This window comes from Microtus oregoni, unplaced genomic scaffold, assembly GCF_018167655.1.
Source record: "Microtus oregoni isolate MIOR12 unplaced genomic scaffold, Mior012 000062F_ref0000492, whole genome shotgun sequence".
Taxonomy (NCBI): domain Eukaryota; kingdom Metazoa; phylum Chordata; class Mammalia; order Rodentia; family Cricetidae; genus Microtus; species Microtus oregoni.
In genome coordinates, this window is record NW_024543872.1 from 8,801,631 (window position 1) to 8,862,578 (window position 60,948).

Here is a 60,948-nt window from a genome sequence, read left to right on the forward strand (position 1 = left end):
TGGGTTCTGGGGATGCAACCCATGCTTGCATGATAAGCACTTTACTAAATGAACTATTGCTCTAGCCCCTCTGTTAACATTTTATTTTTATATAAAGTCTGCCTGCCTGCCTGTCTGTGTGTCTATCATTTATCTACTCATCTATCTATCTATCTATCTATCTATCTATCTATCTATCTATCTATCATCTATCTATCTATCATCTATCTATCCATCCATTATCTATCTATCTATCTATCTATCTATCTATCTATCTATCTATCTATCTATTATCATCTATGAATCTATCTATCTATCTATCTATCTATCTATCTATCTATCTATCTGTCTATTATCTATCTATGATCTATCTATCTATCTATCTATCTATCTATCTATCTATCTATCATCTGTCTAGTCCTGGGGACCAAATCCAGGGCCTTACACTTGCCAGGCAAGCATTAAGCTACACTCTAGCCCCCAGATGCTGCTAATTTTTGATGTCTGAGATGCAAACAGCCTGGCAGCAGGGTAGTCCAGGCAGAAATCTGGTCCCAGTGTCTCGGGAGCATCTTCACATGTCTGTTACCACCCCAACCAGGGCCTCACTCCAGGGGAGATGGCATCCTGTGGAGAGAGATTTGGGTCTTCTGAGTTCTAGGGTGGTGGTGGGAGGAGCCCAGAAGATAGCTAATACCTGCCACTCCCCAGCCTCAGCACACGTCTGCAGGAGTCTACTCTTTCCCCCTGTTCTGGAGGCTACGTACAGCCACTGATCTGCTTCCTGTCCCTTTAGGTTCTGTTTGTTTGTTTTCTAAAGCATGATGTGGATGGAATCGTATAGCATAAACTCTTTAGAAAAAGTGTATTCTGTATGTATGTATGTGGGTTGGTGGTGCATGTGCCATGGCTGTCTGTAGAGATCGTCTACCATATGTGTCCTGGGATGCAAACTTGGGGCATCAGCTCGGCATCAGGAATGTTGACCTGACAAGTCAGCCCTCCGGCCCCAGCGGACGGCTTCTTAAAGCTTCTGCAGTTGTCATTTGGTGCTGACGACTGAATGCAGGGTTGGTGTGTTTCACCACTGAGCCGCATCCCCAGCCCCTGTGCTATGTTTTGTCTGATGTCTTTCACTCAGGGCGGCAGCTTTGACACAGTGCATTTTCTCAGGTGTCTCGTAGCGCCATCCTGTGCATGGCTGAGAGGCGTTCCTTGACACTCTTGTTTCCTTGGCCTTTACTTGCTGGTGATACTGGGAGTTGTTTCAGATGAGGCTCCGTAGCAGTGGCCGGGAAGCTCCAGGGCCCTGACTCTGTCACCTTTGACTCTGCCAGTCACCCTGGCTACATGCCTACCTCTCCATTTTCTGAGCCCTCCTTCCCTTCTAAAACACAAAGCCTTGGACCCCCATCTTATTCCTAAGGGTCGTTCTGGCTACTGTTGTAATGCCCTCTTATGACCATACCCTGCGCACCCTCATTCCCAAACCAATGCACCAGATCAGGACTCTAGAATCTTCAGGTCCAGTCATTGAAACCCAAATGGCGCATCTCTGAAACTTAGGTGTTCCGGAGGGTTGGAGGCTCTAGCTCTAGTATGGAATTAGAAAGGGACATAGGTGCCACCTGTGTGACAAGCCAAGCTTGTCTAGGCTGTGCTTGAATGCTCTTAAGAACAGACAGAGCTGTCTCATGCAGCAGACTTGCTCCGTTGATAGTAGAGTTTGCCGAGCTGGGTCTGCCCATCCCTGCTCTCTCCCATGAGCCCCCACTCCACAGCTGTCTCACCTCCTTCTTTCCTCTCAGCAACCTCAGCACGCCCTAGTTATACCCCGGAGAGGGGTTGCCCATCTGTTCACTATGACCGGAGCTCGGGACAGATGACAGCAGATTCCCACTCTGTCTCTGCTGCCTGATCTGAGATCAGTCCCAAGTCACACGGGTCTCGGGAACACTGGGGTGTTTTCCCCATGGCCTGAAGTCGCCCTATCAACCCGCCACTCCATCCTGGGTCAGGCTCACCTCTTTCTGAGGTTGCTGCCCTGTCCTAGGGTCACTAGTGCCTGGGGTGTGGGTGGGACAAACCTGAGAAGGCAAAAAAGCCAGAGAACGGCTCATGTGGTAGGTGTGCCAGTGCCGTTGGGGCGGTGCCAGAGATACACTGCAGCCCTCAGCAGCCCAAGGGGTTCTTAAATCACACTGTACTAATTACTGTGTGTGCATTTGTGTTTCACAGTCTGTGTTGGGAGGTCAGAAGACAATCTGTATATTTGGTTCTCGCCCTCTTCCATGTGGGTCCTGGAGATGGAACTCCGGTCGCCAGATTTGGTTGTAGAAACTCTGACCTGATGAGCCAGCCTCCTCTTCTGGGCTCTGCCAAGTTCTTTTCAGACCTCCACTTGGGTGAAGGACTCTTCTTTTCTTTTTTAAAGGCAGGGTTTCTCTGTGTAGCCCTGGATGCCTTAGAACTCACTCTGTAGACCAAGTTGGGCATGAACTCACAGAGATCCAACTGCCTCTGCCTACTGAGTGCTGGGATTAAAGGTGTGTCCCCCAAACCAGGATTCTTGACTCTGCCTCAGAAAAGAATTTCAGGGGAGCCAGTGTGCAACAGAGTTAGAGTTTATTGGGAAATGACTTTAAACAGGGATTTAAGCACGGAGGTTACTAAAAGAGCCACTCGGGAGGATTGACACGCCCAAGCATGGGCGCGGGCTTCTCAGTAGAGCTGTGCCTAAAGGTCTGAACAGTAGCCATGCCTACGATTCTCTCAAGTGACCTCTGGAAGGGTTGTTAAATGCCCTCCTGTCCTTTCTGGTGAACGAGATCATGCTGAGTTCCTTGAGTGCCTAGGCTGGGGCTGCAGTCTGACAAAGTAAAGCCACGGGTCACAAGGTTTGCACAGCGAGTCCTTGGGAGAGTTCCAGGAAATTGCAGGTTTGCTTCCGGGAAAGGAGACAGGCCATCCTCAAAGAGGTTCTATATACTTAGGTCTTAAGCGGGGCTCATTGTTTTGGTTTAAAACAGTCTCATTTGCAACAGTTCCCTGTACAGAGGAAATTGTTTCGGTGTAGGCAACCTTCACAGGAATTGTTCATTGTGATGAAATCCTTTTTAAAATGTTGATTCATTTGTTTTGTACGTGTGTGTAAGTGCAGGGCACGGTCAGAGGCGAACTCACGGGAGTCCTTCTCTTCTGTCACCTTGTGGGACGCCAGAATCAAACTCAGGCCGGGACTGTGTGCAGGGCCTTTACCTGCTGAGCCTTCCCAGCCCTGCACTGGAACTCTTGACTCTCTACTACAGAGACTCATCAACCAAACTCAGAGGTGAAGGGCTCCTTTCCCTTCCCAAATCCCCTTGACTTTCGTCTCTTTCTTTTATGCCTCAGAGCTAATAACAATAATGGGTTGGAGACCTAGTTCTGATCCTTACCAGCTGGGCGACCTTGGGCAAGTGAGGTGACCTTGCTGAGTTCCCTTGTGCCCTTAGGATAGAGCTAATCACACCCTCTTCTGCAGGAGAGATGGGGGATTTCTACCCTGCTCCTAGCCCAGCCTCCCTATGCAAGTCCTGAATACAGCTTCCCACACATCCTAGACCCCCTGACATCAAGTTTCCTGGGGCAGTTCCAACCCCAAGCTTCAAGAAGGGCCCTCTGTGGCCTCCACTCAAGAACAGATAAGTTGCTTCTGCAAGGAGCTGAGTCTGAGCTGGGAAAGGCTGCGCATAGCTCAGGAGTCGGGATGGGGTGGGGGCTTGATCCAGCTGATTGACATGAAGCAGTCTGGGGAAGATGATGGTTGCACAGAGACTGGGGGATGCTGAGCAGGACGAGGGAGATATTTCCTTTTTCTTTTCTTCCTTTACTTTCTTTGGATCTCTTCTTTTTTTGAGACAGGATCTTATGTTGCTTAGGCTGACCTCAAATTTGCTAGGTAGCTGAGGATGACTTTATGACTTTGAACTCTTGATGGCCTTGTGATCCTCCAAGTGCCAGGATTACAGGCATGAGCTCATCGTGCCTTTTATTTTTTTTTATTTTTATCTTTTTTTTTTTGCCGTGTTGGGGATCAAACTCAGGGTTTTGTGCATCGGAGGCAAACACTCTACTAACTGAGCTGCATCCACAATCTGCTGTTTTCAGAAAGTTCAAGTCCCCAAGCCAGGTTGTGACCTCCCAGGGACCAGCGAGTGGCGAACGTGACTGGAGCCCAGCCACCTGCCAGCTTTGATTAAGCAGACTGTTTTAGAGTATACAAAAAGGGAAGAGGTGAGGAGCTGGGCCAGCAACAGTTCACAAAGAACATGCTGGAAAAAATGTCATCTGGCATTAAGGACCTGTTATCTTGTCCTATCCTCTTTGATATTTTCATCAAAGGCTTGAATAATGGCCCTGAAGGCTGCATTATCAAATCAGGGGGAGATGTGGGGCTGGGGGAGGGGAGGAATCAGTGTGATGTGGGACAGGGCTTTGACCCTGGAACATCACAGAAGGCCTGGGATGCCAGTATGGCCTAAGTGTACAGTCTCATACTGATGTAGTACGGAGCCATAAGTCAGTCCCAGCTCAGGAGAAACTGGCCCCAAAGGTGTGTGACACACACCAATGTTTTCCCTCACCCAAGAATCTGCCAACAGAACACACACCCAAGGTCAAAGAGGTATTCTCTAGACTCTCTGGTCCAGACAACTAGCAGGAAGGAGGAAGATGGAAGAAAGGATGGCTGAGGCTGTGGGTTGAAGACCTGAGGATGTAACTCAGTCATAGGGGGCAGTAGGACTCATTCAAAGACCCTGCAAGGAGAGAGCATCTCTTCTCTGGGGGCTATCCTTGACAACAGCCTGCTCCTCCTCCTCTATTTCTGTGATGGGGTGGGTAGAACGGGGACAGGCAGGAGTAGCAGTGTCTCATGGGCACTATCTGGCATGGTCAGAATACGTGAGTATCCTGTGTGATGACCGCACAATGAAAGATGGCAGAGGACTGGCTTAGGGGTCCTCCCCCTTTGAGGGCCATAGGAGGCAATGGGGGCTCTTCAGGGGCAGCACTTTGGGAAAATGAGTTTGCCTCCCCATGGAAAGGGCTAGGAGAGGCTCCTGATAGGACTCTGGACCCCAGTGAGTGCTGGCACCCGCATCCTGGCCTCAGAGAGGGTTCCACTGTCTCTTTTGTCATTCTTCCCAGCTGGCTGTGGAACAGCCAGAAATAGACGGAGGGAGTGGAGGAGAGCGCATCTCTTCCATGCCTAAGTTCCTTGCCCGAGCCTGAGGTTTGTTCTGTCCTGGGAGCAGGGAAAATACCAGTGTTGAGTGGATCTGATGGAAGTTTCCAATTGGACTAGATTGGACTGGGGGTCTCTTTTCCCCCCGAGAGTGGCCACAAATCTTTGTGACTGTCCCTCAATGTCTTTCAAGAGTCAGGAATAAGAGGTGCGACCTAGCCTAGGGCTAGCCTCTGAAGGGAAGGTGAACAAAGCATCCAGCAAACCCTGTGTCTTCTTCCTTGTGGCCCTCCGGGTTTAGACTGTATATCTCCTTTCAGGGGTCTGAGAGCCATGGGGTTTTCAGTAGCAGTAGCAGAAACCCCATCTGGGTCCATTACCTTCCATTTCCCATGACAAGAGCTCCACCAGTTATAGGCTCCTGGGTTTCTCCGTCTACCTTCTTCATTGGGTCTACAATGTCATACGATGGTTCTGATGGTTACATAGGCCTATCTAGTCAAAGTATAGGGACATTTACACTCCTCTAATGCCTTTATGGGAAGAAAGCCTTTCCCAGTAGTCCCTCTGAAGCCATCCCTGAAGAGCCCCAAACTGAGACAGAACCTGATGTTGGTTGAGATCACTAGGGTCAGCTAAGTCCCAAGGCTTGGGTTTGGGGAAGGATGAGCGTCTAAGAAATGTCAGCACTCTGTCATCAGGCAGAAGGTGACAGGCTACCTCTTGCTTTTGGTAGCCATTGCTGACTCAATGGCTCTCATGACAAACTCCAGTGAGGTCTTGGTGGATTGTGAACTTAAGGAGGCAGCTGTCTGAAAGTCAATGAATGCTTGGCTTGTGTTCCTAGGGGAATGGCATGCAGAGTGGAGAAGGGAATGGGTACTACCTCTGTGTGGCTGGGTCTACGTGAATGTCTACATAGCAATCAAGCTCCTGGGCCAGAGAAACACTGAAGCTGTCCTTGAGAAGGTGGGGTATCCAGATGTCCATTTACAGGAAAGGGAGCAAAACACCTGGGTATTTAACCTGAGAAGACCTGGAGGGCCCTCTTGACTTATTTGGATGACACCATCTGCCCTGCAGTGATAGCCTCAAATCAGTTCTTTGATCAATGGAAGGAAGGAATGTTGGTCCTTGGAGCTGCCACGTAGTGTGTGTGTGTGTGTGTGTGTGTGTGTGTGTGTGTGAGAGAGAGAGAGAGAGAGAGAGAGAGAGAGAGAGAGAGAGAGAGAGATCATCCAAAGCATGGGGTCCTGTGGGCTGAACCAACATTTGCCAGATTCTTGCCTGGGGAGGGGCTGAGTGGCAAAGCTGGCTGTGGTGCAGTGGGAGGGCTGAGCTCAGTTCCAGACTGGAGAGGGCACATCCTCCAACCTCTGGGACCTCTTTTGGGAAGGACCAGAGGACATCTCTACAGGGCTCCCAGCAGGCAAATGCCTAGAGCTTCATTGTTCCTCATCTTAAGGCAGGAGATTATTCTTCACTTAAAGAGGGGTGAGATCCAGAGCGAGGCCAAAGGGTTGCAGAGCCTGACAGACCCCCTGCCAGGGGGCAGTCCTGCTTGCTCTTCAGGGTTTAACCTTCACGGTGTCTTTACAGCCTGATGCTGGAGAGTTCAAGATCTCAGGCCTCCTAGGACTCCCGTCTGATCCTGTAGTGAGACCACAACATTCCATGGCTGCGGATGACCGGGTCACAAGTACCCTTTTCCTGGGAACAAGAACTACGGCAGACGAAGATACATAGAGGTGACCTGGGTCAAAGGCAGAGTCTTTGTCCCCTCCTGCTGAGGGCAGGGGTTGTTGACTGGACATTCTGCTGACCTTGGTCCAAAGTCCAGGGCACAGGGTAAAGTGGGTGAAGAGTCCTTTACTCTCTGTCCCTGTTTACCAATGACTTTGGAACTGTGTCCACTTGGATCCTCCCTAAGCCTGGGACCTGTCCAGCCCTCTGAGAAGCTGTAAGCAATAGGGTGCTGGCTGTCTCAGACCTCTCAGGACCTGATTGCTGTCCTGGCCCAGCACAGCTGCCACTGAGGGATCCTTAAGGCTCTGTTCAGTGCTCTGACACCGAGTTCTGTGACCTTGGTCACATGGCAAGACCATAGTCTTCCTGATAAGAGTGTTAATTCGTTGTGGTCAAATGCTGTCAATGTAAATGTCACTGGTGAGAGGGAATCAAAGAGACCAGTGTCATCACAATCGCCCCCCGATGAGTCCTCGATGCAGCTGGGAAGCAAGGGGATGTGAGTCTCCTAGTTTGTCCAGATGCAATGTAAATTTCCAGCATCCAAGTGACTCAGCTCCTGGATTAGCACTTTGCTCCAGTCAGTAGCAGAGGAACAAGGGTCCTAGGTGTATGTGTGTGTGTGTGTGTACATATGTGTGGGCCTGTGAGTGTATGCATGGGTGTGAGTGTACGTTTATATGTGTGTGTGTTTATGTGTGTACTTGTGAGAGCATGTGAGTATGTGTGGTGCATGTGAGTGTGTGTGTACATGGATGCGAGTGTTTGTGTATGTGAACACAAGTTAGGATCTGTGGCAACTAACCCTGGCTGTACCATCATCTTGCTTCATGACCTTGAACCTATCATTTCTTTACCATGAACCCAGTTCCTTTCCTCTGAAAGTTAAGAGCTGGCCCTCTGATCTTGGGACCCATACACACACACAACGCGCACACATACATTTCTCCATATCTGTTGGCAAGGAGGGAAGGGGCAGCTAGAGGGCTGATGTTGCAGCATCACAGGTGGCCACTGAGTCCACCTGAGACTGGGCTTTGTGAGGTGGGGCAGAGAGGGAGCCTTGGTCTCGTACTCCTCAATGGCCAAAGCTTTTCTGAAGACAGTGGCCACTGCCAGGCAGTGTCCAATAGGAGGAGTGAGGACACATGCTTCATCCACGCAGTCACTTATCCTGGCTCCCAGGCTCAGTGGTGCTACCAATTCATTGCCTGGTTTTGGACCAGTGTGATGCTCTGAGCCTTTTCTGACTTAATACATGATGAACTTGTAGATATCACATTGTTACAGCTCTCAGTTATAAATTATTTAACCTTAAATTTACTTTTTTTGTTTATTCCTTCATTCATTGAGGATCTTATGAATCGCAGGTTGGACTTAAACTCACTATGTAGCCAAGGGTGACTTTGTACTCCTGATCATCCTGCCTTCACCTCTCAAGTGCTGGATTATAGGCACGTGCTGCCACTGTTGTGCGGTGCAGGGGGAGCAAACACAGGGCTTTGTGCATGCTAGGCAAGCACGCTACCAACTGAGCAACATTCACAGCCCCTGAATGTCCTTTAGAATAGAGTGAGGGACGAGAGGAAAGGATCAGACCTACTTCTCTGTCAGTGATATTGTGACAGATGAGCAGGTCCCAAAGTGCCCTGGAGAATCTGGGCTGTAAAGAAGTGCCAGGCAAACAGGATCTGGTGTGGAATGAGTTTGTGTGGCACTGGCTTACCTAAAAATAAGCCGTGTTTTTGCTGCAGGACTTCCCAGGACCTTTACTGCATTAAGAATTTTGTGGAGTTTCAACAAAGGGTGCCGTGTGCAGCCTTCTGTAACATTCATTTGACCATGGCCCGCCCTAATCTTCCCTCTGGTGTTCTGAGACAGGCTACAGGCACACTGACCCCAAACTCATGTCAATCTCCCTGCCTTAGCTTCCTTCAGTGCAGATTACAGATGTGAGTCACCCTGCTAGGCACCTTTGCTATGAGTCACCTGCTGCATGCTTAGAGAGGAGCTGTCATTGCACCCCTATTTTTCTCTTGGCTCCCAGGAAGCTTATTCCCACTGATGCTCACCCAAATCACCACGCTGGAGCTTAGGACATTTGTTCCCACTCTGTCTCCAGGGCAGGTTTGCAACTTCTGTTTCCTTGTGTGTGTGTGTGTGTGTGTGTGTGTGTGTGTGTTTCCAGTTAAGCTAGCCTCACAGGTAAGGAGGATGGGCCTGGCAGTGTCTAAACATGGAGATCCTGTAGTAGTGCTGTGCTCTGGAGAGCAGTGGGTGGGGCTGGGGCGCGGATCCCCTCTGGGAATCCCTGCCACATCTGTTTGTGGTAGCTTTGCCCAGATGATGTTGAAAGCAGGGCAAGAGCCGTCATGTTTGTGTCCTGAAAGCACTGTGTAAGAAAGTACAAGTGACCTTGTGCTGGCCACCGCTGACCTCCAGAAAGACCCACCTCTGCTGACGCTGCATTTCCTAGAGCTAAGAGAGGCAGGAGCTGGAGGCCTTTGAGCCCTGATTGTAATGAATCAGGTTTTAGGAGTGGGTGAGCCAGGGTTCTGCTGTGCCCACCCTGAGAGCAGCCGATTACCCATGAGCCTGTCCTAAAACCGTGGGATGGCCAGGGTTGCATCATAGGGAGGCTGGCTGTATCCTGGAGAGGTCACAGGTTTTCCTCCTTTTTTCTTCGAACCCAAAACCTCCCCACAAATATGTCCCCGTGTCTCTTCAGTAGGTCTAAGTAGGTAGAAGGGGAGATGAGGGAAGCATGTGCCCGGCCCCAGGCCGTTGTCCTCTAGTGCGTGTCAATCTGAAGACAGCAAGCTATGGGTGGGTAAAGCGATTCAACTGAGTGGATCACGGCTGGCATTTATGCAAGGAATGGCTATGCACATATTGAATGTAGGGGGGTGGTTATGAGTCATGCTGTGCCGAGAGATCGTGGTGCCGAACGTATTACTATGGCTCATGCTCAGGGAAGCCTGGAAGCCATTGGCTAGTGATTCAGGTGCTGGCACCAAATGCTTCCTACACATCTGTCTCGGGCTCTAAGGTCCGTTCCCAAGCCTGAGGTGTTCCTCTAGATGCTGAAAAAAAAAAATACCCTAAAGACAATGACTTGTGATGTTCCCCTTTTGAAAGAGATAATCAATATGTGTGTGTCTGTCAGGTCATTGGGGGAAGGGGCCTCAGCTAAAAGAGAAGCTGGGTTTCGTCCTGTTTGACTCTTTAGGCCAGGTGAGGTGACCCAGGGCACGTGCTACGCCCTCGTTGGCCTCAATTTACTTATGCACAGCGGGAGGACAGGATCCAGTCATTTCTAAGGTCCTGTTCTCATGGTCTATTCCAGGATGAAATTGAAAAGATGCGGATCTTCTGAGAAATTATTTACCGAGGGAAGCCAGGCTTGACTCCCGGGTTTCTACACAAGGCTCCCTAAGCAGCCTGATCAGCCCGAGGGAAATTCTCTAGCCGTGTTTGTAGGCACTGGTGGGGCAGGGTGAGGGCATCAGTTACGGTGACCAATGACAGAGGAGCGGGAACCAGAGCCTGGTCTCCATGGACAGCATTTATTAGGCGCCAATCTCAGTGTGAAGACAGATGGGCAGGAGCTGCTGAGGGGGGCCAGGGCAGCCACAGCCTGGGGACTCAGGGGCTGCCCAGGTGGGTGTGGGGCATGTCACCCACACATATTGCATATTCTGTGGCAGTGTGCCCAGGCATAAGGCATTGGGGAAGCAGAAAGGCTGTCTGCAGTGGGAGGGGGTGAGACAGGAAGTGACAGTGGCCTTCTAGTTCCCTAGGCAAGACCCTATAGGAGACAAGCAGTCCCCCATGCTCAGACCCCTAGGGCCACTCGCTGCCTTCCCCACTCTCTCTGTAACTTTGGTTGTGGCTCCCTCGGATCTGACGGGACTTGACCCCTCGAGGGCAGGGTCACACACAGGACAGGGGCAGCAAGTGCCGCCTCTGGCCCAACATAAACACAGACAGCACCTCTCCAGCTCCTGGGTCCCACTCGTCTTGGCACATGGGCCAGCTCTTCCACATGGACACGGGATACACACAAGTCACAGTCCTTCCACCTAGGGGTCTCCAGGGCCTGGAGGACATGGTGGGGCTCTCTCTCTAGCTCCCCAAGTGGTCAGGCTGGCCTTACTAGCAATAAGGAGCTGGGCTTGGGAACAGTGAGTGAAGGCTGCTGAAGGGGGGGTCCCCCTTTTCCTAGTGCCGGGGATCAGACTCAGGGCCTCAAGCACACTAAGAAAGTGCTTTACCTCTGAGCCATACCCACAGCCCCACACATACCCTTCTGTTGTCCTGGACACTGCCCTCTTCCAGCTTGTCCCCAGTAGCAAGCCAACAGTCTGCCACCCTCCACCTGGGTCGCAGATGGAGGAGGTAGAGGGTATACCAGGTTCTATGCCTTCTCTCCCCCAGAGGGGTGTTCCTGGCTATAGTGCAAGCCTTACTCTAGCAACTTAGGATGCAGGTACCCACCCTGGCTTCTGGTCCAGGGATAATGTCCCAGGTTATACCTGCCAGCTGTCTGGGCTGCTCTGCCCAATCCCTGGACTCTCAGAGTGTCAACTCCTGGCTTTTAGTCCATGAGACTCAGTCCTGCTTACCTGGGTCCCAAGGACTTCCTTGCTTGCTACAGAGACAAGGGTCCACTTAGAGCCGCAGTCTCTGGGCTAAGAATAGCAGAGGCAGAGCCATGGCAGGGGGCTCTGACTAGGGTTTTAGATTTCTAGTTTAAGCCCCAGCTGCCTACACAAGGCCAGGGTGTTGCCTGCAGGGGCTTTGCTTCTGAGAGCAGGCTGGGCCAGAAAGAAGAGCACTTGGGCTGGGAACAAGTCTGCAGGTTCTCGTTCCCCTTCAAGACTTGCATCACCCCGGGCAAGTAATTTTTACCTGTTTTCCTCTTCTGAAAAAAATGGCCATAAGAATTGCCCAGGTGACCTAACCAGAGTGTTAGTACACTCACGTGAATGAGTAGGTGGACAGGTTTCCGGTGCTAAAAATCACTATAAATGGAAGAGGAGGTGAGCAGCAGCAACAGCAGCCAGGGACAGACAGCAAGCGGGAGTCTGTGTTTCCCATTCCAAGGGCAGTCCTGAAGGCTGGAGTCTCCCAGGAGCCCCGAGCACAGCATCAGACTCCAGATAGCTCACCTATGAATGTGGCCACCTTGTAGAATTGAAAGCCACAGTTTCTGCACTTACTTGGCTCTAACTCCTGTGGCCCACCATTTTTCTTTTTCCTGTCCTGCTCCCTGGGGACTAGCTTTAGAGACTGCTGGGATTTCCTTTTTTTTTTTCTTCCATAACTGCATAGCCATGCAAAAAAAAAAAAAAAAAAAAAGACACAGAAGGTAGTGGAAGGCTGGGAGACATGGCTGGGGATGAGAGAGCAAGGTGGGACTGAGTGGGGGTGACCTGGACAAAGACACTGTGGGCTTTGGAGAGCCCAGGGGAGGTATAAGTAGAGATTGAAAAGAAGAAGAAGAAGAAGAAGAAGAAGAAGAAGAAGAAGAAGAAGAAGAAGAAGAAAACAAAACCAGAAAACAAAAAACAAAAAAACCGAGAACAGAAGTCCCCTTGGGAGGTAAGGGTTCTGGGATCCAGCAGAGCCTCTGAGGACTGGGGAGCTTCTCAGATTTCTGAAAGATTCCCAGTGGCTGCCTTCCCCACCTCCCAAGTTTCACATTTCTCGGAATTCGTTGGGCTCGGAAAGGGGCTCCAGGGGTCCTCAGAGCCCGACCTCCTGTTGGCTGGTTCAAGCCCGCACAGTTGGAGATTAGGGGCTGGGGAAGAATAGAGGTGGTAGTGGTGGACTGGGGACTTCCCACGGGGCCCAAAGGCGTCTTTTGGGGGAGGCCTCCCGGTCAACTCCTGCGGCTTCTGCAGCAGGACCCCCACCCCGCTGGCTCACAGGTGCTCCAGGCCTGGCTGTGGTTCACACCGAGCTCCTGCGCTTCATGAGGCCACGGAAGGTAGCCAGGCTGTGCAGGCCCGTGGACACCGAGCTGATGGCCGAGCGCTGCGTCCCGCTGCACAGGCAAGGGTGTGAGGGCGTGTCGCTGTAGCGGCCACCGCCTCCAGGCGACGAGTGGCTGTGCTCCACGCATGTGTCGGACGTGGAGAGGTCCCGCGGGATGATCATAGGGATGGAGTACTGCAGCTTCTCCCGGCTCTTGTACCACAGGCATGAGCACATGGACTGGAAGTGCAGCACCTCAGCATAGACATTGCGGAAGCCACTGCCACCCACGCCCACGCCCATGCTGCCCGCGGCTGCTGGGCACATGACTGGGTCGCGGGGACGCACGCTGTCGCTCAGGCTACCGCTCAGGCAGCTCAGGCCACCCAGGCCACCCGCCTGGCCGTTGTGCGTGAGCAGGGCACGGTGCTCCGCGTCACGCTTCTCGTCCTCGGCATTCATGGTCATGAATCGCAGCACCACAAGGTTGAGGAAGGCGCCGATGACCGTGAGGCCCGTGAGGATGTACACGAAGCTGAAGGCCACATACTGTGGCTGCGTCTGCAGTGCCTGGTCCTTCTGCAGCGCCACATAGTCGCCGAAGCCGATGGTGGTGAGCGTAATGAAGCAGTAGTAATAGGCCTGGAAGAAGGTCCAGCGCTCGTAGTAGGAGAAGGCAGCGGCGCCAATGCAAAGCGTGCTGATGCACGACACGAAGCCGATGAGCACCATGTTGGCCATGGACACCTCGGCGTGCCGCATGCCCAGCCCCCTCTTGGCACGATGCAGCAGGTACCTCACCAAGGTATTGATGCGCTCACCTAGGCTCTGGAACATGACAAGTGTGAGCGGTATCCCCAGCAGCGCGTAGAACATGCAGAACACCTTGCCACCATCTGTGCTGGGCGCTGCGTGGCCATAGCCTGTGAGAGAGGAGAGAAAGCACACACTGTGGGGCTGACCTGGTCGGGGTCCTTCCTCCTCTGCCTGCCCTCTCCACTCCTCGCCTTGCAGGTTCTCGATCTACCTCCCCACCTCACGTAATTTTTTGCTAGATAGGGAGCCATGGCTAACCTGGGTCTCTGAATATGTAGATCTGGCTGGCTTTGAACTCATATCGGTCTACCTGTCTCTGCATTCCAAGTGCTAGGGTTACAGGCATGTACCTCCATGTCTGCCACCACAGCTGGCTACTGAGTCTGCCTTTCAACACATGGGCACATTCATGTCCTGTTGCTTTGGGTGACAAACTCATTGTATCACTGGAAATGCTCAGATGATAATCCCAGACAGCCAAGAGAACTCAGCGACTTTTTCCAGGCCACACTGTTGGGAAGTTTTGCAATCCAAGTTTGAACTTGAATCTGCTTTCTTGAAAACTTCTGCTGGTGCTTGCTGGGAAGTTTTTCATGGGCAGCTGATATATGGGAACGGAAGCCAGGCTGTTGAGGGCTTTGCCATACTCCCTGCCCTCTGGGGGCCTCAGTGTCCATGGCTGTGAGGGGAGGTGGTTGGATGGAATGGCTTCTGACATGATGATTCACTGTGGGGAGAGGGAAATCGAGGCATGAATGTTTTCTTGCTTCTTGACGGTTTCCCTGCAGCAGCCAAAGCTTATTGGGGCAGGGTGGGGCGGGGTAGGGTGGGGCGGGGTGAAGGCCACTGGGAACTTGCAACTTCCCTGGGCAGCTGGCCTAGCAGGGCCCTCCCTTGCCACAGCTGAATTAGTAAGTACTCCAGGTTTTCCACCCGCCTGAGACTGGGGTCTTCCCAAGGGACTTAGTCCAAAAGTAGGTTCTGTCCACATGAGGGTGGTGCATCACCCTTGGCAAGGCAGGAGTCCTGAGTGTTCCTCAGGAGTAGCCCTCTCCTCTTCTGTGTCTGTCCTCCGTGTCTGAGCCTGTACTCTGCCCCCCTGAGCTGATCATCAAACGACTACCAAAAATTCTGCCCCGAACTGTGTGTAATGGTGCATGCCTGTAACCTCAGCGTGTGTGAGGCTGAGGCAGGAGAGTGAGAGTTTGAGAGGCAGCAAAATCTTCCTGGCTACCTGGGGGAGGTGGGGTAGGGAGGACCTTGGATGAGAACCAGAAACTCTGGGCACAAGTTCTGGCCTTATTAGTCGTGGCCTTGTGACCTTGAACAAATGACTTTCTCTCTTTGATCGTGTCTCTTTATTTGAAAATGAAACCTTGTTCTGGCCACTGGCTTCTCCTACCAGGCCAGAGAGCATAAACACTTCAGCTTTTATTAAGATAATTATGAGAATGAAAGAATGTGGGTTGAGCTTCCAAATTTTCCCCTTTTCTGAATCTTTGGAAATGTCGACCAAACACTGCTTCTTCCAGGCAGTTTTCCTGGATTCCTCCTAGCTGAAAGTGATCAGTGGTTTACGTGGGTGGTTCTGGGAAGGCTCATCTATGACCTGTAGGGCCCCCACTATATAGAACTAAACATCAACTTGGCGGGGAGAAGCTCTGGTGAACCTATAATGGGGCCCTCTAACCTTCCAAGGGAGTCCCAAATACACTTCATGACTGTATTTCAGGCAGGGATATTATGAGTTTTGCAAGTTTTCATATACGTAAAATGGGGCTAGTATGTCACCCACAGCAAGGGCTTGGCGGGAATAAGTGAGATAATGCATTGAGGCACTTAGCCTGGAGCCTGGTACATCTCAAATGCCCAACAATAGCTCACTGATTAATAATGAAGGAGATGGCAGAGGTCTCTCACGTTTCCAAGAGATCTCCAGGCTCGGGAACAGCTGCGTTCCAGGAGAACCACCTCTGCCAACCATGGGCATCATTATCCCAAAGCTCACAGAGGTCTGGGAACAGATGTTTGGGGTGTGAAGGCTTCAGGTCTGTCCTGAGAGTGGCTCCCCTGCCCTCGGCGCGGCATCTAGCCAGCGGCTGTGTCTCTTCTTCTGCCAGGGGCTGCGCCGTTGAGCTGTTGAGCCACGGTGCCTGGCTCGTCCGCATCCCAGCAGTGTGAGAACAAATTGTGCCCGCCAGCTTGGCCCCACAGCCAGACCACAACTCACCTCAACAGCCAGGCAGCGAGACAACCACCAGCCAGAGCGGCTTCTTGTCCCGTCCTTCCCTGTCCCCCAGACCAGCATCCCACACTGTACGAACCCCACCCCACTCCAGGCATGACACTGGGGGCAAAGTTCCACAGGCAGAGCAGAATGATGGATATGGCCTTGGCTGTGTGACCCTGGGCGACTTTCTCTCTGTCTCTGGGCTCATTTGCCTCCCCTGCCATTCCACGTCCTGAGAACCTATCAGATCTGCCTCAGGGAGTAAAGGAGACAAATGCTTGGGAGAGTATTCTGGAACCTGTGGAATGCACAACTGGGAGGGGCCCTTGGGAAAGCACCTGAGAACACAGGCCAAGAAGCAGGGTCCTGTGGGGGCGGGGAGCCATTCATAGCCACCACTGGAAGAAGGAACCCTTCTACCCCACCACCCCACCCCTTAGCAACTTGCCTTGGATTCCATTCAAGACGGCAGCTTTTCAGGAAAACCCAGTGCCCACCTGCCTGGTATCCTCTGCCTACAAAACTGCCACCCTGCTCCACCCTGCTAGCCATGGCCCCCAGGCACTGCCCTGGAGCCTTATCTGGCACCCTGAGGTGCGTCCAGCTCCCTCACAGTGCTTTTCCCCTTCATCCTTCTGCTCCTGCCCAGCTCCCTATTCCCAAGAGGCGCAGGGCTCAGAACGTAGCTTTAGCCATAAGTACACCCCCATCTCGAGTGACTCATTCAGGCCTGACTAGAGGTTCCTACCAGGGGCAGAGCGAGTGCCTGACCTTTGGGGCGGATGGCCAGGCTGGCCCCCACTCCTTACCAAGAGCCAGGGTCACTAATCAAAAACTCTTACCCTTAGGATAAAAACTTAACTTTGCCTTCAAAATCGTCCCCCAAGGGCACTCCTGTGACTGACTTCTGTTTGACAACTGGGTTTGAGAAGTTTCAAGGAGCCTTTTGAGGAGGCTGTGGTCACTGGGCATTTCTGACTCTATTTGTGCCACTGCCATGTCAGGAAGGGAAACTGAGGCCCAGAGGGAAGCACATTCCATGTGAAGCCTCAGCCTGAGGTACTGTCTCGAACCAGACGAGGCACAGGAGGGAATAGGAGGTGCTGGCCAGAAGATGCCCTGGGGACAGATGCCCTTCATTGTGGGGCCGAGGGTGAACCATCCCTTTGTCTGTCTTATTGTCACTGGGTGAAAGGGCAAAGGAGCCCTGAAGACCTGCTGACGTGGGTGCCTAGCTTGGAGGACTGCCAGCTAGGGTGGAGCCAGTCTCAGGGGACCCTGGCTTTCTGGGAAGTCACCGGGAGTTTGGCCAACCCTGTCCCCCAGCAGCAGGGCAGCATCCTGCCTAGTTTGGCTTTTTAAAGAAGGTGAAAAGAATTGCCCATTGCTCCCTCTGGTTGGGAGTCTCTGGTTGGGAGGGGCTCTGCCAGTCCCTCTGGGTACCAACACACACGGGGGCTAACTCTCTGGGGCTGAGTCTTTGGGTACCCTTTCCCAGTACCTGTTGGTTCAAGCAGTCAGCACTCATATCCTGAGTGTACACACTCTAGAGGGCGCCTCTCTGGGCACTCACTAGGGCTGTCTCTTCCTCTCCCTGTCTCCAGTCCCGAATCACCATAGATGTAAATAAAGGTTCTTAGTATCCATGTGGTTCAGTCCTTGGGTTGTCTGGATAAAGCCACAGAGGAGCAGAAAGGGAAAGCCACATGCTCCCGGCCTATAGCTGGTGACATGCCCAGGCTGCCGCCCAGGATACCTGATTCTAAAACCGCGTTCTACCCGCGCACACAGCCAGGGCTGACAGCTCATCACGAGAAGCAGCTTCACTAAGAGGTGGGTCTGGGATGGACTAGAAGCACAGAAGCCACCAGGACCAGCAAGATGGCTCAGTGCGTAAAGGCATTTGCTGCCAACCCTGATGACCTGAGTTTGACTCCTAGGACCCACATGGTAGAAGGAGAGAACCAACTCTGAGTTCTACACATGCACCATAGAACACACACACACACACACACACACACACACACACGCGCGCGCGCGCGCGCGCGTAATTTTTTAAAAAAAATCTCTTTAAAAAAAGAATTTGACTGAGGAAGCCATGGCTGGACATAATTGTTAATTATTAGTAAATATTAATAAATTATTAGTAAATATTAATAAATATTTTAGGGCACCAGGAAACTAAAAGATGGCATTGAAAGCCTCACATGTCTGTTCTTTTTAGTTCCTGGTGTCAGGGACTCGGACGCTGGTTGTAGCTCTGGCTTTCAGAGACCCGTGGGGCCTGGTGGGGTTGTTTCTGCCCCTGCCCCCCTTACTGGTCTCTTCTCCCAGTGGCCTGGATCCCTCTACTCAAGGCAGAACTCTGAGTGCTGGCTAATAGCCTGGTCTTGGCCACCTGCTCCCCACGGCCTCGGGAGTGTGTGAGATGCTGTCTGCCTCCTACCCTTGGCCTAGCTGGCCCCAAAGTGGGCCCCTAGCCATAGCCTCAGTGGAGTAAAGTGTATGGGTCTTCCCTGAGCTTGGCTGTGACTAGCTTTGTGTGCTGGGCTGTCCCTTTCCATTCCTGCTTTAAAGCAAAACAAAACAAAACACCCCCAAAACTGTACTGAATGTCTTTTAGTGTTTTCTCTGTTCACCCACCACTCATAGGATCAAAGACTCCGTTTGTGAAGTGTTGATCAAATGTGGTGTTTTACTACACAGAACAGGCGCCAAGTAGATGATTGTTAAGACTCTAATTAGTTTATTTCCCCCCATCAGAATCAATTAAGAGCACACCTGTCAATCAGAACTTCAGATTAGCATGGGATAATTGATTCTGTGAGGCCGAAGGAAGTTACCCTTGTATGCTGGGAAAGCTGCAGATAGGTAGGAAGTCTGCAGTTCAGTGAGACACAAAGAACACAGACCCTGCACCTGAACCAGGCTCCGTCACCCACCGAGCCTCAACTTTCTCATCTATGAAATGGGGTACAGTGAGGTATCGCCCTCGTAGAGTTGTTGGGGAGATTTGGTGAGCTGGTAGATGTGAGATGTGAATGTGGATGTATTTGGGTCTCCAGGATCGCATGATCATTAAAGTTTCCCCTCAGCATCAGTGTGGTGCGTTCTGTATTTCTTAGAGGTTAATTTCCTCAAATATCAGCGCCATGGTATATTAGAGGCTGGATAAGAAAAGGGTAGTTTAGGAAAACAGGGACAAACAGAATTTTTTTTTATCACGTGTCTTAACTGACACAGGACGTACTTGTCTGTGTTCCTATGCCGAGCTGGAGAATGCGGTATGTGTTTCTCATGGATTTGGCCATGGAACATTTTTCTCACAGTGCTTATCACTAAACAAGGGTTCTTCTGAGATTAGTTTGGAAAGAGCTCCTTGAACACATCAAGAACTTCTGGGGTCCTTCTTCCAGGCTGTTCTCTGACTCTGTGATCTCTATCACTGGGCGGATTAGAACCTTGGCAGTTCCTTGCCATACCCTTGTCTCTCAGCAGACTCTCTTATCTAGAGTTAAATACGGCCCTGGCCAGGGCTAATGTCTGTCTCAGGGGGAAGATGAATGAGGTGACCTGGGGGGTCTGAGACACCCAAAGGCTTTGCATACTGGGTTGAGGCTGGAAATGGGGGGGGAGGGATGGCCCGACACGGGGTGCTGCTCGGGTTTGTTGAGCAGAAGGAAGAGGGCACGGTGGGGTTCTGGGCAGGGCCTGCTCCAGAAGGCTGGAGAAGGGATAGCAGAAGGCCTGCTTGCCTGGGGATGGAAAGGAGCAGTCAGGTTGGAGTCATGGGCACCTGGAAAAGGTGACTTTCAGGGACTGTGCCTCCTAAAAGGACTGGAGGTCTGGGGACACCAGCAGTATGGAGGAGAGACACAGGACCAGAGTGGGTGCATTAAAGGAGATGAAATGGAAGGCAGATGGTAGCCAGGCCCTGAGCTGAGGGCAGCGGGAGGGGTGGTTGGCCTAGTGGACATCATAGAGTGTGCAGGCGCTCTCCTCTGGGACTCTGAGAGACTAGACACCATCTTGTACAAGAAGCTTCTAGGAATTCCTCAAAGCACCAGGAAGCCCGCCCCCCCGCCCCCCGCCTTGCTCATGCTCTCCCTTTTGGTGGACTCTTTCCATGCAGTGGCAAGTCCCTTTGGTGTCATGCACAGGGCCTGGCGGGGGCAGCTGATCAACAACCGCTGTTCTACCCGGAAGACCAAAGTCCTAGAAGATAAAGACTTTGAAGTCTGTGCAATCTGTGATGGTGACTCCCGAATACCCCTCCTAATTGCAAGGAAGGCCAGCTCTCCTAGGATCTTTTGTTGACTCACAACTCTGGCCCTTGCTACAACCCCTTCCCCTCAAAATGAAGCCACTCTAGGCCCCAAAGGAGTCGCACTACTGTAGGCCTGGCTCAGCCAAGAGCTAGATCGGAGGAGCCACCAGAGCCCCAAGGAGGTGAGTGGGGGTGGGGATGAGCACACAGAACTAGGTCTGGGGTTTGTCACCCTGCAGGCCAGAACTCCTGCAAGGACAGTTCTGCAGCAAGGCGCCTGTCTCTCTGCCCTGCCCCTTCCCGGGGGCCTCTTGGTTTCATCTCAACCTCTCCGTTTTCAGCTCCTGCCCCTCACTCTACAGCAGCGGCTCTCTCACTTTCTGTTCCTGACTTCCCGATGTCCCCCTCGCTCTTGAGCTGTCTCTCACCCACAGGTGTCTCTCCCTATTACTGACTGGGGACCTCTTAGGCAGAAGAACTCCAGTGCCCCGCCCCCAACCTCCCAGGCCCATGTGGAATGGGAGAGTCGAGAAGGAGGGTGCTGGTGTCATGGAAAATCCCGGCAGCAGCCAAGGTCAGTGTTTGCAGACACAGTCTGGCCTGTAGCCAGGCCTGCCTCAGGGCCCAGCTCCTTTGGGCCATCCCCCCCAGGCTGGCTTTGTCCAGGGGCCTCATAGGTCTAGAGCAGAGATTTCAAGCAGGGTCCTCAGAAGGGGTTCATGTTGCAGTGTTGGGCTTTGGGTGGTTCAACTTGCCCATTTTACAGAGGAGTAAACTAAGGCCTAGAGGGGCATAGAGGACCAGATCCACACTACAACAAGTCACAGGCAGAGTGAGGACTAGAATATCCTGGCTTATCCTCTCTGACTTCCCCAGTGCTGCCAAGGGTTGCGGCCTTGTCCATCCGGCCAGGCCAAGGGACAGAAAAGGCAAGGTTAAAAGCGTCCTTCAGCTCAAGACTTGCTTGCAGTTGGGCTACACTCAAGGTTGGGGAAAATGACCAGGAGAGGGAGACCTGATGATCAAACCGAGGTTCTCGATCCCAAGACATTTTCCACGTACAAGTAAATCAGATGAAACCCTTTGGGGGAGCACTTGAAAGGTTTACTTTTTTTCTCCCCAAAGCAAAGATAATTACAACACTCGCTATTGAGGTACATGACAGAGCTGACTGGTTTGGGGGGTGATTAAGGTAGCGGCAGAATGAGGGACAGAGGTGAAGAACCCTAGCTGGGGTGTCAGAGAGGACTACAAGGAGGTGGCATGTGTCCTGATCTCTTAAGGGTAAAAGGAAGATACAGACTTCCCACAGGAGGAGCTGTTGAAGCTAAGATGTACAGGAAAAAACATAAGGGACAGAAAAAATGGCCCTGGTGGCACTGTAACCAATGTGTAGGGAGCAGCAGATTCTCCCAGGAAAGTAGTTTCATATACACAGCAAGATCCTTAGAAATGCCATCTACCCGGACCCTGAGGTCCCACTTCTAGGAATCTCTGCTGGGAAAATAACCAGAGATCGGAGCAAAGATTTATGAACACGGATGTTTATAGCAGCATTTTCATTGTGAAAAATTGTAAACACTCCAAATGTTCACCAATAGGGTTTAGTTAAACATATTAAGGTATATTTATGGGATGGAATATTGCACAGCCATTAAAGTGCTATTCCTGAGGAGTCTCTTAATTACACAGAAAACCACTGTATTATGTCAAAAACAGTAGGCACAATGCTTTCTGTACGGTGGGATCCTACCCTAAATCTGTAAAGACAAAAAGTGCATATGCATACACACAGAGAAAGAGCTAGAGAGGCGACAGAGAGCTCACAGAGTTTATCCATGAATAATGAGCTTATTATTGATTTTAATTTCCTTTTCACACTGTTTTACATGTTCTACAAAAACAATCCATTATTATTGTTGTTGTTTTTTTATAGTACTGAGGGTTGATCCAAGGACCTTGCACATACTAAGCAAGTGCTCTACCACTGAGGTATATATCCAACCCTCTAATACTTTTATAGGTAGAACTACATTAATAATAGTAACAGTAGCAATTTATATTATTAGGCAGGGTCTTACCACATTGCTGGGCTTGCGACATCTAGGCTCAAGTGATCCTTCTGCCTCAGCCTCCTGAGTGCTGAGCCTACCAGAGTGCACCACTGTGTGGGCCTGATCAGAATGATGAAAATAATAACATCTAACAACAACAAAATCTTCCTGGTGTTCTTGCTGCAGGAAGTTTGATTGAAAATTGAGAGTTGTTTTGGTGGGCAAGGGTTAACATTTGCAGAGCTCAAGAGAAAGAATCTTACCTGGAAGGCAATGTGGAACCCTTGGTAATTCCAGGGTAGGAAAGGGACAAGAAAAACAAATGTGAATTTCCTCACATCCCTGGGTAGAAACGGAGGGGACGTGGCTGTGGGAGATTGGGAGCAGGGGACTTCACTCGGGGTCCTCAGCATAGCTTGGTTGACAAGTGCTCAGACCTGAGCTAGTGAGAAAAAGAGAACTTGGTGGGTGGAGGGAGGGGGGGGTCTCAGGAAGGGGTGTGGGAAGGGAAAGGAGGAAGCCAGGAGGCAGGAGATGGAAGGGGCACATTGTATGTGATGCTCAGGGCTAAACTGTAAGCTACCCCAGGGCAGGGTCTTTGTATCTTTTGTGCCTTATGCCCTCCTCATACCTGGGAAGTAGTTTGGGACAGAGCTGCCTCTGCATAAATCTCTGAGTTTGGAACAGCCTGAAGATGGGGAGGCTAAATCTACTATGAGGCTCTGGGAGATACTGGTATATGGAAGGACAGACATCCTGGGGATTCTGGGAAGGCTAACTGACCCCAGGCCACTCACTGTACCAGGTGTCATGATATAGGCCACAGACAAGACCTGGTCCTCTCTGGGCTTTGAGGCCTTTTGTAGAATATAAAGAGGCCAGGGGAGATGTTTTAGGCCCCTCAGCACCTAGGGTTTTAGAGTCTCAGAGGAGCCACAACTTCTAGTCCCAAATCAAAGAGAGAGTAATGGTCTTAGTGGCAGTTAGCCAAGGACCAAGGGGAATTTTGGGTGTCCAAAGCAATGACTGGGTCTCTGGTTGCACAATCAGATCACAGTCTTGGTCTATACTGTTCAAATTTTTGGGAGAGGAAGAGAGTGTGGAGGAGCCTGCCTGCTTCACTCTGAGAAATAACTGCCTCAGTTTTAGCAGGTGGGAGGCATCCAAAGGTTCAAATCCCAGTTCTCCTAGACAGCCTCTTCTCAGAGTCAGGAGGAAGTAGCGGCCAAGGGGAAATCTCGTCGTCGTCTCTACTGCTTGTGGAACCCCAAGGCACCCAAATCTCCATCCCTACACCTTTTAGTCTTACAGACTTGTCTTCAGAACCCTTGAGTCTCCCATTCTTTTGCCCCTTCACCTCCAGATACTACCTAGATGTGTCTCATTTTGGCCCCTCCTGGCTTCTAGGGCTCAGGGTGGTATTGGTGATGGTGGTGGTGGTGGTAACCTGTGCTTCTCAGTAACGCAGCCCTAGTAATAGCACTGGACTCAGCCCACATTTACTGAACATTTGGGTTCCAGAGCTTTACACAACTCTCTCTCTCTCTCTCTCTCTCTCTCTCTCTCTCACTTTTTACTTCATCTTCTCAGAAATTTTACCAGCTATGGATGATCTTCACTTTGTAGATGAGAAAACCGAGGCAGAGAAGATTTTCATAACACCTACCTCCACCCCCCACCCCTACACACACAGCTAGTGAATGGCAGTCAAGGGATGTATTCAGGCCTGGCACCATGGCTGGTAGCTGATGCTAGCATCATGGATGGTGAAGTACGGAAGGCAGCTGACCAGGATCTCCAGGGAAGGAGTCTAAGCTGAAGGGTTGGATAATTTGTCAAGGCCATCCAGGTCAGTGACAGCCAGTTCTTCCCAGGCCACATACTACACTTTTGTTTCTCATATTAATGACCTCCCGGGCTTCAGGGTCAAGGATCAGGGTCCATGGGACATCTCAATGGAACCTTCATGAACTCTCCTCTTAGGGTTAAGCAGCATCAAGGGATGAGCAAGCAGCAGGCTCATCTCTAACAACAGGTCTTCCTCCCTCTCTGCCTTTCCCACCTGTACCGAGCCCAAGTCTGCACTGGGTCCCCAACAAGGACCCCACCAGCATCCTGAGTCAGAGAGCAGAAGGTGGATCTTGTTGAGGAGCTCGGGATCAGTCCCAGAAATGACACTGGCCTCTGGCAGAGGAAACCTGGGCACTTGGGGAGACTGGGCAGGAAGCAGACACCCCCGAAGGTTGTGACACTTTGTCAATCTCAAGAATATCAGGTGGAAAATGAGTATGACAGGCATGGCTTCATCCTCTTCGCCTGCTGTAATTGATTAGCTGAGCCAACATTCCTTTAGCACCTCTGACTTTGTACCAGGCACCAGGCTAAGTGCTGAGGAAGGATGCAGAAATGGGACAGCCAAGTCGTGCTTTTTGAGAACAGACTAGCCAGCGTGCAGGTGGGAGGAGACCAAAAAGCAGAGATCTGCCCTCCGAAGTTCCAAGTCTGTGCCAGGGATGGGGATCCATCCCCTGAAGGCAGGACCAGGAAGCCAGGACAGGGAGTCGGAAGGCACAGCACCTTTGCCAACCTCTAGTGTTTGGGAATGCTGTATCTTCTGCTCCTGTGGCCTCTGGGGGTGGCTCTAGACACTGTAAACAGTACCCAGATCAGAGTGAAATCTGGACCATGTCATTACATATCGGTTCAAGGTCAATGTCTGAGGGCATTCTCTATTCTTGCTTCCTTTTTTTTTTTTTTTTTTGCTATTTTGATTCGCTTATCCTGCTACTTACCATTTAAAAAAGACAATAAATTTGTTTGTAGAACATTTTGGGGTGAACGGAATGTCCGCGAAGACCACTCTCCTGCTCTGGCCTCGCTCAGTAGCCCTCCTGCATTGATGTGGGCTTGGTTCTGTGAGTCCCACCTTCCCACATTGCTTTCTTCTAAGAGGGCGTCCTCCTACTCCCAGTCCCTGAGAACGTGCCCCCCCCCCACTCCCCATGCACTTAGCTTTTCTTAGTGACAGTGGCTAGCATGGTCACTCCTCACCACAAGTCATGCCACCATGATTAAGGCTGCGTTTACTTCTCTGTCTTGTAGGAGGCAAGTGGTCCACTACATATTGTGGTGCTGAACACTTAAGGGCTTGGAAAGGTGGTTAGGGCCTCGGAATGACCTGAATTCTGCTTCTTCCCCTTTCTCCCTGTGTGGAGTCTGGGGATATGGAGGGTGGAGTGTAAGAAGGAAAGGAGGGAGGGAAGGAAGGAGAAAGGGAGGGAGGGAGGGAGAGAGAGATGGAGGGAGGGAGAGAGGAAGGAGGAAGCACATTGGCCAGAACACAGCCTAGGATTGATGGTTCATTTTAATTATCAATACAACATGATCTAGAATCACCTGCAAAGAGTCGACCCGAAGGGCCATTTAGATCAAGTTGGCTTGCGGGTATGTCTTTGAGGGACTGCCTTGATTCCTCTGGTTGAGGTAGGAAGACTCACGCATCGTGGGTGGCGCCATTCCCTGGACTTGGATCCCAGACTGTATAAATATAGAGAATGGGCTGAGGACAAGCAGGTACACACGCTCTCATTTCTCTCTGCTCTGGACTGTGGGTGTGGTGTGGCCAGCTGCTCCAAGACCCTGCAATAATGGACTGTCACCTGAAACTGAGCCAAAATAAACCTTTTATCCCTTAAGTTGTGTGGGTTTTTTTTTTTGTTGTTGTTGTTGTTTTGGTTTTTTCATGGCAACAGAAATGAAACTACAAGTCCAGGCTCTTCTGTTCCCGGTGCCTTTGAGAGTAATGGCCACAGCACCAGGGAAGCAGGCACCTTTGGTCAACACCTCTGCTCCTCACCACAACTCTCTGACTGGCCAGCACCAGCTCTGTTCTGATGAGGAAATTGCAGAAGACTCGGAGAGGTGAAATATTACCTGCCCAAGGTCATCATATAAAAGTGACCATGGTCATGATTCAGCCTAGTCTTGGGGTCTTCAAAGTTCAGGCACTCTCAGGTGTCTGACTACCTAGGGTACCCCGTGAGCCTCTTATCTTGTCAGTAGTATGTGGATATCCTGTCCAGCAGACCTTTGACTCTAAGCCCCTCACAGCAGAGCCCAATAGTTGACATACTTGATCTGAGAGTCGTAGCACCCGTGTGTGCCGTAGGTGCTCAAATTATGTGATTCTGGAGGAAACTGTCCTGTCTAAAGTCTTTGTCTCCTGAACATGGTCCCTGCTCTCTGTCTCTGGGGATCTTACAACTTGGAGGCCACGAGGCCTTTCCTTCCCGAGAGCAGCTCCTAGAAATTCTCTATGGCCATCCTGAGAGGTTTCAGTATGGCCCTGAGGCAGACAGCGCTGGAGGGGAGGGTGGAGAGGTGGAGGGTAAGTGCCAGGGCTAGAAGCGGCCATCTGTGGCAGACTTGGTGGGCCTTCTGCTCTCTCCTGCCTCTTTGGGGTGCTGCTTTCCACAGCAGCTCCAGTTAAAGCAGTTTCTCTTATCGTCACCCTGGTCCAGGCCACAGTGAATGGAAGCAGGGTCAAACACCAAAGCCAAGAGGACATACACAACCTATATGAACTATTACCAAGGTTTAGGCTCACCCAAGATCTGGGGAGCTGAGCTGCAGGGTAGTGACAATTTGAGTCCTGCCTGAGACCATGGTGAGGCAAAAGCATGGTGAGGCAAGTCACAGTGGTGGATAAAGAAGCCAGGGTCTGGCTGAACAAATCAGAGACAGGGGGAGCTCAGCCTGGAGACTGGAGGGAGCTGCCTGGCTCTGGTTGATGCCCTTTGACCCTGGCTAAAAGCTATTGCTTCTTTGCAGAAGTCCCGTTACTTGCCCTGCTCCAAAGAGGCACTGGCTAAGTCCCAGGCCCTGCATATGGGATGCCCAGCCCTATACACGAATCCAGGGTGCCTGCATGGTGAGCGCAACAGAAGGGCCTAGCAGCCAGATTTCTGGGGCCCCATATCGGGTGTATATAGTACAGTACAATGGGGATGGGACATTCTAGTCCCACTCTGCCCTTTAGCCCTGCAAAACCCCTGGGCTGGGACAGTGTCAGTTCTACAGCTAGGGACAGGGGTCTTGGAAAGTTCAGTCTCTCCCCCATGGGGGCGGGGACAGCTGCTTCTTCTGCCACACTTATGACATCTTTGGTCCAATCTGATGAGGCAACTGGGTGACCGTGGGGTTGGAAAGGCTAAATGGAAAGTATGTAGTTCAAGGCCTGGCATGTGTGTGCTGGAGAATCTTCAGACACAGGAGATGTTATTAGTGTGTCTGTACTTTTTTCCAGAACAGCTCGGAGTCGCCACTCCATCCTCCAAAATCTTCCTTATCCCCTGAATTTACATAAGATAGTGAAAGGGTCCAGGTCCAGCACACAGGGTGTAAATCTAGGCTCCAACACACCCCTATCTGGACCGGCTACTTCCCAAATCTCATAAACCTTCAGGCTATTCTGTACCAAGGGTTCCCTGCCAACTCCGCCTCTGAGCATTGCTCTTCCCCTGCGCACTTGCTCCCGGTGTGGCTACAGGCTGGAGTTCCCTCCTGGATCGCCTCTGTCCTCTCGGATTAGATATGGGGCTGCTTCTCCTGGCACACCTTTCCGTGTCCCTTAGCTGATAGAAGGGCACCTTCTGTCTTCCCCATTCTCTGCCAGGCATTGCAATGTGGGTAGGAGCAGGTCCTTCTCCTGCTGGCCCACTGCACCCAGTGTCTATGGCAGAAGCCCAGCAGATGCGTGGAGGCCAGTCTTGATGGATGGCTGGGGATGGGGAGAGGCCTTGGGGCATCCTTTCTCTATCACCTGCTCCCTGCTTTCCTTCCTGGTCATGGCTAGTGGCCCAGACAGCACTGGGCTGGCAGGGAATGTTGGAGCAGATGCCAAGAGCTGTGAAGGGAGGCTTTTCTTAGGCTCAGCACCCTCCCCAGGGCTCAGGAGCTCAGATGGTGGAGGCTGGCGTTGCGCCTGGGAGAAGAGGGACTCTAGGCAACAGGGACTTCGGCCTGCAGCAGCTGCTGGAACCTTCTTTCCCCTGAGCCAGTCTACAGATGTGGGGGCCTCGCCCTCAACGTTCACTCATGCACGTAGTTAGTGCGTGCGCGCACGTGCGTACACACACACACACACACACACACTCACGCGTGTGCACACATGAGCACATGCACATACACACTGACGCACATCGGCCGCCTCCACGTGACCTCGTAGCATGACTCTGTCCACCATCAAGTGCCGAGTGTAAGAATCAGATGAGCTACAGGGTGACCACTCTCGGAGACGCTGTGCAGCAATAAGGGAGTGGTTTTTAGAACCACTGCAGTTGCTGCCCCCTCATTACCTCTACTTGAAGGCCATGAAGGGATGAGGGCTTGGGGCTTCTTCCTCTTGTAAGTCCTCTCTCCCTCTTCAAGGAGACAGGACTCTACTTAGAGGCTCCAGTCTGTACGGACACACACTTCACTCACCCCTACACCCCGTTGGAAATGCTCCTATAAAGAATGAGACCACAGGGCTTTTCCTTTGCTGTTGCTGCCTGGAGACATCGCCTTTCACCAAGAGCCCAGAGGCTACACATTCATCCCCAGCCCATCTCACCCAGACTTACCACTCTCTCTGACCCCCTGCTTTCCTGGCCTTCCCAATGACCTCCACCAGCCACCTGTCTTCCTGGCCATCCATCTACATCCTGTTCACAGCCCAGAACAGATGACAGGGGCCTAGCCAGAATCTAACAGAAGCGACTTCCTGGCTTCCACGGTCTAGTCACGCAGCCTAGTTACACCCATGTGTCCCAAGCTTGCTTTTTATGGTGCCAAGAACTCCAACCCAGGCAGCCTCCCCAGGACCGGGCCCTCTCCAGCTGCTTTTAAAGCCGCTCTGGCTCCTCGCTTCCCTCTCCCGAGTCCCAGGGTTGGAATACAGGCAAGCTGACTTTCTCTGCACTTGACTTTATTCAAATGATTAAATACTTCTGTCATCATTTCTCCTCCCCAGTTCAAAACAATACTAGCTAACATTTATATAGCGCTTACTACGTGCCAGGCACTGCTCTGAGAAAGCTGATATATGTACCTCATTTAATCTTCCAGCAATCCTATTCAGTGGGGACTATTATTATCCCCATTTAAAGATGGGGCGACTAAGCCCCAGAGAGGTCAAGTGTTCGCTCAAGGTCACACAGCAAGTGCACAGTGGAGTGGGACCATCTCTTTATACTGTCTCCAAGCATCTGAGAGTGGGAAACGAGAAGGAAGGTCTCTGAGCAGGTGGATGAGGGGAGACCCGGAACACACTCCTCCAGGGGCAGGGGCGGAGTGGACACTGAGAGGGCTCTCAATGGGAGGGTGGTGGGCAGCCTGCTCACATGGGAGTTGATCACTGCGTCCCCTCTTTGTTTATGGCTCACTCTTGAGTGTTTTGACAGCAAGTAAGAAGCGTGTCACTATCGCTCAGCCCTCAGAGAACCGGGGAGGCTGCGTTCTGTAGTGATGCGGCTTGGTCAAGGTCACGCTATGCCTGGTATGGAAACTTCCCAGGGTCTGGTGCCTGCCTGCCTGCCGGCTGCTGCCCTAGGTTGGAGTTTAGGTTTTAGTATAACGAAAACCATCCAATAAGGGGCTCAGGAAACCCCGGCTTTCAGTGGGAGACCCTAGGGGAAGGGTCTCATCTTGCCCAGCTCCATTCTTGGCCCAAATTGGCACAGGCACCTGGGAAGGGCAGCCGGCCAGCCACGTGCCAATGTTACTTTAAAAATAAACCCGGGAAGAACGAGACTTAAAATAACCCCGGGGATGTGTGAGCAGCTAATTACCACTGCAGCCCCCTGTCAGGAATGCAGGGAGTGAGCTGGGCCTCCATGGTGTCTGCGTGCTGGATCCCCTATGTTCATATCTTCTGGTTTGAAGCTAAAGCAGGCTGGGGCCGACAGAGCACAGAACCATGAAGGGTCAGGAAAGGGTCCTTCATGGGTCCTCCAGGATATTGTGGATGACGTCCCTGGTCTCAGAGATCAGATCAGCGTTTTGGGTTGGGGTGATGGAGGGTACACAGCATGAACTAGTGGCCAGGATCCCACATTGTCTTTGGGTAGCACCCAGGACTGAAAAGAGCTCTGGTGTCCTGAGCTCCTCCCTTCTCTGAGGTGGGCGTGGCAGTGCTAGCCAGGCAGCTAGCTTTACTAGGGACTCCCTCTTCAGGACTTCTGATAGTCACTCCTCAACTATTTCATCTTTCCACTCAGAGAAGAATAGAGCATCCTTCTGGCTGATCTCTTACTGATCACTCCCAGAGACATCCTTGGGTCCCCAGCGATGTTCAGGGCTGAACTAAGTCCCAGCCAGGCAGCGTCACACCCCTGTCCTGCGGGCTGATGTCCCCCTAAAGCTCTGGGATACTCTTTCAGCCCTCCCCTGGCCCCTGACAACCTGGCACAGGGTACAAGAGCATCCGACAATGACTGAGGAAAGGACATGGGATCCGGCTGAAGATGCAGCTGACCAAAGATGACAGGCATGCAAGGACCAAAGAGGAAACACAACACAACACAATACACAACAAAACAAAAACCAGCTTTCTCAGAAGAGGGAACGAGAGGCCAGGACTGCTGGGAGCTGACAGAAGGGGTCAAAGGGCAGCAACGATGGGGAGGTGGGAGGTTTTTGGAGCTGGCAGGATTGGAAGGGAGGGAGCTGTATAGGAAAAGCTGAGTGGCCAGTCCTGGCTGGGTGTCCCAGCCCATATACTTGTTGGACCTGGGCATCATTTTCACAATAGACTATAATAGACCTAAGGATCACTACCCCTGGGCTTCTGCAGGAGGCTTGAAAAGGAGGGGCTGCCATGCCTGCCTCTCTTCAATATGGTTTCTGTTCCAATTCAGGATCTACAAGTACAGAAGATCACCCACCCCAACCCCCCTTCCTTTCCTTTGGGCCTGGAAGGAGCTGTAGAGCATAACACTCCATGGCCAATGTCGCTTTGACCATGATGGTGGCAAACCCACTGAGTCTCCTGATTTGACCTCACGGCAGCTGTGGGCAAGACTGACCGCTCTCTCTAGTGGAATGCTCCTCCTGACCTTTGGGGAAACACTGTCCTGAAGTTCATCCTCCTTCCCTTCCCCCATCTCCCAGCCAGGGCCTTGTCCACCCTGGGCAAGCCCTTTGTCACTAAACCCCCAGCCTGCGGGTCCCCAAGACTGTTTCTCTGGGTAGTCCAGGCTGGACTCTGGCTCCCAGTCCTTCTGCCTCCCCCTCTCCTGGCTGGAAGATTCCGGGCCTGTGCACCAGCAAGCCCTCTGCCCTCTGGCCATTCTCGCTGATATTCCAGTGTCACAGGAAGGCTGGGGCACTCTGCCGTCCCCAGCTGGTCTCATGCGGCACCTGACTTTCAGTATTATTCCTATCTCATGGGTTTCTGTCTTAGCTTTGATTTCTCCTTTTAGTGGCAGCCTTGCCTTCCCCGGCTGTCTCAAGATTAATCAGGACGTCTCCAGCAGCAGCCTTGAATCTCTTTCACAAAACCTGCTACGCTCCAGCTTCATTTTGCATCTGATAAGTGATCAGCCTCCACCCCTTGCTCACATCAAAGACCCAGGGCCAGGCCCGCTTGTTCTATTCCCTTCTGACTCCCACAGACTGCTCCCTTTCCCCAACACGGTTATCCTTCCCATCAGCAAGTCCCATCCACTCTGCTGTCCAAACTGCCTCAATCCGCCCATGACCACCCCTCGCTTGATGTCACCTGGTCCAGTCACAGTTCTTCCCTGTACGTTATGGACTATTGCCCTGCAACCCACCTCCCCCCTTGTACAGAGTGATTTTGAACAGTTTTACTTTAAATTTAATTTTTTTCACACACACATATAGGGGTGTGTGCATGCATTTGCACGTGAATGCATGCGTGCATGTGTGTGTGCATGCAACCTCACATACACAGATGTGTATGCCATGGTTGGTGGATGAAGGTCAAAGGGCAACTTGTGGGAGTTTATTCTCTCCTTCTATCAAGTAGGTAGTCATCAGGTTTTGTGGCAATCACCCTTCCCTGCTGAGCCAGCCAAAGATTTAGTATTTCTGTATTTGCATGATGTAGTTTCCAGGCTCTGCCTCCCCTGACAAGTAGATATCTGGAGTACAGGGGCCACCTTTTCCTGAGCTGAGTCTCTGGTGTCCAGGACAGTTCCTGATGCATCGAAGATGCTTGGAGCAACCAGGTGGATGGAGAAATGACCATGTGGGGTGTGATGTGAGGGAGAGAGGGAGTCGGGGGCCTGGCTTTGCACGCCCCATCTCCTTTTATTCTCTGGCTCTACCTTATCTTGTTTGGAATAGGGAAAGTTTGGATGGCAATACCAGTTCTCAAGGAATCTGGAGGACCCCAGAGCTTTCTAGAATTTGCTATGTCTAATCCTCACTTGAGACTTTATTCTTCAATAAAGCCACAGTGAGCTACCCCTACCCCTGTCTTAGCACGAGGTGGAGTGAGGTGTTAGGGCAGGATCCACGGGTCCTTACAATGCTTCCTAAGACTTCTGACTTCATAACCACCAGGAGGGCTCAAGAGACTGGGATCTCTGGGTGGGACTGTGAAGAAAGGCCTGTCAGCACAATGTCAGTTGCCAGGGCCTGGGGATGGGCGGAGCCATTCCAGGGTCTGGATGGCAGGGCTGGTCATTTGTTCACACCCAGGGTTGGCTGTGACTGAGGAGATGCTCTCTGCAGCGTTCAGAAGCATGACCAGCGTTCCGCCTGGTCAGAAGGTGTTGACTAGGGTCGGCCGATTCCTGGAACCGTACTGTCTCCTGAGTCCAGTGTCTGGGGCTACTGTAGGAGCTGACAGCCTAGAGATCCTCCCCTTCCCTTTCCGGTGGGAGGGGCCTGCATTCCAGCAGTCCCAAGGGCTGGAGCCGTGGCCTCCCGCTGTTGATAAGCTGGACCTTGTCCACAGCCAGAATCACTCTCTCCAGAAAAGGGTGATTTGGAGGTTTTGTGTAGAACTCTATTCTTGGGATAGACTACAGAGGAAGTCCTTTCAGGGCCTGGACACCATGGGGTGAAGTGGGGACAAGGGCTTAATCCTGGAGGATGCTGGGAAGGGAGGTCAGGTACGTTCCAGTGAGAATGAACTCTTAAGACTCTTGAAGTCTTCCCAGCCCTACTTCACAGGCAAAGCTGGGGTCATGTGGGACTTGCTCCAAGTATTAGATCCAGCAAGGAGTAGAGACACAGGGGAGGGGACCATTCTCACTCTCAACATCCCCTCTGTCATTTGAGATGACCTTATCGTCCCATGGGTCCCTACACGCCTTAGTTCTGCTGCCCTAAGCTAAATTCTTCCTCACAGTTCACAGAGGAGACTCGCCTGCCTGTGTGCCCGCTGAGTAACCCTGTAGGGCCAAGCAGAAGACAGCAGGAAGACAAGCACTTGGGATTCAGAGGGCACTGAGGGAAGGAGGCCTGCCCCCTAAGTTCTAGATACATTCTTTCTGGCCTGGGCTGGCCCAAAGAAGGCCCAGAAGAGGGGGTCCTGTTCTAGAGCCCTGGGTTTCCTCTGACCCTTGCAGTAGGAAGGTGGAAAGGCCAGGACTCAGAGGGTCAACCACTTGTTCTCTGTTGATGGGGCCTGTCCTGTGTTGGACCCCTTTCCTGGGCTTGTTTTAGACCAGGCTAAGAGCAATAACCATGAAGGGGTAGACACAGGCTGTCTTAGGGGTCCTTTGAGACCCACTTAATCCCCTTCTCTGGCAAGGATGAACATGACTTTCTGCTTTCACCAACTCCTCCCTCTCCACCACCCAGCTCACCCTAGAAACATTGCCTTAGAGTTCACTGAGCTAAGAGTTCCTCCTCAGCTCCTCTTCGGTGTTTCTGAGATGCCGAGGAAATAAGAAAGCTAACTAGCTGCTGTGGCTGGAGGGGGTGCCTAGTCACCAGGGGTAGAGCACTGGGCCTAACAAGCTCTCTGCTCTTCACAGCTACAGCCTCCCATTATCCGGGAGTCTTAAAACACGAGGCTCACCTAGTTGGGTCACATAGACCTGTAATTCTAGGTACTTGGGGGGGGGGGGGACGGTGAGCCAGATGGATCTTGAATTCAAAGTCTGACTTGGGCTACAGAGTGAATTCAAGGCTATCCTGGGCAATCTGTTGAGAGCCTGTCTAAAAATGAAAAGCAGAACCCAGGTTTAAGGTGAAGCCAAAACAGGGCTGAGGCTAGAGTTCCGTGGTCGACTACTGGCCTAGTCCATACCTAGCTAGAGATTCAACCCACAACATGGCAGAAATAATAACAAAGCCACAGGAGCAAATGTGAATGAACTCCCAGCACAGGCGCTAACACCACGGCTCTGGCTCCAGGAACTGGCGTAGCTTTTCTACCCAGCACAACAGAGCCATTGTACCTGTCTTCTCACAGAGGAGCAGGCAGGTTGCCCAAGTCATCCCCAACAAGGCCCTCTGCTTCAGGGATTCTTTTTAAGAACTGTCACTTAGGGGTCCCCTGTTCAGTGTGACAGAGTTACAAACGTGTGTCTGAGACAGCTCCCCACAACGCTGTCCCTTCGTCCTCCAGAGGCCAACATGTGTCTCTATGAGGTCCAGACATCGGTACTGTGAGAATGACCCCTGCTCCAGCTGTGGCTTTGGACAGGGGCACTTGTATTCTTGGGGAAGGGGTCAGAATAGGGTTGGAGGGTCTTGGTGCTGGCCCCACCACCACTCATGTGGAGCACAGGAAGTCCTTTCTCATGTCAAGCCCAGCCTCTCTCCTGGTGAAATAAGAGTAATGATGCCCACACCTTGGGTTGGTGTGATACTTGGGAGAAATATTGTTTAGTCCTGTTCATGTAGAACACAGCCTTGTTTGCTCCTTGCCAGTCAAGGAGACTTCGGGTACATGCCCAGCACCCCTTCCACCCCAGACTTTGGTTGTAAAATAAAGTTTAGATAGTGCCTCCTCCTGGGGCATCCGTGAGGTCCGGATGAGGTAGCATATACAAAGAACCCAATTCAGGATAACAGCCATAGGAACAGCCTTGCATATAGCTGTGGAAACTGAGGCAGGATCTGGGAGAGAGGTTGATGCCTGTCAGTCCTTAGATCTCTGTGGAATATCCCAGAACAGAATTATCTGCTGCATTGGTAAGGGACTGGTTGCTGCCTGCAACTCTGTCCTTTGTCACCACTTACACCCCAGAGAGCCTCTCTGAAGGGGCTTTGTCCTGAAGAGGAGGCTGTCCCCATCTGTGAACCTGATGTCTCTCTCTCTTCAGGCTCTCCCACAGTTCAGAGCCCCGAAGAAAGCGCCCCAGGTGATCCTGTGACCTGCCGGCTGGAATGTGACTTGGCAGGTGTGTCTGAGATGGACATTTCAGATCTGGAGTCCCTGCCAGGAGAGGCCCTGCCTGTTCCTGACAAGGGTCGCTGATATCAGGTCAAGCTTTAGAACCCACAGCTGAAGTCAGGCAGGCAATGCTTGGGGTCCGGAAATGTGGATGAGGAAAGGACACGTAGGCGAAGAAGGGGGATGCCATAGCAGGCACCTGGGACCCTGCAGAAAATACCCACCCCCTGTCGGATGGCATCAATCAGTCTTGTGGCTCAGTGGACTTCCACGGGCTCCCACATGCCTCAGTGACCCTAAGTCTCACCTCACCTCCAGAGCTTGGTTGAGAAAAGGGAATTTGCAGGAGGAAGGGGCACAAGTGCTTCCTAGAGATGGGCTGAGGGCTTCTGGGTAACCAGGCTGGAGGGTGTGAACTCTCACTCACAGGTTTTTCTGGGGTCAATGGGGTCAATGGTCCAGACCCAGACAAGAGACATAGGCTATTCATCCCTTGTCTATGCTGCTTGTCAAGCCAAGGCTACCCACTAGCAGTTTACAACTTGTAGGCTGTGACCCCTTTGGGGCACCAACAACCCTTTCACAGGGGTTGCCTAAGAACACTGGAAGACACAGAACTTTACATCATGATGCATAACATTAGAACAATTAAGTTATGATTTACATCATGATTCATAACACTAGAAAAGTTTAGAGTTACGAAGTAGCAATGAAATTAATTTTATAGTTGGGGGTCAGCACAACATGAAGAACTGTACTAAAGGGTTGCAGCATTAGGAAGGTTGGGGTGTCCTGTTTCTGGCCCCTCCACCTTGCTCTCTGAAGACCACTGTCAGTCTTTATCCCCAAAGCTCGACCCAACATTTAATGTCCTGCCACTCTAGAAAAAACCTCAGGCTTATCTGAGAGATATTGTGTGGAGTCAGCATGCACACCAGCCAACTTGGATCTCCCAGGACTCCACTAAACCCCAGCTCCTTGGGGAAGGATCCGTGTTATAGCTGTCTGATCTTGTGGTACATCATATGTAGCTTGGCACACAGAAAACCTCAGGAGATTTCAATGACTTTTGATAAACCAAGAAGGGAAGGATAAAGCCAGTTCTATTTGGAAGGGGTCTCTAACTCTGGGTACCCAAACTCCCCAGTCTTCCCCAAGAAGACCAAGGAAGGACTCAAAACATTTCTGGGTAGGGATGAAGCTGGTCACTGCATCTGCAAGTCTAATACATTTGCAATGTGATGGTCCTGTGGCCAAGCTTGCTGGTTCTTCAAATGCCAACGGAGAGATTGCTAGGGTGGCATTTCCTCAGAGGCACCACAGTTCATAACCAGTTGACATCGAGTAAAGGAGCACAGGTTATCCCTAAGTTATGTAGGATTAGCTCTTCTCCCAGATAGACCGCCTCGGTTTGACACAGTCACCTGAAAGGCCTTATGGATTAGCTGAAGAAGGGGTGTGTCCCTGAAGATGAAATTCTACCTGTGGGCAGGAGCAATTACCCAAACTGAAGACATTCCCAGCCTGCCTTTTGTGGTTCCTGGCCCTGTGGAATTTGGCTTTACCAGCCTGTCTTTCCACCTCTCTGCTAACTCCTTGCGGTCTGCCTCTTTAAACTTTATGTGCACCTTCTGTTGCTTCTCCTTCTCTCTCTCTGAAGCCTGATGGACGCATATTGGTGGTGGTGGCAGCAGGGAATGGGGTAGGTAGGGAGGGGAAAAGGGTGGAGCGGCAGGTGTGTGGGTGGGTAGGTAGGATGGGGTGGGTGGGGGGCTTCTACCATATGCACAGTGTTGGCTTATCTACTCCCTGGGATGGGAGCTCACCACTTTTGAGGCACCACAAGCTTCTTTTGCCAGCTTCAACTTTAACAAGACCCATCTTACGCTGGATAAAATTGTCTCCCTATGGCCTCTTTCTGTTGGTGTGGGCTCAACCCTGTGGATCTGCTCCATTCCCCTCACCATAGCCTGGCAGGGACCTAAAGGGGGATTTCTTTTCTCAATGACCTCTGTCCTAGAGGGTTTTTGTTTTGTTTTGTTTTTTTTTTTGGCCCACTTGACACAAGATAGAGTTATGTTGGAAGAGGAACCTTAGCTGAGAAATGCCTCCATCAGATTGCCCATAATCATGTCTGTGGGGTATTTTTTTGATTAATGATTGATGTGGGCAGGTCCAGTACAGAGTGTGGTGGTGCCACTCCGAGGCAGGTGGCCATGTGGTATAGAAGAAAGCAAACAGCAAATTGGGAGGTGCAAGCCAGGAAGCAGCCTTCCTCCACGGTCTCTGCTTTAGTTCCTGCCTCCAGGTTCCTGCCTTGCGTTCCTGCCTTGGGCTTTCCCTAGTGATAGACTATAACCTTAAGTCAAGCAAATCCTTTACCAAGTCACTTTGATCATGGTGTGTGTCACAGCGACAGAAGCACCCTCCTTTAACACAGTGCTTTCCCCTCTAACTGATTCCCCAGGTCGTCCAGTTCCCTATAAGTTTGCAAACACAGGAGTCCTGCTTGGCTCAAGGGTTAAAAAAATGCAACTGCCACCTGCATTCCATTGGCACAACAGGCTGAGTGTCTTGGGGGGGAGGAGGTGCAGAACAGGACTTCTCTAAGCTTTTCCTGTCTGGGCCTAGCCTATGTATGGGAGGCACAGCTCCTTCTAGATTGAGGAAATGATTCCCCAGTTAAGGCTTCTAGCGAGAGATGGTGCTGTTCTGCTCTTGGGGACACTGGGCAGTGGTACAGTCTCCCAAATCCACATGTTAAAACCCGAACCCCAATGTGTTCATGTTCAGAGGAGGGCGCTGGGCAATGAGAATGGAGTCCTTCTCGGTGGGATAAAAAGAGACAGGCCTGTCTCCTTCTTTCTGTGGTGGAGAAGGTGGAGCCAGGCCTGTGGCCCCAGTTACTTTGAAGAAGGAGACTTGTAGGCCTGAGGTCTCTCTGGGCTGCAGAGCAAATTCAAGGCTATCCTGGGTAATTTGGTCACCCTGTTTCCAAAGCAAGAATGGAGCCATGGATGTAGGACCCCAATAGAACACTTGCCTTGTGTGTGTGAGGTCCTCTCTACATTCAGTTTCTGGACTGGGCAGGCAGTGCGGGGGGTGGGAGTGGTCGGGGAGGATCCAACTAAAAACCAGCAAGAAAGAAGCAGATCATTCCCTACCAGACATCCAATCTGTGGGCACCTTGATTTAGGATCTCTCAGACACCAACACTAAGAGAAATAACTGAGTGTTGTTTAAGCCAGTCAGCCACATAAAGTCTGTGATCATTTGTTCTAACAGCCCTGACACAAACCAAGACAGTCAGGGGCTAAGAAAAAGGAACCAGTTTCTCACAATTGTGTGTGTGTGTGTGTGTGTGTGTGTGTGTGTGTGTTGTTTGTAAGGTAAGTAGGGGAAGTGCAGAAAGGGCCAGCAGACTCCTAGTTGCCACTGTCCCCAGGGGTGGGCCCTTTATTACTTCTCTGTCCCCCACCCCCATGGTCCCCATTTCCCCACCCCCAATACAGCTACTGCATGTAGTACCCAGGCTCCATAGTTGGTCCCAAGTGGCATGCGGCCCAGCTCCTCTGAGCCCCAAGAAGGATTCAGCCTTCAGGTCCCATCCTATGGGCTCTTCAGCTCAAAAGTTTCATTTTCTTAGAACAACAGTGCCCACTGCACGGGTGTTCTGGGTTCTTTAGGTCTTCGCTTCCCTAGCTGTGTGCGCAGTCAACAGCAGGAGCGCAAGCGTGCAACCCTCCAGCTCAACACCGCTGTCCCCTGCTGCTGCCTTTCCTAGAGAATGGTTTGGGGAGACTCTTTGTTGTCTTCTTTATTTTTTGGTGCTACAGCTCAAACCCAGGGCCTTGTGCATGCAAAGCAAGGACTCTACCTCTGAGCTACATGGTTAGCTTTGCCCTCATTAAAATACCAGTTGGTGTGCACATTTGGCTTGGGAGAGGAAGGCAGAGGGAGGTCTGACTGTTGTGTTCCTCCGGTGTGGGGGTTGCCCTCGGAGCAGACCCTCCTCTTCGGGCCCATGAGCTCCTTCAGTTGCAATCCCTTCTGACTTGACTCATTTCCTCTCATGCCTCTCGCTTCAAGATGAAACACCATATAAAGGAGGAGCTCTGACCCTGGTGTGGGATACTGACGATCTTCTTCATGATCTCAGAAATGCGTTGTATTCAAAACCTTGAGACTGAAGGGTGTCATTCCACGTCGGTGGATATTTTTGGAATCTTTGTATGACTTACGACTAATTGGATTCTAAGCAGTGTGGCTCATAGCTTTCTAGCATCGGCGTCCCTTGGGGCTTGTTATAAATGCAGACTCTCAGGCTGTGTTTCACACAGCTTCTGATTCAGAATCTGCGTTTCCATCGGGGCACCCAGGACCCGCCCTTCACGGGAGAAACACTGACTTAGGGAAGCCCGATGTGAAGCCTGACTCAAGATGGGAAGTCAGACGACCACTAACTCCCTAGGGAGACAGGTGCTCCCCTGTGGGTAGGAGATGATGGTGGCAGCGGTGCGGGGTGGGGGTTAGAGACAGAGACACACACACACACAGACAGGTTTCTTGTTTTGGGCACCAAGGCCATGTTCTTACTGTCCATTCCCTTTAAAGGGACTTTGCTATGTCACTGGAGGAAACAGAAGTGGATACAGGAGTCGTAAGAAACCCCTTTGGTGGCCAGGCATAGTGGTGTCCACCTGATATCTGTGTGTTTGAGGGCAGCAGCTTGGTCTACACAGTGAGTTCTTGGACGGCAGGAACTGCATAATGAGACCCTGTCTCGGAACAAACAAACAAACAAGCAAACCCTTTGTGAAGACCGAGACTAGAAGACCAGCCTTGCCCTGGCTCTGCTACAAAGAGGCCCCCAGAAAAGGAGGCCTTGCCTACTCTCAGCCATGCCTAAGGCACACTAGCCAACAAGGAAGTGAAGAATTGGCCTGTGGCAGTTGCCAGGGCCTGGGCAGTTTCAGGTGAGGGGCTGGTCCCAGGAGACCCCTGGCAGCTGTCCAAGCACAGGCAGTTTCTGAACAGCAAGAGAGCATGCGTGGCCCGGGAGGCTGCGGCGGCAGCTGGGTGCTCAACTGCTCTCTGTGCAACCACGACAGGCATTTGTCATGTGGCTCTCTGAGGACCAGAGGCTATCGGAGGGGTCAGAAAACAGGGCTCCAAGCCCAGCTCTGATGCTAACTGTATGGCCTTTAGTAAGACCCTTCTCGCATTCTGTGGGCACCACACAAGAGAGGGTTGAGCTAATTCTCTAGGCACACTGCTCTGTGTAATAGTCCCCGCTGCCCTGCATCCACCCTGGCATTCTCTATCATACACAGGTTCACATAGAAGAAACCGCAGGGACTTCATGGGAAGAACGGCTCTCAGAAAAGATGCCCATACACACACAGGCCTGGGAGGTCGGGGGAGGCGGGAGTGAGCCCTGGGGCTGACATTTATTTCTGTAGTGTCTTAGGCAAATTTCCAAATCTCTATGAGCAGGGCAGTGTGGGAACACTGGTTCTGAACAGCAAGAAGGCAGAGCCTGGCCTGTTGCAGACACATGTCAATTTCCTGAGCCCACAGCCAGGATGCAGGGTGGAAGAGGGGTTGTCCACCCTGGGTCCCTGTAGAGGTTTGCCTGGACTGACAAGATCGTGACCTCGGTTGGAGCTTGCTTTCTCCCCCCCCCCCCCCCCCCCCCCCGCTGCTGGCTGGCTACAGGGACATCATTTTTGGTTTTTTAAAATTATTATAAAATCGACTGCAGGCCCACGGGGTGTGCTGCCATCTGAAAGCTCTCTGTAGTGGCAATCCACATTGCATTCATCTGTGCTTGTTTATGTTTTCTTGTGGAAATACTTATTGTGTTTGTCCTGTCCCCACTCTGGCCAGTCGTGTGTCTACTATTTCTGTCCTGTCCTCGCTTCCTCTCCCTCCAACACCTCCAGCTCCCCACTGGAATGCATGGGAACTGGATGGGCAAGCAGGAGGACCTCTGGTCAAATATACCCACTTTTAGAGGAGGAAACTGAGGTCATAGAGGACCAGTAACAGAGCCGATGGGACTCTATTTTTTTTTTTTTCTGTCTTGCTCCAATACGTAACAAGTTCTCCTAGCACAGGGACTTCAGTCTTCCTCACTAATTTTCTGGGGGTCTGCCTGCTCAGGAGAGGTAGCAAAGTCCTTAAACCACAGGCTCCAGGCCTGTGGAAGGAAAAGGGGACCCTGGGTAGGATCTTAGGAGGGTAAGACAAAAGAATGTGCTAGCTTCTTGGACCTTTTCCCCCATTCTTCTCTTACCCCCCTCACCTCGCTGACCCTGTTCCCTAAGAAGGTAGCTCTGCCATGGTAACCCCGAAGAGAGAGACAGAAAGAGAGAGAGAGGGCTCCTCCATGGGGGAAGGCATACTCCATGAACAGTAACATTAATGATAGTAAACATAACAGATATCATTAAACGTCAACTCTACCAGGCGCGTCCTTTGCATGAAAGTATTATTTCCTGCTGATAATTTCATTCTCATTTTATAACTGACAAAATGAGATCTGAGAGATTTAATAGCTTGGGCAGGTCATGGTAGGGGAGGGAAGGTGGGTGAGATGAAGCCGGGAACTCTGGTTTCCAGGTTAGGGCTTGTGGAGTCAAGGTAGAAGGGCTGGCCTGTAGACAAAGAGCTGGGGATGGGGGAGTAATGCTGAGAGCTGCACCGTGTGACGATAACAGGCTGATCATGGGTTCCATCAAGTGCTCAACTTGCTGTGTAACCTAGGGCAAGTTATTGACCTCTCTGAGTGGTTGGATGTTCCCTAATATCACCTCTCATTCTTTTATTATAGGGCTCTGTGATTTGGGAAGTGGCAGGTCACTTCTGGGAAAGATATAAAAGGCACAGTTTCCCTCTTTGGGGCCACCTGCTTGAATTCAGTCCTAGGGTCACCATGAGGCATAGCTAGCCACAGGAGGCTGGGTTCAGCGGGAGGTCGGGCTCAGAGCCAGAGAGCAACCGCACAGGCTTCCTGCCTGGGCTCCATCAACAGATCTATCACCTGGGCTCTTGTTGCCTTAAAGCCAGAAAAATTCCCAGGCCTGCTGTGAGAGAACCAGCACCTGTGAACCCCACATGGCCTCGGGGACAACCAGGTGCCAGGCAGAGATCTGTCTGTTGGGTCATTAGGCAATGAGAGAACGGCAGGCTGGCAACATGAGACTCCCTTCTTCTGGGACGCCCGGTGGGGGACGAACCAGCTTGGATATCTTGGTGCCTTGTCATCCATGGATCTGGGCTGGGTTTGAGATGGAGAAAGAAACAACCAGCAAGAGTCATGGGTCTGTTGAGTCTGTCCAGGTGCTATGCTCCTAAGCTCTGAGGCCATGGGCGAGCGGCTGACTTACAGTCTTCTGTGGCTTAGCTGAAGAGTGGGGGTAATAAGGTCAGCTTTGGAGGACTGGCAGAACTTAACAAGCGAATACAAATGAAGTGTTCGGATAGAGCCTGCCGGAGCGTAGATAATAAAGGGAAGCTGCCATTGCTATTGTGGCTACTGTGGGAATAGAAATAGCAGGATGGAGTTCAGTGGTAGAATGCTTGCCTAGCATGCAGGAGGTCCCCCAGTATCGCAAAAGAAACATATAGAACTAAACAAGTAATAACAGGTAAAGATGCACCCGAGGACCTGGGAGTTAGATTTTGTACCCCCTCTGTGTGACTCCTGGTCTCCTTCCCGCCCCTGCCTTCTCTGTAGGAGGAGGTGATGGTGCCAGCTGATCCCCAGGCCCCTTCCTCCTCTGACAGCTTTAGGCTATGAATAGAGGGGGCTGGGGCCTGGAGGAGTTTGATGACTCAACGGCTAGGGAGGGCGAGGTTTCCCGAGGAAAGAGTTTCCATTTGTGTCTGGTGAACTTGGGGAGCAGGGAAGGAAGGGTTCCCTAGCTGCGAGGCCAGGCGTGAGGGGGTGGGAGTGGAGAATGTGACTAACCAGGTGAATGACTAAGTTGGACCCTGCTGACCTTCAACCAATCAGGGCTGCTCGTGAGCATCCTGCAAGTTGGCATCACTGGGCACTTGGTAGCTCTGCCAGGCTGGGCCTGGGCTTCATAGCATATGGCGGCAAAGGAAGCAGCCAAGAGGCCAGCAGGGACACAGCCCTGGGTGTGGAATCAGAAGTGCCAGCTTCTTCTCAGTCCTCTGCCCATCAGCTTGGTGGCTCTGGGCAGGAGAGCCCTTCTCTTCCCTGACCTGTACCCACTGCTCAGAGTAACAGAGCTAAAAATCCCACACTGAGTTGTGAGGGCTGAGATCCAACCAAGTGATAACACCATTGTGGCCAATAGAGGCCGGCTCTGTCATTCATCCAGCCTTAGCCAGTAGGATTGGCTGCAGGATGTTCCCAGGGAGGCAATGGGTCAGGATCAGGCTAACAACATTCTCATACAGAGTCCCTTCCAGACATCTCATCACTATTCTAAGGACAGCTTCCAGCTAGGTGGCGGAACCAAAATGAGAGGTGACAAAAAAAAAACAAGCCAGGGATGGTTGGGTAGTGTAGGGAGTAGGCATTGCCAGTCTGATGGTGTCTTTCTTCTTGACCAGCACTGTATAAATACCAGCAGAAGGGTGTTAGGGTGCTAGTCCCAGTTTCAAGCATCTCTCTAAGTAAGAACCCTGGACAATTTGGAAAGCAACAACCCGGTTGGAGGGGAAGGGTAGCACCTGTCATTTCTGCACACATTAAACCCATCGATAGCATTCTCCAGTGCTTGCAGCTCTTGGGCACCTTGCTAGCCCTCAAAGTCAGAGAGATGTGCTTTGCCTATATTAACAAGGCATCGTGGTGAAAAAAGGCAAAACAAAACACACCCCTTAGGATGTAAATAAGCATTTAAAAGAGCCCATACTGGGTCACCTAGGTCATTTTACCAATAAGTGCTGCTGCAGTCTTCAAGGGCAGTGGCCCTGTGAGGTTTCCATGGGTGTGTGTGTGGGGGGGGGGGCAGGTTGAACTGGACCTAGAGAGCTAGATTAGATAGCAAAGGGAATGCAGAAGAAAAGGTGTTACTGGCTAGAAACATATTAAGTATCCTCTGAGGGTTAATGTGGAGGCCATAGAGAGAAGCCATCCAAATAAGAAGTAAGAAATAAAGTCAGGCATGGAGATGGAGGTAGGGCAAGGAGCATGGGAGTGGGTAGCCGTGTGGGCTTTGCTGAAGCAGGCTGGGACAGCTGAGCTTTGGGAGTTTTGTGTTTGTTTTTCCCTGGAAGCATTGTCCCAGGGATGTCATTTTACCGTGGGTATGAGGCTGGAAGCAAGGAGGTCAGCAGGGAGGTTAAGCTGAAGCAGGAAACCCGGGACTCAGAGGAAAGTTGCACTAACTGGGGAACTGGTGTGGGAAGACAGAGAGAGGCATACACAGGTCCGCTCTGATTTACAGACAGCTAACCTGCTGTAAAATCCTGGGCCAGTGGCAGCGGGATGTGGAGGGAAGGGGCCCTAGACCGAACCTGCTCTTTGGGTAGTGTCTGGGTGTTCCTCTCTCTGCAGTTGAAGAGCGCCCGAGCCTCAGAATGGAATTCTGCAGTGGGTAAGACAGTGTCCAGCTCTGTCTTTAACCCGCTTCCACTCCTGTTGACTCCCAGGAAAACACTGCCATCTTCTAATGGGTTTTGCCAAATGGCAATGAGCCCCTGGGAGTTCAGCCAAGGCAGGGGGTGGGGGTCAGGATGAGAAGGAGAGGGGAAGATGGAGGAACCAGCTCCTGGAGGCATCCCAGTGGCTTTGGGGGAAGGTGGGTTCCCAATCTTCAAGTCTAAGCACGTCGGGGCTGGGAAGAGCCCTTGACATCATTTTGGCCAACCTCTACGTGTTGGGACTTGAGCCCAAGATTCAGGCAGGAGAAGGGACTTGCCCAAGGTCGGTCATGGAGAGGGTTAGCCATGGATCTGGACTGTAAGCCCAGGGTCCTGGGGATGGTTAAGGTGTGTGATCCTGGCTGGGCGCTGACACCTCAACAGCTTGGTGAAGGGCCTGGCTGGAGATGCCTTTTCTGACAGACATCTATTTGTGTTCTCTCTCTCTCTCTCTCTCTCTCTCTCTCTCTCTCTCTCTGTGTGTGTGTGTGTGTGTGTGTGTACCTGTGTGTCATGTTCTCAGAGGATCTGGATGTGCGGGTAGCCTCCTACAGGGTGATCTGTCCTGGCCTTGGAAAAGAAGTGGAGCCATTCCTGTGGGGTGACTGTTTCTCTGGGACACCGGGAAGAAACCTAACAGGACCGAATCTGGCTTTCAGCCCCTACTCTGCTGCCCTCAGAGAATTACAGGCCCTGTCTGGTGCGGCCCAAACTCGTGGAGGTGGACACACTCACACACCCACACCCACACCCACACGAACACACGCACCCCACCCCCCTCCCCAGCAGCACTCAGTCGCGGGTAGAGAGTGGCCCGTGTGTCGCGGAGTGCAGCGTTCCGGCATCTACGTGCCTCCCCAAAGCCCAGCAGGTGTGGACACCGGGGTGCCTAAACCCAACGTCAGGGACACGGAGGAGTGGCACGCTGGGTTAACTCTAGGTGCCCAGCCCCAGGGCCTAGCCCGGCCACACCCCTCCTCCCGAGCCTCGGGCCGGCTGCTCCTGTCCCTCTCACACACTTGAGTCCTCTGGGGTCTTCGCACAGCCCGGCAGGGCCAAGTTAGGGCTAGCCGGGCTGGAGATAGGTCGGAGTCAGGGGTCCCCCAGCAAAGCAGACACGCCAGTTGAGCCCCGGCCGCTGGGAGCGCGCGGGTTCGGCGACCCGCCCAGCTCCGCAGGGACCCCCCAACCGCGGGCGGCTCCCCAGCATTCCCAGGTCCCCGCCCCCGTCCCCTCCGGCACGGCGGCGAGTGTAGTTACCGATGGTGGTGATGACGGTGATGGCGAAGTAAAAGGAACCGGCGAAGCGCCACTGCACGCCGGCCTTGTGCGGCTTGAGGCGCAGCACGACGCGCTCCAGCTCCTCGTAGCCGCCCTCGCTGAGGTTGTAGCGCGCCCGCAGCTCCAGCTGCCGCAGCTCCAGCCGCTGCCGCTCGATCATCTCCGGCTCCGACTCCAGCGCGTCGAATACCGCGGCGCCCACCAGCAGGTAGGTGAAGGTGCACACGATGAGCGCCAACGTGCGCACATTCTGCCGCTTCATCGTCCCTCCCGGGTTGTCGCCGGCCCCCCGGCGTCTCCGGCCCGCGCCCCGGCCCCGGCCGCCGCCGCTGCTGCTGCCCCGGAGGCGGCCTGGGGCATGGCTGCGCTCGCGGATCTCCACGCCGGGCACCAGCTCCGCACTCCGGGGCCGCCGCCGCCGCCGCCGCTGCCGGCCGCCGCGGAGCTGTCCCTTCAGCACCACCCACCGCCCTCCTCCGCCCGCCCCCGCGCCCGCCCCCAGGCGGCCAGCCGCCACCTCCCGCCTGCCCTCCCGCCCAGCCAAATAAGGACTGGGGAGCCGCGCCGAGGGCGGGGAGGGAAGGGGGAGCGAGCGGGAGAACCCGGGCAGGACAGAGGCGGGAGAGAGAGAGGGAGAACGAGAGAGGAGTGGGGGGGGGGGAGCAAGATAGGAGAGGGAGGGAGGAGAGGAGGGAGAGAGAGAGAGAGAGAGAGAGAGAGAGAGAGAGAGAGAGAGAGAGAGAGGAGACCGAGATCCAGCCCGCCAGCCCCAGAGAAAACTAGGCAGGAAAACAGATAACTACAGGGAAGGGAGAGGACTGAGGGCAGGGGTGTGTGTGGTGTGTGTGTGTGTGTGTGTGTGTGTGATGGAGGAGACAAACCAGAGGTCACACAGACACAGGAAAAGGGGGATCTGGCAGAAAAGATGCAAAGAGAGGGACAGACTGAGGCAGGGGAACTTGGAAAGCCAGAGGCACAAATGTCGTGAAAAGGAGCAGAAAGAGGAGAGAGAAGAGCGATGGAGAAATCGCCTTCCTCTACCCTTTGCCCCAGTTACGGTTCTGAGAATGGAGGGGACCTTGGGCGCTACTGGCCCACTCCTTAGCACATGGATGAGGAAACTGAGGCATAGGAGGTGAAGTGACACAGGGCACACTGGTGATAGGACTGGGGCTCAGTCAACCCCCTCCCCACCCAGGTCACAGTTCCTTCCCTGTGTTCCAGCCCCTGGCTTATCTTAACTGGCAAGATTTGCTGTGGCCCAGGGTACATGTGAGCCAAGACTCAAGGGGAAGCCTTCTCTCTTGACACAGAGTTCCTTCCCAGGTTAACACCAAGCACTGGTGACTGGCTGAGACCACCTGCCCCGTCTTGATTATCTATGGCTCTGGTCCTACCCCAGCATGACAGGCAGGACTTGGGCTGGGCGGCATAGAAAACACAGGGTACCATCTCAAGGCACAGAGGAGCAGGTGAGGATCCAGCTGAAATTGGGGCTGGGGGTGGGTGTCCAGACCTAATGACTCACTGACATTCTGGAGAAACTGGGACAGGGGTCCCTCTGCCTCTATTTATTCATTTGTCAACATGGCGGGGGGGGGGTCTGTGGAAATGAAGAGGGAACCCAACCAGCAGTGGGAACCTGGGCAAAGTGTTACTGCCCCACTTGGAGCCTCATGTCCTTATCTCTTCCATGAGTTGTCATGGCAGATGATCCCTGGGGCCTTACTCAGCTCCAAACAGCTCCGGACATGGATGGGCTGAGAGAGCAGAATGATTGGAATGCAAATCCCAGTGCCAAGGAGGGTCAAACAGCCCTTCACGGGACCCTGGCATAGGCCACATAGAGAGACATGGAAGAGGCCCAAACCCCGTGGCCGGGGAGGTAGCAAACAAGGGAGGGCACCATCTGCCACGTTCTGGACTGGGATGTCACTGCCAGACACCACTCTGTATCCAAAAGCCCTCAGAAGAGCTAACAGCCCGTTCATTCCACAAGGATGCATCCTTGTGTCTTTCGGAGTACGCCACACTCACAATCCTAAGCTTTACCTTGTCCCTCAAAAGTGGGTCTGCTTTTACGTAGGACTGTTTTATAGATGGGAAAACTGAGGCTGAAGGCAATGCAATCACTTAGGGTCACTGAGCTGAGAAGAGGCTTCCACCTCTTTGTTTCTCAAGTTCACACTCTTCTCCTTAAGTTCTTGAGTGTCGTTTCTTTTTCCTTCTCTAAAATGGGTTTGATCATCATGTACTAGTCTCCTGAGCAGTTAGCTTTAAGCAATCAAAGAAAACAATATGTGTGTGAGGAAGAACTTGAAGTTCTTTGGTGACCTTTACTCTCTTAAGACTCGGGTGTCTGGACCACAGACTGACAGAGAGGACCTTGAATTCAAAGCGCCCATGTCCCCTCTCGCATGAAGGAAGGGCTTCAACTCTTTGGTAAAACAAACTGTTTTCCCTTGGCCTTGGATGCAGCCTGTTGGGTATTTCTGTCCCTGGCATTCTTTGGCTGCAGGAAGAAAAGTCATGCCCTTCTCAGCTTCCCATGGGTGGGGTACAAATTCAGCTCAGTGTGCTCTTGATGTGCTGGTTTCCGGTCAAAATCACCCCAGAAACCAGTTCTGCCACAGCCTGCCTGAATGTGCAAGCTACTCCCTAGAGCCGGGCTTTGGAAGGAATGCTGTCCGGGTTTTCCCACTTCTGACTGCCAGCCTTCGACTGCTATACAAATGAAAGGCGATATTATTACGTGAAAAAGCGTCAGGACAGGGGAAAAGCCGTCTTTGGGGCAGAGCACTTATTATTAATTTTGATGGAGCTTGTTCTCACTGTGGCTCTTGAGAACTCGAAGGACTCTTAGAGACCATCTCGCTCAGCCTTCTTGTGTTCCAGATTAGGAAACAGAGGCTTGGGCAGTAAGGACAGTAGTGAAGGTCCTGCCGTGAGTAGGATGGCAGCTTGTGCGGCATCCATTATGGATGGGACCGACCACCTACATGTCATGCCCTGAGTTTCAGAGGACAGCTTGGGTCTGCCCATCCATCCTGTAGAGAGGATTGTAATGGAGGCACTTGCTGTCAACAGTCAAGGTTTTTGGTTAGCCCCTGGGACAGCGGGGATGACCTCATCCATCTTCTTCCTGGTGACCTGGGTTGGGCTGTACCAAAGACTTGACAGCATTGCTTGATTCCTTCTGTACAGGACCCTTGGACCTGTCCATGTCCACCCAAAGTCGACCCAAAGTCTGTCTGTGTTTACTGCAGCATGAGAGGTCAGCCACTCCCTTGCCTGCTCCTTGAGTTTTATATCCCTAAGTGGAGGGTTTGGACCAGAAAACGTCAACATGCCTTTCACTTATAACATCCCATGACCTTCCTGGCCTGATTGCATCTGTTTACTCGGGCCTCTTGAGAATTGGGCAAAAAGGGAATAGCCACTTCTTTGAAGACAAGTTTCTGAGGAAAGAGACAGCAACAAGGTTAGGGTAAATTGTTTGGACTTTGTCATTCCCTGTCATGCTTTATTGTGTACTAAACATTAGACAGAGTCATTTCCAGCTGAACATGCTACTCCATCCATCCGTAATCTCTGAACACATCTGTGTCCTCTCATGTTTCATGAGACTCCAAGGGCTCCAGGGCTCCCATCAGTTGGGATGCTGGTACCTCCTTGCCTCTTCCACCTTCTTATGCCATCCAGCATAAGCTTAGGCTTTAAGACCCAACCCAAAGGCTACTATCTCCATGAAACACTTCCCAGTCCCACGCCCATAAGAAAAACCAGCTACTTTGACAAGGGTCCTGTACTTTGTGCCTCTATGGACTTCTGAGCTTCAATTCCTCTTGCCAAGAAGATATCTGCACTGTGACTTCCCTATTGACTTGATATGTTTTCCTGGGTAGAGAACCTTTTACAGTACTGTTCTTCCCATAATGCTTTGTATATCAAAGACACACTACACATTTCCTTAGGTCCTTGGGACACAAGCCAAGACCCAGAACAGTCCTGTCTCTGCTGGATTTGCAGGCAGATTGAGTGATAAAGGGACTCAGACAGTAGAGTCTGGGACAGAAAAACCTCAGCATCCTGCTTCCATGCCTTCAGACAAGATGCTTCTCAAACTGGAGCAAGTCTTGCCAGGGAAGAGAAGGGCAAAGACAGGGTCAAGTGTCTGAAGGGCTAAGGAGCATGCTGCATAGCATGAGGCCTGGGTCATGATGCTAATGCTCCTGGGTGAACTGGGGGAAGCTTTGTGGCCTCTCCGCCTCAGTTTCTATTTCTGAGAAATAAAGCATTATCTGTGATCCAATGATGCTCTTGTTCACTTTACAATGATCAGGTATGTGAACCTGAGAGATGGAGGCACAGAGATGCTCCATTCCATTACTTCTGATCCCTGCTACATGGACAGTTAGGTTGGAGACCAAGGGAGGACCAGGGAGATAAGCAGTGGAGATGCTGACCTGGAGTCAGACAAACCTGGTTCAAGGCCTGACCCATCAGTTATGAGCTAGCACAGAGCCTTGGGGGAAGTTCTAGTTCATTTGTCTAGAGCAGATTATAAGTTAGAGCAGGATAGGGACAAGCCTTCCCCCAACTCTTTATAGGCGTGGGCTTTAGCTTTTTAGCACAACAGTCGAGACAGAGAAGGTACTTTGAAAACTTTCCTTGAGCCCTTCTTGCTGGCTCCAATCACCTGGGCGGGTTGGTGTGACCTGGGTTTCATAGAAGCAAGCAGAGGCAGGGGAAGGGGTCTAGAGTCATCTCAGTATCAGCCAGGGAAGGCCTGAGTAGTGAGGGGGCCAGGGTTCAGAACAAAGGCAGAAAAACAGGGATCGCTACTACAGGGTGCCGCACCAAAGTCATAGCCCTGGGTTGTGGGTGTGACTGAGGGGTTTCTTGGTGTATCTCTGGAGGCAGTGAAGTGGGGGATTAACTTGACTTTCCAGAGCATAACTGGTCCCACAGCAACGGCTTGCATTTGTCAAGAGCCACTGTTTGTTTAACATCTCAAGCCCAAGTCAAACACAAAAGGCAAGTGTTAGCAAAGCCGGGCTCTGTGGGCTGTTGGGGTGGAACTGGGCTGGGAAGCTGAACACCTGGCTCTCTCAGTCCTGCTCTAGCTGGGTTGTGTGGCCTAGGGAAAAAGGCTATCTCAATCTGGGATGATGAGGGCTCAGACTCAAAGGGTGCAAAATCCTAGCTCCTAGTCAGAGTGAGGACCAACTGGTCTCAGAAACCCTACCAGGGATCTCAGGCTTGCACCTGACCGCCATTTACATAAATATTAGGTCCTCACCCTAAACTTCCTGTCCCATGTCTGGTTGTCCCCATTCCCCCACTAGAGAGCCCTCCTTTCTCTGTCTGTGTGCTGCCTGCAGTGAGCATTCTCATCTGTGGGTGCTTCAGGGTATGCTGGGAGCTGTGGCTAGGACCCATACCCAGAAGTGGTCACACACAGTGTATCCACACACCCTCCCCAAGTGTTCCTAAATTCTGCTGCTTGTCCTCAGCAGGCTATCTTGGTTTCTCTTCTCCCTGGCAGTGTGGGAGCTTGCCCACTTCCTCCCCAGCTTTGCTATTACTCACTTTCTGATTGCAATGTCGTTTCCAGGCCTCCCTATTTTCTCCATAGCCTCCTCCTTTTCTCTCTTTTCCTTTCTTCTTTAGATCTTCTGCATCCTCACACTTGAAGCAGGGACAGAGGATGGACTCAGCCATTACTGTGATCTCAGGCAGACGACAACATGTAAGACCCAGAGAAAAACAGTGACTCTTCTCCAGCCTGCCATATGTGAGCATGAGCATGCATGTGTGCATGTGTGTGCAGGAGCTTGTGAGCCTTACTCTTTCAGTCTCTGTCCTGGTCCCCTCCCCATCCTCTATCTTCTAAGCCCTCACATTTTCCACTCTACCCATTCTCTTTCCTGTAATTAAATTACATAATCAAAGCCAGAGAAATGCTTAGATCTCTAGTACCTATGTAGAAACCGAGACTAGACAAGGGGCATGAATACCCTAAACACCTTAAAGCACACAGGGCCAGCTCTCCTGGCTGCCCTATCTATAACCACAAGATAAGTTTCTGTACTTACCACTTTCATTGCAAGAATCAAGTCCCCAGATTGTCTTCCGGAGAGATCCAAGAGTAGCCATGGCCCATCTTTCCGGACAAACACACAGCCGCTGAAGAAAAGAAAGGCCGGAGATGTCGTCAACAGCTCACAAATCTTGAAATCCTTCTTTGCAGGTTTATGGCTTCTGAGAAGCAGAGGCAGCCTGTTCTCAGCACCAAACACAATAATTATAATAGCAGTCGCAATGATTAATCAGCCAGTGTGTATTGAGTGGTGCTGGGCAGGCAGGGCGTTCGTGTGTGTGTGTGTGTGTGTGTGTGTGTGTGTGTGTGTGATGGCAAGGGAAGGCTGTGGGTGTCTTTCTCCTTAATGGAAGAGGTTGAAGTGCCATCATAGCCCATGTTGGAAGTGTCATGTTGAGGGGAATCTGGGACTGTCCAAGACCACAGTTGTTCTGGCTCAGACAGGATCCAGAGTTGTACAGGCCTATCCGCCGAGCTCCAGACTGCATTGGAAGCAAAGAATTGACAAACAAGAGCAGGTTCCAGGCCTGTCAACCAGATTAATGAGAGGCCTTTCCAGAATGATGTTCATGGCACAAGGGAGAGGACTTGGGATGTTCAGCCTAGAGAAAGATACAGGGGCCGTGTGAGCTGTCACCCCAGGAGGGATTAGCTTTGTCCTGTGGGGTCAAGAAGGGACCAGTGATCCGTGGAATAATGCAACCAACAATCAACACAGCATAAGATGGAGTGTTCTCCAGGCCTCCCAGGAAGGCACAGACTACCGGGCATGGTGATGCCCGTGTCAAGACCTCATGGTCAAGAGGGCATGTAAACATAGTCTAACTGATCATTTTAGAAGCATTCTTGGAGCTAGTATCATGCCTGGCACATAGTATGTCTATAAGAAATGAGTGTATTTGGTTCACGTGGGTTCAGTCTAACATTTCTGGAACAGTCTGTCTACGCCAGGCGCTTTCTCCTTCCAGCCTGGAATGCTGTAACTCCCTGGCTCCCAGCCTTCAGAAGGGTTGCTCTGGGCTTCTTGCTGCTGAATCTCCTCAGTGATGTTTTCTCTTGACTACCCCCAAACCAAAGCCCACCCACATCCACCCCACATGCTGCCACCTGCAGAGGTCCAACATGCAATATGCCCAGTAGCCCTGGGGCTTCAGCAAAGGAAATGGGCCTGTGGCAGGCTAATTACTGGGAGCTGATTCTATTAAGTAGATAGCTCGCTCCCAGCAAAGCAATTACACCTAATCAGCCCCTTGCAGCAGCCCAATGGGACAGCCGTGTGAGCCAGACACACGTGTGAGCAGGGACACCAAAGCAGCCGGGGAACAAGCCTGGCAGGATCTTCTGAAGCCAGGGATGCTCCCAAAGTGGTCTCAGGTTATCTTGAGGCCCAGGCACTGCAGCACTGTGTGTGTGTGTGTGTGTGTACTCAAAGCCCTGAGCCGAGACTGAGCTCTGTTACAGAGGAGCTGAATTTCACCCAAGGGAGCACATCTCAAACTTGTGCCTTACATCCCGCATGTGTCAAATGAACTGATCAGACTAGAGAGGGTCCATTCCAAGCCTGAACCTCTACTCCGTTAGATTCTCATCTAGATTAGAGCTTTTTGAAAGAAACCTGTTTGGTGAGTTAGACAGCTCAGTCAGTAAATCTCTTGCTTTGCAGGCACAAGGACATGAGTTCTAGCCCCACAACCTATATTAACAAAAACCAGGCAGGATAGTGCACGTTTGTAATCCCAGGGCTGGGGAGGTGGAGATAAATAGACTTTGGGCTTTACTGGCCAGCTAGTTTAGCCTACTGAGTGAGGTCCAAGCCAGTGAGAGACCCCGTCTCCACTTAGTGAGGTCCAGGCCAGTGAGAGACTTTTTCTCAAAACAAAAACAATAAACAAATGGACAGTGTTGTGAAAATGAATGACAATAAAAGATGTCCTCTGGCCTCTTTATGAGCATGGTGCATACAAGCACACACACACACACACACACACACACACACACACACACACACACTCTTTCTATTTCTCTCTCAAAATATTCAAACATGGGAATGCATATTCAGGATTCAGTTATTTAGGCTGTTTTAAGATTTTACTTACTTTTATCTTACGTGTGTGAGCTTTTGTCTGCATGTATGTGTGTATATACACCACATGTGTTTGTGCGTGATACAGAAGAAAGTGTTGGATCCAGAAGAATGTGTTGACATTTAAATGGCTGTGAACTGCAGTGTAGGTGCTGGGAACCAAACCTGGGTATTCTACAATAGCAGCATACGCTTTTAACTGCTGAGCCATTTATCCAGCCCTGTCAGACCAGGTTTTCCAAAAGAGATGTAATATTATATATTTAGAATATATAGATATTCTATTTGTATTCATATTTTTATCTAGAAATTTTATGAAATGAGTTTTCCCCAAAACACCCTTGATTTTTTTTTTTTTTGATTTTTCGAGACAGGGTTTCTCCGTAGCTTTTGGTTCCTGTCCTGGAACTAGCTCTTGTAGACCAGGCTGGCCTCGAACTCACAGAGATCCGCCTGCCTCTGCCTCCCGAGTGCTGGGATTAAAGGCGTGCACCACCACCGCCCGGCCCTTGATTTTTTTTTTTTTTTAAAGCCACAATTTGATGACACCTGGGTCCCAGATTCATCAAGAAAGTAGAATTAAGTTCGAGTATGAAGAAGCCATGGGGAAGGATTCTGGAAGTGAAGGGTAAGCAAGATGGAGCACAAGGGAGATGCTGGCCGTCCACTGGCTATCTTTCCACTGGTTCACCCAGCGCTTTCCTTTCCCTATGGAAAAATTCCCTTTGAGAGGATTTGGATATTATCGGGATGATGAGGAGGGAGTTTTCAAAACGTCTGTCCCTTCTGGCACTGAAGTTCTGGGACTCTGAGCTCGTACCAAGTTATGGCGTGACCCAGACTCAACAGATGAGCTGACCAGCAGAAACTGGGGGGCGGGGGGCGGGAGGCAAGTAATCTCTGTGGGGAGCCTTCGGGGAAGATGCCCTTAGCCCTGGGGTCTGGGGCTGCTCTCCTGTGTTAGTTCCTCTGCCCTGATGATGGTCATAATTATGGTTTTGGGAGCAGGGTGGCCTTGCAGGAGCAGACCATGGGGCCACCTGGCTTCCTGTTTCTTCTGGCCTTGGTGATCTCAGATGACTGGTGCCCATGCAATTAGACAAGGGCCTTGGTCTGTCCTCTGAGAGGAACTCACCGGCTTATCAGCAGCCAATGTCCTTGTGAGGCCACAAGTGGTCCTTGAGTATTTCCAGTGGAGAGAGTGGGGAAAAGCAACCTTGGCTGGGGTCGGGCCTGAGGAGAGCTGGTTCCCTTGGATGGGACTGAAGGGAGATGAGGGAGAATGTGGCAGGCTGCATCAGGTTTGGGCTTGCTGCTCCTCAGCAGCTGCTCACCACTTTCCAAGACAGTGGCTGTGAAGAGGATCCCACTTTGTTCCCATCTGCTTCCACGGTGACAGACACGAAGGCCAGCCTGAGAGGCGGTGGTACCTCCAGTGCAGCTAGGAAAAGCTTGACTGCTACCTGGAGGCTGGTGAACAGAGAAGGGGCGCCACACATTGAGAGCACAGCCTTCTGGGCTCTATCTAATCCCCAGAGTGATCTCACGCCCCGCCCCCTTCTCCTTACCAGGTCTCCCTGAAGGCTATTTGCTGTCATTCCTTTTTTTTTTTTTTTTTTTTTTTTTTTTTGCCTTTCTGCTAAATGTCTGGGTCTCTTTCTTGTCTTCATACCAGAAACACGCGATACCAGGTACATACAAGCATCTGCTTAGTGCTCCTGACCATACAGGACTGGGACCACTCCTGCTCTGTAAAGGAAGATGCAGAGGCTCCTCCAGGAGCAACTTCTTAGTTCTTACGGGGAGCCAGGATTCAATCCTCGATCAGGCTGGCCCTAACTTTTCCTTCTCGGCCATGCTCCCTCACTAGAAAATGACTGAGGGCAGAGCCAGACAGCAACGGGGGAATCAGAACAGAAGGCGCTGCTAAGGCTGGGCTGGCGTACAGCTAGAGCTCAGGAAAACGCTGTCACATGGATGAATGAGGAGCTCTGAACGGAAGGTTCGGGGACTCGGCATCTGGATTTGCCATGGATGGACAGATGCTCCACTTCAGGTGGGAAGCAGGTCCAAGGTCTGGTGACGCTGGCTCACAAGGGAGCTTGGAGAGAAGACTATCAGAGAACAGCTCTCGACCCATTGAAAGTGGAGATGAGGAAGGGGGGTAGAGCTATCCTGGCACAGCGCTCGGGCACCCGGCCCAGGCAGGGACTCAGAAGGTCTCTGTGTCTGTACAGAAGCCAAAGGATATTGTTGGGGCTTTGAGCTGGTGCCTGGAGGAAGACTGGTGCACCCAGGGCCCTCAGTGCACCTCAGGGGACTGGCCCATCCCACCCATTTGGACCAAGGCTACCTTGAAGAGGGAGGCACAAGGTGGGGGTGGGGGAAGACCCAGACCATGAGTTGCGTAGATCTCTGCGTGTCCAGAGATGGTGTGGTCCAGTGAGCCCGTGGAAACCACAGCGTGTCAGGGAGATGGAGGTCAGCTGGGAGGCAGCGCTCAGGCAGAAGGGCACAACACCATCAGGGAGATGGAAAAAGTGATGTCGTTAAGGAACAATGTGAGCCAAAGGAATGAGCTGTAACTGGCTGGATCTGAAAGGACAAGTGGGAGAACGGCTGCCAGACGCCCATGGGTGTCTGATGATGGCCTGCCACTACCCTTGGGAAGGGGCTGAGCCTCAGCCCCAAGGCTTAGATGGTCCTTCTCAGCCTCTAAAAGCAGGCCCTCTACCCCTTGGTCTGTTAATCGATGCATGATAAATCGAGTCTCAGCAGACCTGTCCAGAGTGCATGGCCCTGATTCTCCAGAGAAGATCCAATTGCCCAGCAGGAGGCTAAAGGGTATGAGTTCTTGGTTCTGCAGGGTGGTCTGAGTCCTCCCTCTACCCAGCATCCAAGAGGGGAATTCTTCCACGGAGAATGAGACAAGGAAGCCACTGACTTCAGGCCTCTGCTCCCTCCTTGGATAAGAGCTGTGAAAGACCAAGCCAACCCTCCAGCTCAAAAGTTAGCCCTAGGCTGAGGAGATCTGTCTGCGAGAGGACTCCTGGGTGTGGTGGGTTGTGGGAAGCCCGAGCAGGAGACTCATAGTGCTGAGAAGTTTAGAACCTATTATGAGTGGTGAAGGGAAGGTGTAGGGTGGAGCCTGAGCTGACCCAAAGTCTCCCCTAATAAATGGTGAGGAAACAGAGGGCTAGAGTGGGCCAGGTTAATATGACTCTAGCACGCGGATTTCACTGAGCTCAGCTCCCACTTTTGTTTCTTCATAAGAGAAATCTTTGCACAGCAGAGAAAAGGGGGCTCCCATGACGGTCAGAGTGCCCAGTTAGAGCAGAAACCTGCCTGGACTTTGGCAGTCTGGAGAAGCCAGAACACCCTTGTTCGTTGGAGTCAGTTTCTGGGACCATGATTACCGTGGATTGGGGCCCCTGTGAAGTGCAACATCTTCATGGGGGGGGGTCTCACCTGGTATGTGGGGACAAAGGAGTTTGTAGGTTTGAGGGAGTGGGGCTGTAAAAGGTAGCTGAACTCCAATGGCTCAACTGGGGGAGAAAAACGGCCACCCAAGGTGTCTGTCCATCTGCCCATGGGACTGACAGAAGTGTGCAGACTTCCTTATTCACAGGAGAAAGATGACTTACTCAGACAGTAGATGGAATGGCCGTGCCTTGTCATAGTCCCTATAATACTCTGTGGTCTCTCTCCCCTCTGCACACCTGGAGGTCCTTACAGAAAGTTGTGGTTGTCCCTCAGCTGCCAGGACAGGCCTCTCTAATGGTTCCCCTTATCAATCCTGTCTTGCCACCAGGGTCTGAGTCTTTTGTCTCTTGAGCCAGGCCAGTTATCTTTCCAACAGGAGGGAGAAGGACAGAAAGGGACACTTCTGGACAAAATCGGAGACAGAGCAGGGAACTGAGGCATGGAACTGGCCTGAGCCTAGGCCAGGTTCCGGGCATCCCCGTTCTCAGGTCTGCAATGCTGGGCTCTAAAGCTGCAGGGGAAGGCAGCAGGCCGAGAATCATTGCTCTGTGTCTTAAGCTCCCAGCTGGAACTAGGAACACCAAATCCTCTTTGAATAAAACAGAAAAGGATTAATAAAAATCAAGACATTAACCTCGTGAAACTGGACCCCCTCATTCCCACAAAGAGATTAAGTTCTTCCCCCAAGCTTTTTTTTTTCATTTCTATAAACATCTTAATTCATGCGGACATCACAGCCAGCCTGGATTACAGTTGGATGGAGAGGTGAATGGACTTGTCTTAGACACACACACAGACACACACACACACACCTGGAGCAGGGGAAAGGACAGTGAAGGAGATGCTGAAGAGCCAGGGTTTATTTCCAGAGTTCACTTTCCTCATCTGTAAATGGGGTAGTTAGCTTATACTTCCATTTTGTTCCCTCTGGGAACTCTGATGGTCCATTTCCTCTCTGCTGCAGAAAAGTCCACTCTCACCCATACCCGTGGTGGCACACCATGTCAACAAAGGTTCACTTCATCCCCAGCTCTGGATGCTATTCTCCTTTCTAGACCACAGGTTCCAGAAAGATGGGGACAAGCTGCCAGGGACAACAGGGGTTCCACAGGTATTGGTGAGTAAATGGACAGATAGTTCTGGAAATTGCTCTGTGAGTACACCTGGAATGGGGTTCAGGGTCTTGCCTGAAATAGAGTCACTCTCCTCTTGAGGTGGGGAACACCTGGCCTTTCTGGAATATTCTCCCTATTCCCTCCTGACTTCCGAAAGATTCTCAAAGCCTCATTTCTTTTGAAACCTTCCTTCGCCTTGCCAGCAGCATCACCCCAATCAAGCAACAGATTTTCGATGCACGTTTTCGGTTCTTCCTCCCACCTTCATCTGACAAGTCCAATCATTCCCATCCCTTGATTATGTTTTGGTTGGAGGCTGCAGCCAGCTGCGGTTATTCTCAACTCTGGGTGGCAGTGAAGAGGAGGGTCATTATGGGGGAGTCTTGCCTCAGTGGAGAGCAAGAGACAGGCACTGGGTTCCTCGACGGTTCGGGGGCTGGGGTAGAGGTGGAACTCTTACAGGTGTTGAGCGCTGGTTGGGTCAAAGGTCAGGGAACTCCCACTTGACTTTCATTTTGGTCAGCAGGCCTCAAAGTATGCTCAGAGACCAACGTCCCCTGAGGGGTTCTGTGGAAGAGAGAAGCCCAGGCTCAGTTATGTTTGCGGAGCTCAGCTGTTCTCAGCCTTTGATTGCAAGCTACAGAAGTCAACTCTCCTAATTTAAGCTCAGAAATGATTTATTCCGAAGACCTTAGATAGTTCAAAGAACCTTCTGTAGGAACAGGAAGCCAAGGTCAGAAAGGAAGCAGCCAGAAGCAACACTCAAGGTCACATAGTAGGACTGATCCCAGAAAGGCTCCATTGCCCTACAGACAGTTTTGCTTGGGCCACCAGCTCCGTCAGCACCGGTACGGCCTCTGTACCCACCACTACTGCCACCACTTCTGAAGATAGGCTGCCATGGCCGCCATTTTTGTGAAACACTTTCTGCAGAGGCCCTCCTTTTTCTGCACTTGGTTCTTCTGGGGGAAGGCAACTTACTGGTGGAGTGAAGTCATGGACCTGCCCCCTACATTCAAGAGAAGCTGGGGCAATGAATTGATCTTTCCAGCTCCCGTACCTGAAGGCAACCCCTGCCTCCGAACACAGGAGACATCTTCAAGCATGAGTGTGGTGGTTTGGATGAGAATGACCCACATGGGCTCATAGGCTTGAAGAGTTGGTCCCCAGTTGGTCAAACTGTTTGGGAGGGATCAGGAGGTTTGACCTGGTTGGAAGAGGTGTGTCACTGGGGTCGCGTTTCAAAAGCCATGTGCTATACCAGTTGAGCTTTGTGTTTCCTGTGTGCGAACTGAGACTGAGCCGCTGCTCTAGCTATTTGCTTTCTTGCTGCCGCAGCTCTGCCGTCTTGGACTCTAACCCTCTGGAACTGTAAAACCGAAATAAACTCTTCCTTCTGTGATTTGCCTTGGCTCTGGTGTTTTCTCGTAGCAATAAAAACCAACTATTTGGCCAAGGAGAGTGTGTGCTGGGTGGCCCAAAAGGATGAAGAACAGGCCCGGGGAAATGGCTCAGTAGGCAAAGTACTTGCCTTGGAAGCATGAAGAACTGAGTTCAACCCCAAGTTCCATGTAAGGCTTGGAAGCACGTATGTGCAAACA

At 51.8% G+C, this 60,948-nt stretch overlaps 1 protein-coding gene and 1 long non-coding RNA gene across 6 annotated transcripts; one reads left to right on the forward strand and one right to left on the reverse strand.

Annotated features, from left to right (window-relative positions):
- Positions 1 to 10,502: 10,502 nt before the first annotated feature.
- LOC121439678 (potassium channel subfamily K member 3) lies at positions 10,503 to 47,038 on the reverse strand. The gene is made up of 2 exons (XM_041640252.1): positions 46,543 to 47,038; positions 10,503 to 13,854 (listed from the first exon to the last, which is right to left on the reverse strand). The coding sequence occupies exons 1-2, from the start codon at positions 46,823 to 46,825 to the stop codon at positions 12,908 to 12,910; spliced, it is 1,230 nt and encodes a 409-aa protein (XP_041496186.1). The 5' UTR covers positions 46,826 to 47,038; the 3' UTR covers positions 10,503 to 12,907.
- Positions 46,633 to 60,721, forward strand: LOC121439679. Of its 5 annotated transcripts, XR_005973279.1 has the most exons (6): positions 46,633 to 46,771; positions 52,237 to 52,315; positions 55,282 to 55,377; positions 56,425 to 56,805; positions 59,197 to 59,349; positions 59,874 to 60,721. It is a non-coding gene; the product is annotated as an uncharacterized LOC121439679 (long non-coding RNA). The 5 variants fall into 5 exon arrangements; XR_005973278.1 differs by having other exon boundaries at positions 59,197 to 60,721; XR_005973282.1 differs by lacking the exon at positions 56,425 to 56,805 and having other exon boundaries at positions 59,197 to 60,721.
- Positions 60,722 to 60,948: the final 227 nt, after the last annotated feature.

Bases quoted from the DNA above. Each gene is read 5' to 3' on its own strand.
- LOC121439678 (XM_041640252.1), bottom strand. From the start codon at position 46,825: ATGAAGCGGCAGAATGTGCGCACGTTGGCGCTCATCGTGTGCACCTTC. The intron at 13,855-46,542 runs GTAACTACACTC...CCTCTCTCACAG, and splicing joins CACCGTCATCACCACCATCG to GCTATGGCCACGCAGCGCCC.